The sequence below is a fragment of the Aedes albopictus genome, chromosome 3 (assembly GCF_035046485.1).
Source record: "Aedes albopictus strain Foshan chromosome 3, AalbF5, whole genome shotgun sequence".
NCBI lineage: Eukaryota > Metazoa > Arthropoda > Insecta > Diptera > Culicidae > Aedes > Aedes albopictus.
The window spans coordinates 45,937,738-46,004,351 of NC_085138.1; the positions used below are offsets into that span (position 1 = coordinate 45,937,738).

Below are 66,614 nucleotides of genomic sequence, written 5' to 3' on the forward strand. Positions count from 1 at the left end.
CTTCGTCAAGTTTTTCAATCGACCGCGACAACCAAACCTAAGACGGCCTTCTGAAGGTTTTTTCTCAAAGTCAAAGGGACTGTAATATGTAATCTTTGAATTTTCAAAAATCTCAGGAATACATTCTTATCGCAGAATGCCCGCGGCGCCATCATCATTAGAGAATAAAACGCTCAATCATCACTCGTCCGTCAGTGATCGAAGGGCGAGGCCTACTTGATGCAGAGTTTCTCGCGCGATGCGTCTATATGAAGATGAATGACCGCACCGCTCGAAATACGGCCCTACGAAAAATGCACGCCTCATGATTTATTCACATCGAAAAAATGCTATGCCCTTTAAACAGAAGATGTGCGCACCGGCCGTGGCGACCTAAAGTGGCCTGAATGATTCCTCCGTAATTTATTTCAATTTCTCTCGAGAGCTCTGCTCTACAACACGAGAGGGCCACTCGTGCGGGCGAAGGGCCAACAACGCACGGCTTGAGCCCAACCGGCTGCGATGCGGCCATGTTTTTGAAGTCATCATCTGTTTCAGGTCAAACATTTGATTTAGGCGTAGTTTACGAATGATATTTTTTCTTTAACAAAAAAGTTCTTTGCGTCCCCAATTGCGGCCTAATTTGAACACGTTTTTATTTATTGTAGCATATTTCAGCTAAGAGAATTAGATTTTTTCATGATTCTCCTAGTATTTTCGAAATTTTCTTTTTTGTTGTGGAAAATATTACGCGCTTTTCAAGTGTTGGTCCAGAAAAGTGTACTGTTTACAAACTTTTGCTGTCAAAATGGGGTTCAACGCACAATGGGGGTCAGAGATGTTGGCTCGCTTTTTTACTGTGGGGTAGTATTCGGATGACAAGTGGCTGCTTGAGCCGCCTTGAGGGCCAAATGAGGTCGTTCAGGGATGTGCGAGAGGGCTTTTCGTAGCACATACATATGTGCTATGCAGCTACGACGGTAAATGATTTGTTTAGTTTTTGAAATCGTGTGAAATTTGATCGGTTCGAGAAGTATTGAATGACGCTTGTCGATGCAAGACGTCGTAGAAGTGAATGGACGCTATTGAAGTGAGGAAAATGACATGGCAGTAACATTGTTTACCGAAAGGTGTAAACGACGCCGAAAATCCACACTGTTATTCAAGTATCGCTAGCAGAGCTTATGTTGGAACAAATAGCAGCGGAAATGGCAACACTGTATGTGTCACATTTGACGTTTACCTTTTCATTTGACTGAAAAAGTGTTTTTTTTTTAATCAAGTAGGCCATCCTGCAGTAGGTCAAGCGGGTGGCATTAGGTGGCGCTAGCGCTCAAACGTCAAACTCAAACAAAAAAAGTGATAAGTGCGCCGCGTACAACTGCTTTTAATTGCTTTACGATTCCAAACGTTACCAATTATTCGTTGTTCCGATAACCGCCGCCGTGACGCTTCAATTTTTAATTCACACTACGTAAATCTTCTGGATCACGCCACCTTGGTGGTAAAGTTTATCATTACTCCCTGTCTTCAAGATTCAAGAACACAAGAACATCAACAACAAAGCCAGCGAACCTTCCCATCATCATCTGCACGAGAGGTCATCATCGCCGCGCGCTCATCATGGTAGGCCATGGCGTCGCCCATAATCAGCGTTGCAGTGCACGCTTATGTCTTCCAGCAGAGACCAGACACCACAGGAAAAAGGCCTCCCGTGCTGCATTGTAATGGCACCATTAAAAATCCAAAACAATTGATAACCCAACAACATCACACCAGGCAGATGTGACTGGCTTCGACTTCAGCGCCCTTTCCGGCCACTTCTGGTTTGTCCCTGTCCCAACGCTACCCTGTCCTGCTGACGCGGCACCATCGTACGGGGGGTCAAACGGGCATTGCGAAGCAATATGTGGTGCACAAGAAAGGTTAATTATCATCATACACTGTTGGCGACTCCTCATTCGGAAATCGGAAATGAATTGATTCTGGTGAAATGAATATCACTCAGCCACGTAGTCGTTTGGCCTGACTTCTTCAGTGCCTGATTGTCGAAACGAGTTCGATTTCTGAGAAACTGCTGGAAGTTTTGCTCGCACAGATGTCAAGGCACTTCGGAAGCTTACTTCGATTTGGCCATCTGCTTCAATGATATGATGATTTTCATGGTTGCGATATATCCTATCCTATCCTATATCCTATCCTATAGGACTTTGACAGCTGCAGTAGAACTCTGCGGCAATAGCAGAGTGGATTTTTTCTAAAAATCGCAATATTGATGGCTTAAAATATGTTTCGTGAGATTTTTGTCGGAGAACTCAACAAAATTGATCATCAAAACACTGACCAACGACATAGGCCAAACATGGGATCGTCTGATATCCAGTATTTTTACAATGGGACTTGCTTTCTGATAACTATCAAATGATCTAACATCGGACATGCATCGCTTGACAGTTTTTCGAGCATGTTTTGAGAAAGCGAGTTGAATTGGGGGATATCAGAAGACTTTCAAGAGGCTTTAAGGAAGTTGTAGGGTACGTTTCTAAAAGCATTTTGACACCCTTCGAACCGTCCTTCAATTCTCCTAAAACGTCCATGTTACTCCCTGAAGCCTACTGAAATACTCATAGAACTCCCTGTTATCCTTGGCACTGGCAGCGCTTCAGGATCGTTCGCTGAGATTTCAGATACTCCCAAATGCTCCTGATATCCTCTGAGATTTCATAGAGTTTCAGCAGCGCTTGAGAGGGCTTTTGAGAGATTTTCAGAAGCTACCAGGGATAACACAGTGTTCTAGGGGTATTTCACGTCCCTCTTTTCCATTTCTCGCGGGCTTCAAGGTGCGTCTCTCATTTACATACATATCATGACGGCCTTCGAGACACGCCCCTTTTTCTCTTTCCTCGGTGGTCTACAAGGCGCGTCTTTCTTTGGAATGTCTCAATGGCCTTCCAGGCGCGTCCCTCCTTTACATTTCTCGACGGTTTTCGAGGCACTTTCCTCTTTTGTATTTCTCGACGGCCTTCGAGACGCGTCCTTTTTTCTTTCCTCGACGGCCTTTGAGGCGCGTCCCTCTTTTACAGTTCTCGACGGCCTTCCTGGTGCGTCCTTCTTTTCCTATTTCTCGACGGCCTTCAAGACGCGCCCCTCTTTTCCTTTCGTGGACGGCCTTCGAGGCAGTCTCTCTTTGACACTTTTCTCGAACATAACCAATCCGATGATCTTCGAGACACGTCTCCTATTTCTGCACATAAGCAAAAACAGGCCATTCAGACGGTCCTCGGGTTGCGTATTTTGTATTTTCATGAAGCGGCACTCTTCTGCACTTTGTTGAACGAAACAAAAAAAAAACTCATACCTGCTGCTTCACAAAAACACTGCACTTCCCAAGTATTTTTACCTTTTGGTTTCACGGCTGAGCGATTCTCCCCTAAGTTTGAGTTTTATTGCAAAAATCGCAATAAAGCCTGGCAGGATTGCCATGGTGGGAATTTGGCTGATGCTTCTCGATGAAAATAGCCAAGCGCAGTGACCCGAAACACTGCAGTAAATATGTACGACGTGGTCGAACGCTGACCGAAGAAAGAGGAAGAGCGGTGGCCTGCTATAGGGCACTGCACTGTTTTGATTTTGTATGGGATTTTGACGTTTCGTGGCCTTGTTGTTTACAAAATTTCTGTAAGAGTAAAAGAGAAGGAGATAATTTCATGCACTGCCCTATGATCTTAATAAGAGCAATAATGGAGCAACATTTGAAAAGGGCATACAAGCATTGGTAAACAATGACTTCACACGTCGCTCCTGAGCCCCCCTCAGCTTATTCACAAAAACTAAGACCGTTATCAGATAGAGCAAACATCGATCTTCCGGATAACGGTGTTCATTTGCGTGGGCGGGCTGCTGTTATGCCCTACGGAGCGTTTTAGAAAAAAGACACAAGACCTCTTGGGCCCTTTTCAAATGTTGCTCCAGTTATCAGCAGTTGTCACTGTCAGTTGATAGCGTAGGCGTTACCCCGGGTGGGCAATGTTTGTGCGTTATCAATTGTCTGTTGACACATTGAGAAACAAGACTCTGAAAACACTGATACACGGAAAAATATTATAACCCAAAGAATAAGTTTTAAAAACTCAAATTTGGCTAAACTGCTTAAAGTGGAGCGGATCTGGTTGGATGGTTAGAACACTTGACTATCACGCCGAGGACCTGGGATCGAATCCCACTCCCGACAAACTCACAAAATGTGAGTTCTTCCTTCGAAGGGAAGTAAAAGCGTGGGTCCCGAGATGAACTAGCCCAGGGCTAAAAATCTCGTTAATACAGATAAAAAAAAAATAAATAAAAAAAATAAACTGCTTAAAGTTTTAACTCAAAGTTGGGTTGTTTTCTCCCTCGCCCCACCGCAATGTTGTCGAAAACAAAGAGAGAAGCACCGACCTATCCGCTGCTCTTCCGTGGAAGAAGCCAAATTTGGGTTTTCTTGAATTAACAAAAATTTGCGTCATTTGAGGCCTCCGTTGGGTGAAAATAACTTACCACTGGGTTATTTTTTTTGCCGCTCTCAAACGAGAACTACTCACTCACCACTTTCGCTGTTTAACGCAAATTTGAGTTATTCCATGGAAGACCGGGATTGCGTCAAAACAACTTAAATTTGGGTTGATTTGTAGTTCAGTGTAGATGGTTCTTGTCAGACGTATACCACGCAAATTGAAACTCCTCACTGCAACTCCACTGAAAGCTCTTAAAATGTCCTCAAGCCTTTGAAATGAACTGAATTCTACATGAGAACCGACCCAGAAACGTTCAACTGTTAAACCTCCTGAAATTTTTTAAATCGCTCTTGAAAATCCCCTGAAACGCTCCCGAAACCCTTTTAAATATCTGAAACCTTTTAGATTCCCTTCTATTCGCTTCTGAAAGCCCCCTGAAAACCCTAGAAACGCCCACAAACCTTTTGAAACGCCAGGAAACCCCATTATCATAACGATCATGACACGATCATAAAACCCCTTGTAACACATTGAAACGTCCTTCAAACCCCTTGAAATACCCTGAAATCTCCCTGATACTCGTTCATTTGAACTCCCTGAAACCACTATAAATGCACTGGAGCCTCATGAAACCCCTTGTAAAGCTCTTCAAATCCCCTAGAACACTTTAAAACAACCCTGAAATTGCGATGCTACAGAAGCGCTCCTAAAACTCCCTGAAACGCTCCAGAAATCCTTTGAATGACCTGAAAACGACTATAAAATGCTTCTAAACAGAACTGAAATCTACCTGAGAACCTTTCCAGAAACGCTACTGAAATCCTCTGAAAACTCCTGAAACGCTTCAGAAATCCCTCAAGATCTCATACGCTGTGAAACCTCCTGAAAATTTTCTAAATCGTTCTTGACAGCGCCCTAAAACGCTCTCAAAACATTTTAAAACTCATGAAACCATTAAGATTTCCTTCTTGTGCTTCTGAAATACCCACGAAAACTAAAGAAACGCGATGAAAGTCCATTGTTAGTCACTGGAACGCTCATAAAACCCCTAGTAACACTTTGAAACTCTTTAGTCTGTTCAAAGACTCCCTAAAACGCTCCTGAAATTCCCTAAAACGCTCCTTTGAACTCCCTGAAACGTAACCTCAACCACTCTAAACGCTCTGGAGCCCCATAAGACCTCTTGTAATACTATGAAATGCTCTTCAAATCACATAAAGCACTCTGAGAGCACGAAACCTTCCTGAAACCGTATAAACTCCCCTGAAACCCCTACGACGCTACAAAAGCGCTCCTCAAACCCCCTGAAACGCTCCCGGAACCCCTTGATTGACCTGAAATCGACTATAAAATGTCTCTGAAATGTACTGAAGTCCTCCTGAGAACCATCGCAAAAACGCTTATGAAACCTTCTGAAAACTCCTGAAACGCTCCCGAAATTCCTCAAGACCTCACACGATGTGGAACCTTCTGAAAATTTCTAAATCGCTCTCGAAAGCCCCCTGAAACGCTCCCGAAACCCTTTTAAAGCTCCTGAAACCATTTAGATTCCCTTCTTATGCTTCTGAAAACCCCATGAGAACTCTAGATACGCTCCTCAAACCTTTTGAAACGCCCTGAAAGCCCATTGTTAGTGTCTGGGACGCTCTTAAAAATCCTTGTAACACTATGAAACGTCCTTCAAACCTTTTGAAATACCCTGAAATCTGCCCTGAGACTCCCTGAAACGCTCATGAAATCCCCTTCAACGCTCCTTGAACTCCCTGAAACGTAACCTCAACCACTTTAAACGCTCTGGAACCTCATGAGACCCCTTATAATACTATGAAACGCTCTTCCAACCCCTTGAAGCACTCTGAAACGCCCTCCCGGAAACCATCTAAAACTCCCCTGAAACCCCCTGCGACGCTACGGAAGCGCTCCTCAAATCCCCTGAAATGCTCCTGAAATCTCTTGTATGACCTGAAAACGACTTGCTAAAATGCTTCTGAAATGTATTGAAATTTACCTGAAACCATCCCAGAAACGCTCCCGAAACCCGTTAAAACTCCTGAAACCATTTGGATTCCCTTCTTATGCTTCTAAAAAACTCTAGAAGCACTCGTCAAACCTTTTGAAACGCCCTGGAAGCCCATTGTTTGTCTCCGGAATGCTCATAAAACCCCTTGCATCACCTTGAACCGTCCTTCAAAGTTCAAACCCTTTCAAATACCCTGAAGTCTGCCCAGAGACCCGCTATAATGCTCCTGAAATCCCCTAAAGTGCTCCTTTTAAATTCCTGAAACGTAACTACAACCACTTTAACCCTTTGGAGCCGGCCCAAGTAACCAAAAGTTCCGCTTCCCATGGCAAAATGCATTTTCAAGTTCCGCGAAGTTCAGATAAAGTTGCAAATGGAACTTTCTGACTGCTTAAGAGGCTAACGATGAGCCTTGCTGGAACTTCGGCCACAAGTTAGTCTCTTAAGCAGCCAGATAGTTCCATTCGGAACTTTATCTGAACTTCACGGAACTTTGAAAAACTTTTAAAGCTGCTTAAGATGCTACTCGGAACTTTGTCGGAACTTTCAAGTTCATAGAAGTTCAGTTCAGTAGCATTGTGTTTCAATGAAGATTAGATTTATTTCTTTTACAGATAACAACTCAAGCCCAACTCAAGCCTAACTTTACCAAACACCGTATGTAACAAAATCCACTAACGGGGAAAATCGAAGGGGAAGTTCGCTGTTTCCATAGCAACTCATACATCGAGCATTTCAGAAACGTGAAAAATCCGGGTATTTTTTCACAAATCATCTTCAAAGGTGAGTGATAGGGAATCGCGCCACTTGGGCGGTGGCTTCTATTTTCGTCTGTTTTCCACTATAACTCGGTCAAATTTGAACCAATTGACACAATTTTTGGAATGCAGTGAGATAGGTATAGTATCTACCCGTGTACAACATTTCAAGTCAATTGGTTCAAAATTGACTGAGTTATAGTGGAAAACAGACGAATATAGAAGCCACCGCCCAAGTAGCGCGATACCCTACATGTAGTCCTTAACGAAATTCAGCGCCTCATGTGAAAATCTTTGTTTTGTTTACATATGTTACATACGGTGTTTGGTAAAGTTAGGCTTGAACTGTTTAAGCATACACGAATAGAAGACAAATATAAATTTATCAAATCAATGAATACCAGGCTTTAGCAAAAAAAAAATCTCCACCCATCGGATTCGAACCGATAATCGCTGCGTGAGAAACGTACGCTCTACCCAAGCTCTACCACAGTACTACAGTTGCGATTGAGTGAACAGCAGGTAAAGTCTGACTTAAATCGATTATCTGTCGGCAACTAGTTTTGAACATTTGCACAGCAGTGAAGTTAGCTTGACATTGTCAAGTGTCTTCAGCAGCGCAGCGGTAAATCGGTAGGCTATCACGCAGGAGGATCCAGTTCAAATCTACATAGCAGCGACATGTGTGAACATATAATTATCAGAAATAATTTCCGGACATAAATCACAAACCCACGAACAGGGTTGTGATTCTGAAAAACACATTTTTGTTTCTGCATGAATTTTGTCAAAGTTCTGTCAGAAGCTGCTTAGAAGGCTATCCAGCGTGCTATGTGAACTTTCAAGTTCCAAAATTACTTAAAAATTAAGCTGCTTAGAAGGCACGTTCATGTTCGATATTAACCCTAAAAGGGATACCTTCATGGCCTCAGTTTCGTCACCTCGCTGAGTGTGTTCCATCAAAGACGAGCTCTGAAAGGCGCCTGGGGTCCAATGGACCCCAGGTATCCCTTTTAGGGTTAAGGAAATCCTACTACACATCCAAGTTCGGTTTCTGGCTGAGCATTTGATTTCCCAATATTGGAGCTAGTGTCATTTGACAGTTGCGCAATCAGATTGATCATCAAGCTTATGAAATAACTGTCAAATGACACAAATTTGTCGTCGTTAGACTGTCAGACTTTATAGATCGTTTGATGGTTTGATTGCCATCAGAAACCGAGCCATTTGCGCTCGGAAAGTTCTGGATTCTTCTCTGCCATGGCAACGGGCCAAACAACGCTGACCTAACCTGTCCTGCCCGGCTGCATTCATTCACGCTTATACCTATCCCTTCCTATTCGAGTTATACTGGTAAGACAGCCACCTGAGGTCACGTTTATTAATAATCCAATGCTTAAGCGCCGCTAGAAAAGGACAACCATCGAAATGGAACGGAAATGCAACCGGATTTAAAAACGCCATTTACAAAATTACTCTCTAGAGAGTCTAGAAATCTAGAGCTAGACAGAACGCTCAAACGACCTTCCGTTCAAGATTGCAACGCCGCCGCGCGCCGGGCAATCTAGGTCGGTCATTGAACACAATCACAGTCATCTGCCTTGCTCGGCTCTGACGCGCCTCTCTATTTTTTCGCCTATTTGCATAATACGCAGAGTCTCTCAAGTGGTTCGGCTATAGAACCAATTGCATCTTCTTCCATTCTGTTCCGACGCGACGATGCATGGAATCATGGAATGTACCCTACACGTATCGAATTCCATCCCTTTGCAGCGGGACTGCATCGTTTGCAATTTAAAATTGGACCATGGTCATCACATCACTCATCATCAGCATCACAGTAGGCATAGTGCTTCTGTGGAAAACTCGGCTGCGAGGCGACGACGCTCGAGCGTCGCGTCGCTCGCTTGGAGGTGACTCAGAGCCAACTACCATCCACCATGCGCCTCCTTCGATTCAGAGAATCATTTTAAACCGCCGACACAATGCAACGCCCTTCTAGGGTAGATGCGATGCGAGCGCCCGCGATGTTCTTTTCGCGCGTGCACAGACACAGAGTGGCAGATGATTTGCGTCAGCAAAAGTGATGAATGAGGATCGCCACCGATCGCCATGCATATAAACATCGAAGACGGCTAATAACAAGACAGACATCTGCCCTCTTGCTCCATATACTCTGAGAACTTCAAGCACACTAGCGCCGCGAACGACTCCAGGGAACAACATTATGAATAAGTGTGCGTGAGATGCTACAGCTTCCGTGTACGTATTTGCATGTACACGCACACTATCATGTTTAATGTTCCTGTGAATCGTTGAGGGCGTTTCAACCTTGTCGCCTGCGATAGGGTGGGAGCTGTCTGTCTTGTTATTAGTTGTCTTCGATAAACATGCTCCGTTTACGACGGATTCGGGGAAAATCTGTCAGGTCGCGACGCGAGTTGATGATTTTCCCACTTTTCCTCGAGGAGAGATCTTTTGGATAAATATGGGAGTCGAGCAGATGACCAACAGAGTGTCCGGGCTAGCGGTGGCGAATGCAGTGTTGGTGTGGATGGATGCTGGGCGATGGCATTGGCAACAAAGAGATCGTCCCAAAGCCTCAAAGTGGACGCTATTTTTATTTCAGCCAACGATCAGCTGCTGTATATTTTATCAACGCGAAAGGTGATGGTAAATATAAGATGACCGCATCGCGACTCGTTTGACGCAATGTGTGTGTCGCGCGTGGCTTGCTTTAACTGTACCGTGCTGGTTCGTGTTTCGACCTGCTTTGATCAGGTGTCACGTAGAAGAAAGGCATTTCGGCGTTTTAGACTTCTGATTCTGACACCAGAACGTTGTTTGATAACGTTTGGCAAATGTCAATTCTTTAAACTTGCAGTCAATAGGCCTAATCAGAAGACGTTTAAAATCAGCTGATTTTGGGGGCCTTTGACAGTTCTCCTATAAAAATGACAGTTCAGCGTTTGCGCCTTTGTTCGGCAGTTGAAAATAGTGGCATACACGGACCTGTCAACTGAAAAGGTCTATAAACTATAATACAACGGCCGTTCGCTCGTTGCAACATATTTACATTGCAACGAGCGAATGCCATTCGCTAATTGCAACATCATTTTGACACTAAAGTGCATCGAAATGCACTGACAGCATGACTGACAGCACATATTTGACACATGCTTGCTTTTTAATTGCAAAAACTTGTCAAATTTTGCAATTAGCGGATTTGCAACTAAAAGGCGTTGCAACGAACGGGTTTGCAACGAGCAAACGGTCGCTGTATTACGGTTAGGTTTCTACCTAGTACACGCTAACCCTCAGTTACCAGATTGTTTTTTTTTTTTATTTATATGTGTATTTTAACATAACGCTAATTCTACACTTAAACCAGATTGGTATAAAAGCGACCTAGATTGAGTAAACTGCAGTTACTCTAATCTCAGTAAAGGCACCTTTACTCAAATCTGGGTTATCGATGTTGGTGACAAAATCTGGGTAAACGGTATGGGGGGTGGGGGTAAGACGGACATTAGCGTGGTTCAAAAAATCGTTTTTGCTCCACACCGCTCATTCGATTTGTAACCAGATTCTATGCCTTCTCCCAAAATTTGAGTTCATTTGGCTGAAAATTGAGACTGCACAAGCCCTTCAAAGTTTGTATAGGAATTACTATGGGAAAACGATGTTTTTCATTCAATCAACCGTAGTATTTTCCCAAGTTCTCTAGAGCGTTTGTTGACCCTTGGTACTTCTAGGCTACTCTATCAGCTACAACTTTGCCGAAGACAGCATACAAATCGCATGCCCCATTAATAAGTTACCGATTTTTATCCAGAATCGAAATCTTTACTCATGATCGTTGAACTAATCGTCGGGCATCACTGCATTTTGCAGTGAAACATAGTAGCCATGATTTCAGTGTGCTATCTTTGGCGCCATATGCAGCAATGTTGCCTGCTGGGAAGCTGGAGGATCATTGCTAAAGTTTGTCCAGTTGGATACAAATCGATAACTAATTAATGAGGCATCCGATTTGAATGCGGTTTTCGGCAAAGTTGTAGCTGATAGAGTAGCCTAGAAGTACCAAGGGTCAACTAATCCTCTAGGGCACTTGGGGAAATGCTATGGTCGTTTGAATGAAAAACATCGTTTTCCCATAGTAATTCTCATACAAACTTTTAAGGGCTTGTGCACTCTCAATTTTCAACCAAATGAGCTCAAATTTTGGGAGAAGGCATAGAATCTGGTTACAAATCGAATGATCGGTGTGGAGCAAAAACGATTTTTTGAACCACGCTAACGGACATGTTTAGGAAACCCTCTATTTTGACAGTGTAAACAATGCGATAGTTAAAATTTTATCTCCATACTATTTGCTTCAACTAAGGTGCTTTACAGTTTGCTAGCCGATTTTGCAATAAAATTTGATTTTCCATGACTTTTAAGTTAATTAAAAAGTGATCTCCAAATGTATGTTTTTCAACAGTGTGGGTAAGACGGACCAGTAGGGTGGGTAAGATGGACACGTTTGGAAATGATGTTTATAGCCATTTATATTCGGTAGATCAATCATAGTAGAATTTGACTTTGAATCTTAGCGCAACGTGTTTTTGCAAATTTAAATATAAATTGTAAATTGGAAACCTCCATACACCGATAAACGCCTAACAGTATGCAATGCTCTGGTAATTTTATGAAGTTCAAACTGCTCCATCAACAAAAATTCTAATATAATGAATATTTAAACAAAAAATCAATATGAAATGCTTGACATGCCTTCCACAATCATTTTCGTACTCCATACATTTCAATCTGTGAACAATGTGTGGGTTTCAATGTGTATCTCATGGCACTATTAAAGTAACCCTAACACTGTCCGTCTTACCCACCCTCAAGGCGGACCGTCTTACCCCCACACAACGCAAAATATTCATTCCACCACCGTTATCCATATTCCATGAAATTTACCTGAATTTCGTTGTGTATAGGACGGAAACTCAAAATAGAGCTTGCTGACGTTTATTCACCTCTCTCTTTCAAGCATGCTGGCGGGATAGGATTTGTTTTCATCGGGAAATTTTTCCTGATGACAACAAATCCTATTCCGCCTGCATGTTTGAAAGAGAAAGGTGAATAAACGTCAGCAAGCTCTATAAAATGCGAAAACTTAGCAATTTATTGTTGAAAAAGCTTATTTATTGCCGCCTCAAAATTAGATCCCATCACAGAAACGTGCAGCAAGGTAAATAATTGTTTATTTTTTGCACTTTTGACACATGTATTTTTTCATGAAGTGGTTAAATTATCATCAACTGATAAGAAGATAGAGTTAATCGTAAAAAAAGCCAAATTTAAGCCCTTAAGTGACAAAACTAGTCAGTGGTCCGTCTTACCCACCCGGTCCGTCTTACCACCACCCCCCCTGGCCCTACCCAGCTCAAGGCCCCGGATATTTATTTCCAATTTAGATTTTAAACTAAAAGCTCCCAACTTCCGTGTGCTGTTTCTTACCTGATACAGGGAAACAGTTCCCCGGAATAATTTCACTGTTTTCCCGCCATTTATCGACATATTTTTCGTGAAAACATTCATAATTTACAGCGTTCTCCTGATCGCAGTCATAATTTAAAGCCGGAAATTGACAAAGTGTTGATTACCCAAAGCTTTACCCAGATTCAACGAATCTAGGTTTTCGGGTTACCCGGATTTTGACAACTGCTAACAACATGAAAATCCGGGTCGAATCGACCCAGTCGATGGATAGTTTCAGGTTAGCGTGTAGCTAAGCCGACTTCTTCTGACACTTTGATCCACTGTTTCTTCAAAACCAATTCATTTTCGAATACTAGGTTAGAATAATAGGTGTTTTACGGGGTTTGACCTTTATGATAGACCTTAACACCTTTAACACCTCCCTTGCCTTTACCGGATTAGCTGTCGTTAGTTTTCTGCAGCTGTCTGACCTCCGCTGAGTCATCTGGATTTCCTTGAATGAATTCAACATCCGGAACACCGCCGAATGACTCAAACTTAGATGTTTTCCGATCCATCTACAATGAGAAACAGTACTTAAAATTGGATTATCCACAACTTTGCACACAATTTTTCTGGCGGAACCTGTTCTTGTTTCGATGCCATCTCGATAACTTATTGACAGCTTATGATAAAATCCTGCGAACGTAAACATTACACTTTTAGCTGGTTTCAGACAAACTTTCATTAATTGTTACCCACAAAATGAAAAGGTACAAGCTAGAAAATAAACAACATCCGAATTTTGAAACCGAACAGTACAATTCGGCTCGTTAGCAGCGCCTACTTTTCTCCTCTGAATAACCATTTGACTGATTTTTTTCCTGTCTCACTCGACAACATCGAACCGTTCGATTTTAAGTTGTTTATCATCTGTTCGTCGTTGTCATCGCCGGTTTTTCTCCCGAAGCACCAAACAGGTCAAAAGGAACACACCGCAGACAGTTCGGGGACCCGTGACATCTGGCGAGTGACCTTCCCTCGAAAATGAAAATTAATGCACGGAAAATTAGGACTGCATTGCGACTAGATTTCTTGTTTTCCTGAAACAACATATGAACCGGTTTTATCGAATGATTTAGCTGTGGAAAATTCGAATGTCCCATTCGGAGCACGCGGATACACGCGTAATAAACATCACATGAGAGGATTCTTTTCTAACAAATTGAAGAAAATAAAATTTTAATAATAGACCCGGCCGAGCTTACTCACATTTTTCGGAAGTTTTCTTCGGCAAAACAAATTAATTTTCGGCGTTTGTTGCACACCGAATAACGTCATGCAATTTATAACAGCAAGATAATCTTGAAGTGATACAGCGGCATCCCGCTGCCGTCACCAGGCGGCAGATAAACACAATGCAATCATCAGCTAGCAGGCACGTTTTGTTCGGCATTTTTGCTTCCATTATCGAATCAGCCTTATCTTATCGAAATGTAGGTTGCCTGGTTACCGACGTGTTTGAGTTTATTTTTAGCGCAGTAAACAGACGGAAATAGAATGCATAATGCTAAACTTTCCTGTTTGAAAACGCCTAATCCCAGCAGGCTGGGTTCAAGCTGCGCAAAGGCCAACTAGACCAACTTTCTGTCCTTTGCCTGAGCTGAGATGAGATTTCCATCGTGTCATGATAAGAGCAAAGGGAGCGATAAGGGGCCACCCCGACCTGAACCTCGTGTCATCCATCCATCCGTATGCAACTAACATGTGACTTTCTGTCTCCCGTTATCTCTCTCCTTTCTCAGTGACCATTCCGCTCGACGCCTTTGGACACACGCGGGCGCCTCGTGTGCCGCTTGGTGAATGCCAGCCTACGCCGAGATGCTGGTATCGCAAAGCCCGCCGATCTACAATCACTCACTCGTGGATTACATTTCGAGTCAAACCGGCGGCGACGGGACACGCTTCGGCTGCAGTCCCACCCGTAGCTTCTGTCGGCCCGCGTCGCTGCAGCTCAGTCCGTCGCCACTGCGCCGCCAGGTGGCCACCCCACCGAGCGCGATCTGTCCGAAGATGCCGGCGTCACCGAGACGATCGTGTCTGGTGGTGCGACCGGAAGATTTTACCCCGGAGGAGGAGCGCACGATCGAACTGCACCACAGCTCGCTGGATCCCACGCACGACAAACACCGGAACAAGAAGAAGGTGGTCTTCGCCGACGATCAGGGCGGCCAGCTGACGCAGGTCCGGGTCATGAAGGAACCCTCCTACATGCCGCCGATCTGGAGTCTGCAGTTTCTGGCGCACGTCACCCAGGGCATGATCAGTCCGGTGCCGCAGGAACAGTGGGTCGTGGACTTCCGGCAACCGGCCAGCGCGTACCTGGAGTTCAGACAGAAGGTCGAGGAGAACAAGGTTTCGCTGGAGAACGTGATCATCAAGGAAACGGAACACCTCATCGTCGGCACGGTCAAAGTGAAAAACGTCAGCTACAACAAGGAAGTCATCGTGCGATCGACCTGCGATGGCTGGAAAACGCACGAGGACACCTACTGCACGTACACTGTGGTGAGTAAATACCATATTTTGAATCGGTCCCTTATGACGCACGCAATGAGAGATTTTAGGATTCTTTGAATCTTTGGAAATATTCTGGTACTGGTGATTCTTTGGAGAATTACAGGTTGTATTCTTGGTAAGGTGTTTGAAAACAGCTCTTGCCAAAATTCTGGTAGAATTTTTCAATGTTTTCCTGAATTGGAATGGTAAAAAGAGTGAAAAAATGTCTACTGAAGATATATCTGCCAAAATTGCAACACAAATTGGTGGTAGGTTTGACAAATGATTGATTGGTGAGATTTCCAGTGTAATTTATGAGGTTTTTATCGGAATTTCATGAAAAGCTTCCTGAAAATATGACTGAAAACGTATCCACGTATCCTTACCCTAATTAAAAATATCATAAAAATACAATAAATGTTATTGTTACAACATCATTTTTTCGAAAATTATTCACCATTAAACGTACCGTCTACCCCCGTTGGTTTGAACGATACCTTATGCAAACTATAAATAGTAGAGTTAACATAGATCTGTGATGATGAATCCGTTGTATCCAAACGAACTGTCAAAATCTGTATCCAAACGAGCATGACGTCATGATTCCAACAACACCAATGGGGCGCATGACGTCATATTCAACCATCGCACTCTTGAAAAATACTATTAACACGCTTGAAACATTTCACTCAGCGATGTCCGCGGATCTACTATGTTTACTCTACTATCTTCAATGCAAACCAACGGTGTTCATTTTTAATTCGAACTCCTAGTAACCCTATGGCACATAACATAAGTGGAACTACTAAGGAGAATGACGACGAAAAGTTGGTTCTTTTTGCTTCGAAAAGAATAGGTATAACTGGTATACAGCACACCGTTCTGTCATCGATATTCGTAAACAAAAACTGACATGACAGCTCTCAATTATTTGCAGCTGGTATAAAACAGTGAAGTCTGGCTAATCCGATATTGAACACTTATGAGACAAAATTTAAAAAAAAATCTCTTGAATTTTTCAACAGATTTCTAACGAATACAGTTTTTTTTTTATTAAGCGGTGCTGTATAGCTCGTCAAAATGAAAATGACAAAAGTAAAACTTAATTAGACAGGTCACTTAATCAGTGTATCCCTTTTGTAGATTATTTATGCAATAAACTGAGGCTTGAGTTTCGAGTTTTGTAATGAGCTCTTTCTTATTGGTCTTGTTTCTGTGAAAACTGTCAGGTTTTTCAATTGTAATAAATCTAATGCACCGTGTGATGACTTGTACGTTTCTTCGGGGACCAGTAGAAAACATAATTTTAAAAGCACTTACAGCGACAGGTCGAACAACGCCGTTGCTAATACCTCGGATAGAAATGTGATACATGTACAACACATGTGTGTCATAAGTATTAAACTACTGATTTTCAAGTGCTACTCTTTACTTCTGCACAGGAGTACGAAATTTAAAAAAACAAATAAAGAGGAAACAAATGTATAATGTTTTATTTCATAAAAAAAATACAAACACAAAAAATTATCCAATTCACATTTACACTATATACATGGAGATTCGTTTATGGTTTTCATCTATTTCTGATTGTAGTTATCAGTTTATTTGGAAATATTCAATTTCTTTGCTTTTTGACTAACGCTATCGTTTTTGGATTTTTGTGAGTCTGAAAATGTTTGATTCATTTCATTTACTTTTGCTTTGATGAGCATATTGAGATATTTATCGAATATTTTTACCTGGCACTCGTGACAAAGCAGATCTTGATGATCACTCGTAAATGTGATGTTTTTTAACAGTCTTTCTTTTACTCCAGAAGTACTCTGCTCTAGGAATGGTAGAAAGTTTTCTTTGAAATTCTGAACAACTAATTTCAACATAGATGTTAGTTGACTCCCTGCCTTTTCGCTCTCGGAACAGTTTTTAATCGTATGTAGCGTGCTAACTGAAGCCGGCACCTTTTTATCAGCATGCAGTTTTTCACGACATTGCTCATGATCGATACACGATTGCAGCCAGCTCGCAGTATAGTGTACATTCGTTATTTCAGCAACGTCAAATATCTCACCGTCGGTCCCACAGAACTCACCATCGAGACATGATGGCCGCACCACCTTTTGGCTAAATATTTTTACCCTGCTGAAATCTTCCGGCGTGAGGATGGAATGGGCCTTATCTGCCTCGCAATTTGATTCATTACTTGGCTTTAACAGTTGCGCCATCACTACTTGGCGGTATGCTGCACGGAATGAGAATGGAGTGGGATGACGATTATTAAACCCTTTCATGCGGATTAGGCTGAAAAAGTTCTCCAGACAGTCCTGTGACAACCTTTGCGTCGCCAACTCAGAGATGTTATATTTCGTTCTCAGTTCATCAAACAACAACCTCAGACAGTTAGTGTTAAGCAGCCAGCCATCAATGAAATAAGGTTTCCTCGATTGTTTGGGAAGAGCCTTGAATTTCGATCTCTATAATAATACAAAGTATTGATTAAAGTGTTAATGTAAAAAAAATCAGTTAATTTTTACCTGTGTCAGTGTCTCACACTCCTTCGAAACGAATTCAAGCTTTTTCAGGCGCTTTTCCATAACTTTGAGAAATTTCCAATGTGACGAACTGTCCGTTATTGGCCGACGCAGCTCCTATTTATATAGAAAAAAGTAATTACAAAATTATATAAAATAAAAAAAAATGATTATGTTTGAGAGCCTCCTTGACATTTAATGACTAGGAGTCAAGCTAGATCATTTAAAATGCTCAAGTTTGAGGCCCTGTATCTCAGTTTCTAACGCACCGATTGACCTAAAAAATTCACTGGACATTGGAAACAATTTGAAATTAATGCTGTGAAAAATTTAGAAGTTTCTAGACCACGGTGTGTCTGGTGGACAACATTATTTAAAAAAAAATCGGTATCGCTAAAATACCCACCAAACGAAAGCTAAGGGTCCTACCTTTCATTTGAGCCTTAAATGAGAAAGTTCTATCGGCGGGTCTAGAACATTTTTTTTTTCTGAAATAGTATGATTTTTTTTCGTATTTTCTCAAAGTACTAAGTATGTAATAACGAAAAACAGTTTATCCATTGCCAACATGGCTTTCCGACGTATTTTTTTTATATGATGTTTATTACACTTCTCAAAAAAGCATAATAGTCCCAAGTGAATAAAAAAATCCAGTAAACAGTAGTCAGTTCCGTGGTTATGGGCAGTAATGCTTGAAAAATTGTGATAGTTTCAAGCAGGTGGAGATGATGAATTCAAATTTAAATTTACATGTGTACCGTACCGCGTCATGCTCTAATACTGGTAGTTATTATTATATCACCGTGTTCCTCCTTATAGCGTGCATTTGACCAAAATTTCTATTATTTGACGAATTTTATTATTTCTCTATTGAGCAATGCACGATATAAGCACAGACAAACAGACGTAACACTCTTTTACAGGGCTTGGCACATGCATTTAACGATGAATTCAAATTTCGTTTGATTTCCGCGATCCTTTCACCAGAGGTGCTAATGTTCGATCGCTTTGATGTTTACGAATGTACAGTGTACACGTTGCTGAATGATCCAAACGAAAATTACAGGTGATATGTATAGTAGTGTGTGTGTTAGGCAAACGTCAAATCGCAATCCATCATGGCCGACAGTGTCTCACACGGTTCTACCAATAGGTGGAAGCGTGTTCATGAAAAAGACAGCAAAAAAAATCCGAGTTAAAAAAAATAATGAATTTTCTCTAAGAGTTACGTCTTTTTGTCTGTGTTATAAGGGAGAATGGCTGTGTCTTCCAAATACCATGAATTGGCTAAAACTGCAAACTGAACATGTTATTGATATTTTTACTTTATAAACAAGTTCTACAAATCTTAAGGCAACGTAAACGTTAAAACATTAAAATACCAAGTCCTTTTTGTCATGCACTAATGTATGCGGGTCAACACACGATATTAGGACCAATGCTATATTTAATAATTTTTAATGACTTAAATATTCTGAATTCCACTGATGATATTTCGTAACGAAAAATAAACATTTAAATGCGAACATTAACCGTTTGAAAAATCAAGAAACATTGCCAATTTATTTGACAGAGCTGTTTTGAGTGAAGAAACATCCTTAATGTCACGATGTTAGGGCATGCCAAGATACTACAATTAATTACAAGACGACATGCACTTCCCAGAATCCTTAGATGACCGCAACTCGATATATTCTGGAATCAAATCTTTAAAACGCGTGTATTTCTTATGGGGCAGGTGGGTCACGACCCATCATTTGAGATTGGTGGGCCTACAATAATGGAGCAAAACTAAAATAAATATTGTGTTGTTTTATTTAGTTTATTGGTGAAATAGATACTTTTTCATAATATTCTAATTGTAATCCGAGATTTATTGTTCTCAAGGCCGCCACCCAACTAACATTTTTGCTGTATATTTAAGAGTTTATGAGAGCTGCCTTCCAAAAGCTTTTGCTTCATAAGCTGTTATGCAACTACTTTTGTTAGTAGGGCATTAACATAATTGTCATCATTGAAAAATCTAAAGCGGTTTTCTCGTCCAAAACTGATATTTTCGTATTAAGAATGTATTCACTGTATTGCTGCAGGAGAATGGTGTACAGTGATTGCATTTCCAATGCAAATATTAAATCTCCTTTTAGCATCTTTAGCAGAATTGCAACAAACACTATCTTTTTGCATCATCGGTAGTAGTGCTAAATTTGCCGCGTTTGGCCATTAATTAAGGAGAAACTGTTGTTCTTGCAGTACTACATGTTTCACAATTACAGCAAATATCGATGCTCCGCGTAGAAGATTTAAATTATATTTAAACTTTAAGAGAGTAATTCTAAAGGGTATGATCTCATCTTTGAGCAAATAAACTTTAAATGAATAATTGCGATATATTATCGAGGGATAATGCCAACTTCTACATCTGGTATATTTCAGAGAATGTTGTTCAATAATATCAATAACCTGCAAATACAAATAAAAACAAGTTGGGACTTTTCTAATTTATTCTGTCTATTATTTGTATGCTCAACCATATAAAACAAATATCTAAATCAGTGAACATCAACTACCTTCAATGACATTAATAGTTACAGAAAAAGCTTCTTCGGCCACAGCACGCACACCTTGGTACGGTTTTCATCGTAACTTTATAATTTCTCTAAAAGTTTGGAGCAAAGCTATGTTGAAATTTAATTTCTTTTATTTTTTTTATAATTCAATACCTAATTGTATACCACACAGCAATCCTTCTAAATAGCGAAAAATGTTAAATGATATTACGAGTACCAGAAAGGAACACAAAATGAACGAATACCGGACTCGGCATGTGGTCATTTTATCCGAGCTACTTTGTTGATCGTTCTATTGTTATTGACATCCAAGTCATGGCCTACTACGATTATAAATTTTTTCGAACCTGTCGATACTGTCGATAAAAACGAGGAGAATGGCAGTCGAAATACCTTCTTCTGCATGTCAATAAGGAGAAGATGGTTAACACACATACCTAAATATTAGCAAAATTCTATTACAACTCTCTTAAATATTTTTTTACACTTGTCTGAGCAACATTTTGTATAAAAAATTTTGAATAGGTTTTTACCCGTTTACTCTAATAGTATGATACGTTACTAATGAGCGACCTTATACGAGCCCATTAGGTTACACTCAAGGTGGAAAGGAAGAAAATGCAAGTCTCATAGTAATAAATTTTTGAAAAAAAAAAATTGTTCTAGGACCGCCGATAGAACTTTCTTGTTTTAGCCTCAAATGAAAGGGGGGACCTTCAGCTTTCATTTGGTGGGTGTCTTAGCGATACCGATTTTTTTTAAATAATTTTGTTCTACCAGACACACCGTGAGACAGGACTTTTAAAACGATCGCAAATCTAAAATTTTGAGATATTTTGAGATAATTTTGAAATGGTAGTTGTTAGGTGACTATGGTTAGTCATAGACATTTTTCGACATTACAAACGAAGATATAAAATAATCAACGCAAGCTTTTTTGACTGTAATGCCGAAAAATGTTTACGAACAACAACTCCAGTCGTGCCACCAACATTATGGTTAGTCAGATCGTCGAAACACTCAAGTCCTCCGAAAAAAACAAAACTTGTTTGTCAAATATTTAAAATAAAAAAAAATTAGCGATTTTTTTTGCAAAATTTTATTTTGGACATTATTTAAAATGTCCTGTCCAGAAATTTCTAGATTATTCACAGGATAAATTTCAAGTTATTTCCCATGCCTAAAAAAAATCAGGCCAATCGATGCATGAGAAATTGACATGCAGGGCCTCAAAATTGAGCATTTTGTATGAAAAACGGCCAATGCGTACTTTATTATGATCAGTATTGTGATTTACAGTTTTATGTTTTTCTTAAACAATAAAATAGTGTATCTTACCTTCTTATTGATCATACTGGAAGCATTAAAAACATCAAAGAGTTTGTCAAAATCCGAGCAATAGTCTGCCGTGCCCAAACATTCTTTTGGAAGAATATTGAGCTTCGCGTATGACTTTATGCAGGCCGCTGTTGTAGAGCTCAAAGTTTGAGTAGCCATACCGACTTTCATCTCGCCGAAGGGAGGTATGTAAATATGCTTTCGTTTGATTTTCGGAGCTGCTCTGGGGATTCGTTTAACATCTTCATGATACATTCGCCGAAGGTGAGTCCACTTTACCATTTTGCCGCGATACACGGCATTGTTATGATACAAGTTATTCCTCGTACTCTTGACCAAATGGGGGCTATCATACATAACAAATATCCGCTTTTCATCATGTTCGAAGTACGGTTTATCTGGAGTTATTCCTAGCTTTTTAAAAAGCGATCTGTTGGTGGCGTTTTGGTCGCTGATCACGAGCTTGGGTTCGAAACCCGCTTCCCGCACAACACCAATGATGTGTTTCAGCAGCACCTCCAACTGATTCGCTGAAAAGCCAGTTTTGCTGTAGTAATACCCAATGGCTTGTTTAAAGCCGGAGTCAATTCCCTTTATCATAAATACTAGAACCGATTTGGCTCGTTTTGCTGTGTCAACTTTTTGCTCATTAGGTAGAAACGACGGAAAACCTACTATTTCGTCCGGCTTGGCGTTCGCCAGGTACGTGATCCCCTCCTTGAGGGACATCTCGTCCAAACAGATGGTAACGAGACGAGAGGCTGGTGGCATTACTTTTGCTTTCGATTTTAGTAGGTTAATAACGTTGTCACATACTCCATCTTTAATGTCAACGGATTTCAACCACTTTTTGAGCAGTGACGCACTGGGTAGCCTAATATATTGCCGAAGCTGCCGGTACGCCTTGTTAGAGCAATAATAAAGCGAAAACGCTATGTTTTTCAATTTATTTGAATATCTGGCCCCTTTGGTACGCCTGTCGTTTTTAATCAATTCAGAAATGAACGTGGAAATGTTGCTTGGCTCCCTTCGATTCTGTTTTAATGCTTTCCGCAACTGCTTTTTCAGATCCAGTGCCCTCTTTCGCCACCTCCGTGCAGACTTTTCCTTCTGTTTCAGCTTCCGAGTCCTGGACTTTAAACGGCTTCGCAGATTCAGGATTGTAGCTTCACTCTGTTTGATGGTTTCGTAGTATTGTTGTGCATTCATGGTGTAGTCATGGTCCAGCAATTGGAATTTTTGACGTTTCGGTGGTATTTCGTCATCATTAAAAGATATTTCTGGAACGCGTTTTCGGTTTACGCCAGTTCCACCGGGCTGAGATACTTCTATATGAAAACCGACGTCAATGTCACGTTCCGCGTAAAGCATTACTGGAAGCGGAACTGCACATGATCGTAAGCTAAAAGTTACAATTTCAAAGACAGAAGCATAAAGAATAAAATTCAAGTAGCCATATACGGGTCAAGATTAATCATTACAGAACTCGCGTTAATCTGCAAACAAACAACGATAAAAGTGAAGAAAATGCGCACTCGTATCGAGCCGTGATCTACCGTCTATCGTAGTTATACGCACTCAGCCAAATAAACTTAAGATTTCCATGAGACCTAACTTATGAAACGGTTCTTAAATTATTCATAATGATTAGAATGAATTAGAATGAATAAGGTCGCTCTATGAGCTTGGCTTTTATACATGTTTAGCAACATGGTATTTTCAAGCGTCGGTAGCCGAGGGGATTGAACACGAGCATAGTGATCCCGACGTCCATGGATCGAATCCAGTCTGCATCAATTTAAGGATTTTTTGCTTTTTTCATAAGTGTATCTTAGGGGTCATCCATTGAGTACGTCACGGTCCAAGGTTGCAATCATTCATTTGCAAAGATTTACATTCATTTGCTATTATCTCAGTTCAGAAGCATGCTATCGAAAAACAATGTATGGATGAATTTAACCTTGTAGTTTTATCTGAAAGTTTGCCGAATAACATTGGGGTCGCACACGCATTCCAAAGTCGTGAGCGAGCTGTGAAGGTAACTTTCCACAGCGTGAATGAAATTTACATTGACCGCGTCGAGAGTTGCCTTCACAGCTCGCTCACGACTTTGGTATACGTTTGCGACCTCAATGTTATTCGGCAAACTTTTAGATAAAACTACAAGGTTAAATTCATCCATACATTGTTTTTCGATAGCATACTTCTGAACTGAGATAATAGCAAATGAATGTAAATCTTTGCAAATGAATGGTCGCAACCTTGTCACGGTCCTAAGGGGGAGGGGGGTTTGTGAAACTGTGACAAGCAATGTATAAAGTATAGGAAAAACACGTACGAAGGGGGGGGGGGGGTCGAAAATTTCCAATTTTAGCGTGACGTGCAAAATGGATGCTCCCTTATGAAATTTGTCATAACAAGCACGATCAATTATCGACATCCGTAAGAATTTTGTGTTTATGGTACACCATGTTGTTATTAATTGATACAATCTTTCAACTTTAGTAATTAAATTTGTCGGTTTAGCGGTACAATTTCAGTTTTTTGGTGGTGCAATTCCATCTGTCTATGGAGAATACTGATATAGTTGGACTCCTTTATTTATGGAGCACCTTTCCAAACAGTACACCCAGTGAAACCAAAGTACTCTTTAAAGGGAAGAAAAGTACTCATCTCGAGAGTAACTAGGTCAACTCATAGAAAGAGTACATGGCCTTAACTATTTCAAGAGTACAAGGCTCGTACGTCAGTTTACCTTAATGAGAGTATATTACAGGTGGGGAAGAAGAAGAGATGGCTATGTATTAGTAAGGAAAGAAAAATGTAAACACAAATAGTGACGCCACTATTTGATACGCGTTGTTATGGGAGCTCGCTTTGCTTGAAGTAGTGACATGTTTTGCACCAGACACGGATCTCACGCACGCGATGTATCTTCTTCCCCACCTTCAATAGACTCTCATTGAGTTCACCTAATAAATTTTACCCATTATCCAGAATAAGTTCAGCTGGAAAAAAGGGTAAAATTTACTCAACTCCAACTCTTTTAGTGAGATCACAGTCAAACAGACGTAACACTCGAATAATTCTCATCGTACACCGATTTAACGGCCTATTCAAAAATTTTACAGTTGGACAACTGGCCATTCGTGGCGCTTGTATCGTTTTGTTAGAGTTTGACGTTTGCCCCTACCGCCTAGTTGATGGTTGGCCAAACTCAGTACTTTGGGCATTGGCATTGGGCGAACATGCTTCCGTGACTACGGTTTTAATCGAAAAGTGTTCGAAATGTTACGTCTGTTTGTCTGTTGTGAGATCTTTGAAGATTTCTTATTTTAAAGGAAGTTTGGATAATAGAATATTTAATAATATTTAACAGTTATGCATGTAAATAAACTTTATTTGTCTGGAATACAACGGAAAACAATAATCTTGACAATAGCTTAACACAATGCTCAATATTGAAAAGAGTTCGCTACAAATTGCTACGCTGCGAGGACGTGGTCATCATGATAAAGCTTTCGGGCAATGTATTGGACGAACTGCAGGTATTATTTCCGGCAAATGCTTTGATTGCGCGCCCAGATGTTCCGAAGGATGTTCCGTAAAATGGGATTGATTTAGTCATAGCTTTGCATCTTTATGAATCCTATATTTTGGTAGGTCTCGTTGCCCGAGCCAAACCTGCATAATTATTATTCCGTTTAAAATATGTTGAACTTTTATATTAAAGGCACTTACCAGTATTCCATCATTAGAGTCTTTGATTTGAAAGCTACCCAATAAAAAACGCTATCTAATCTATAGGATTTTCCCCAACTTTGTTAGCACATTGATTAACACAAAAAAACGCAAGACGTTTTTCACCCACTAGTGAGTACGTCTACGAAACTTGTAAATGAACAAAATATAACCTTATTTCAGTTTAAAAAGTACCCTTTATTTTGATAGTTTGATACATCAGCCAAAGGGTAATGTCGGATTCGCAGTGCACACATGAGTACACATGTCACAAAACAGTTACGGCCTCGGTCAAAGGAATTAATTTTAGTGTGACGTAATTTATGGACGCTCTTTAAACAAACAGCGCGCCGCAAGCAATAAGCTTTTTTTGAATTGGTCGCTAAGCATGTTGTCGATGAAGTTTTGAGAAGTGTTTCGTCAGATTGTCTGTGATTATTTGTTATTTTTACATATATTTTGCAAATGGAAGAGTACGAAGAAGCTTTTGAATAATCAGATTTAAGAGTAGATCTCATTTTGAGTAACACAGAATTTTGAAGACAAACTTACCCTCTAGATTTTTCCTGACAATTGAAAAAATCAGATTCTTCGAAGTGCTCCGAGCATACGTAATGTACCTTTTTCCTGGCGTCTTCGGCATTCAAATTCAAATTGATGATCCACTGCTTCTGTATTTCTGGCAACCTGTTGGGTTGAGGAAGAAAATGCAAAGCGAATTTCAACACAGGCTTTCATGAATGCACAAAACCACTTTTACCGCTTGCATAATGCGTACAACGTCACACCAATCGCTTTGGAATTGAGACAATTCGGATAAGAGCACTTTCTCGGCGTCATTTTCACACTACGCGCGTTCGTTGCTATCGAGGTTATGCCCGAAAAACCCGGATTAGTGCGGCGGTACTGTGTGTTATACTAGTTTGACGTCTGCGACAACGGCGACAACAAAGCACGCACGAGGTGGCTACTCAGCAGTCGTGCGAGGGGCGACTGAAGGCAAAAAAAGCTTGAAGCGGAGATAATATTTTGACATAAATAAAAATTCATATATTTTAATCATTTTTAGATTGAGTTTTGCCACCGCTAACAAAAATAACATTGAACGCACTCTTTCTGTTGGCGCAATGAATACATGGTTCGTTCAGCTGCTAAATGCTATGCAATCTGACGTTTGAGTAATTATTTTATCTCTTCGAAGATTTACTCGAAAGTCTACCAACGAATTAAATGCAATACATACTATTTTTATTTCATTGCGGATAAGAGGCGGAAAAGTGTTACACCTGGAAAGAAGATCGTTTAGTACAATATGAAAAAAAAAAAATGATCAATGTGCGTTATAATCGATGTTTTTGACATCCCGATAAATCTATTGTGTAGATGATGCAGCATGAACGAAAATGTTTATGTAGCACGATGCTTGTATATAAATACCCAAAGTAAAACATGTTATTGCTGTGTGCATTCAAAATGCAAATATCAAATGCGGGAGCACCAAATACGGTAAGATTTTCTAACAAGTAACCCGATGTCAGTGGGAGCTTTCGAATCCTAGGTTGGCGGTGATATTATTGGCTGTGGTTGCTACGTTGCCTTTGGTAACATGTGTTACCGCGTTTGAAGCGCAATTGGACACCATTTGCATCTTGAACGCACACAGCAATAACATATTTATTAATTTTGTTCGACATGTTCAGATTGTGGGACCCCTCGTATATAACTGCTCAAGGCATACATTTAAAAATATCCAAAACTACTAAATGATGAAAGTGAAATAATAACTGACAGAAACTCGATGTGAATTTTATATTTTACGGATTTTTTATATGAAATGTATTATTACAGATACACAGACACCAGGCAGTTGCAGGTGCGGAGTACAAAAAGCACGATTTTTTAAACGTGTTGTACAAAATACAACAGCACGATCGCTCGAGGGTTAACATCACTCTCGATGCCTACGCCGACAGACACCGGATTGGCCAGCTAACAAAAAAAAAAAATCCGGAAGATTGCTCGCCGGAGGCATAGCAATACCTCTTCAAATTAATCACTTAAACTGTTCGGAAGTACCCACCGGATCTAAGCGTATCTGAAAAAGAATTGAATGTTCTTTCCAAAAAGTGATTGTTCGGTTCTCTACGATGCGGAATTCGATAAGAAAAAGTGAAAAAAGTGCAGTTTGCCTATGCTGCGCCATGGCACTTTTTGGCAGCGTCACTTTCATGGGGTTCTCACTCCTGCCACCAGATGCGGAGGGATCGTTAGCTTCCGTAAAATTTGCCTATTTGTAACACTATCCTGCTGAGCCAATTTTCTCTACCTTTTCCCACTTACATTACGCGAAGCAGTTGTAGCATCATGGGTTCTATAGAGATGGGTGACATTTGAACACAACGATCAGTGTGATACTTTGTTTACAATTCACCTGCTCTAGCGGGAGACTCAAGCTTGACAGCCTATCTTAAAGCTTGAGTCATTTAATATCTGGACGCAAAAAAACGGATCTGTCTCGGAAATATGTTATTGAAATAAACAATATTTTGTACTTAAAATCAAGGATATTTATTGAACTTTCTAGGAAAAATAGCCTTAAATTTATTCCGATTCGATTTTTATGAAATTTCGATCTTTTCTCCGAATACCACTCATCATATCTTGGACAGTCTGTTGATTCGCCTGAGCGGCCATTTTGTTCCACCATCTTTGCATCTGTGTTGCACCCCAACCACCTTTCCACTCTTCTACAACTTCTGCTTGACAATTGCCCAATATTTCTCGATTGGGCGAAACTAAGGGCAATTTGGTGGATTGATTTTCTTTTTCTTTTTTTTTTTATTCAGATGGTTTATTTATTTAGGCTCATTCGTTTTATACAAAACTTTACGGAGCCGAGAGTCAAAAAAAATGTTATTCTAAAAAAAAACAATGTTAATACATTCTAGTAAAAAGTTCTACGTGTACATTTCTTTTTCGGACGCGAGCCAGAGCCAGAACTGGAACCGGATGCGGCGAACTGAGCTCTACGCTGGTTAGCGTTCGGGTTTGTCATCGCATCCTTGATCGCTCTGGCTACCTCTTCTAACTTCTCAATACCTTCTTTACGGCGTACTTCCTTCTCCAAATCCGTTGCTTTATCGTAACTTCTCGACGGCGTTTGTTCCACTTCAAACGTATCCGAGAGGTGTCCGTTGTCGTCCAAAACTTCAATTACTTCGTCCACCCATTCTTCCGAAACTTCCTGTTCTGCTGATCCGCTCGCTTCTCCAGACACAACTTCAGCATAAGAACTGACTTTCGCTTCCTCCTGCTTTTGGTTCTCGTGGATCTTCCGCTTTTGCCGTTGGGGGCAGGTATCCTTTCGGTGACCCACCGCTCGACACAAAAAACACGTATTTTTCAAGCCGTCATAAAAAATTCTCCCTTTCCACTTCCCAATGACGATTGCTGGTGGAATATCTTTTTTTATATCAATATACACACCACGCACCCCATTGTACAGGTGGCCCAAACCGAGCTCTTCGGGAAACTTTTCTCGAACAATCCTCTCGATCTTCCCGAATTCTCCGATTACGTGGGATAACTGGTCATCGGTTAGTTCCGGCGGTAAATCAAACACCCGAACATGCTTCACATTGGTACCTGCGACACACATTCGGACATCTACCAATTGCCCGCTTTCATATACGAATTTTATCGGCTCCGTATTTTTCTGCAGTCATTGCAGCATTGCTTCCAACGTCGTAAATTTTATAAATAAAGAACGATCATGGGCCGTCTTGTACACTGTGTCCATCACCGTAAAATCCGTGTCCAATTTTTTCAGGAAGCTGGCAATTTCCGTCCAAGTGGGGCGCGGGCTGCCCACCGGGAAACGAAATTGAGCGGTGTTAATAACATCACACATTTCAATTATTCGCTATCCGAACGACGACGCAGTAAGCACCTCAACGTATGAAGCTACGGTGAACGACCGACGAACAAAGCGCGCTTGCAAGCTGCGGCATGTACAGCACAATAGCTGGTAAAAGAGAACCGGAGAACGCGTTTGATTCCGTCTGTTCTCGACGACAACAGCGGTAGAACTGGATTTTCTTTTTTGATAAAATCCACCCCGTTGTCTTGATACCACTGTATCACTTCTCTGCTATAGTGGCAACTTGCCAGATCTGGCCAAAACTTAACAGATCCATTGTGAGCTGTACAGAACGGAAGTACACGCTTTTCCAGGTACTCCTGCTTGTACACTTTGGAACCCATGGTCCTGTTTGTCACGAAAACCTTTGTTTTTTGGCCGCTGCTGCAAATACCTTGCCAGATCATAAACTTTCTTATTGGCAAAAACAAACTTGAACTTACTGGGCACATTACCCCGACCTGTGGCTTTATAAAATTTTTGTCCAGGAAGCTGACCATAGTCCATTTTCACGTATTTCGCAATTTTTGAACTTGACCACGTCGAATTTTCGAAGTGTGTGTCCAAAATTAATTTTCGATGCGTGGCTTCCATTACGTATAACTTTTAAGAAACGCAACCAATCGTGACAAAATTTTCAGCACTGAAGGAGGCAACATTCCAAAACAAATTGCTGTCAAAATTTTTCTGATCCGACCACCAGGGGCGCTGCAGTAAATTGAACAGTGCGTCCAGATATTAAATGACTCAAGCTTTATGTCGTTTTTTTTGTTTCTGTTCCAACCTGGTTTGGAACTGGATGAGTTCACGCTTGCAACCCTAACACAACTTAGGTTCGATTGTGTTGCACATTTGTGTGACTTTATTAGTTTCAGTATTTTCCGCCAGTCCAGTTCTAATCCAGGTTAAAAAATAAATAAAACGGTATTAATTAATGCGCACTACGAAAGGAAGAAAAAAAAAACCTGCCAGTAGTGAACATGAATAATTAAACATGATGCATATTGAATCCTTAGATTCTTTTTAAATGTTAAGCTCGTAACTAGTATAATGGTTTTGACATTTTGGTGTTCCTTATACCATACTAAAATCCCACACTGGGTACAACTTTCTGAGCGCGAGTTCCACTTATGTTATGTGCCTATGGGCATAAAAAAAAACGCATTGGTGGTAACCGTAGGGAGTATCCATTAAGTACGTCACGCTAAAATTGGGAATCTTCAACCCTTCCCCTCCCCCCTTCGTACGGGTTTTTCCTATTACTTAATAAATTGCTTGTCACACTTTCACGAACCCCCCTCCCCCCTAGGACTGTGACGTACTTAATGGATGGCCCCATTATTTGCTGTTTTGTTTTGCTGCTGCGTTCCGTTTCATCCCGTTCCATGAGCAGAATGACGTTTGAACCATTTTTAGTTTGAACTATGTGAACATAAGCGGGGGTAAAATTAAAAAGTGTTCAGATTAGATGCGATCAAACCAACGGGGGTAGACGGTACTGTGCAAAAGGATAGGATAAAGACACTATATGCAAAGACACGAAAAGACACAAAATGTTCCAATTGGAATTCCAAATTTGCTGTCAATGTCGTTCCAATCAGGCAGGAGACCTGTGAAACGCGCTTTAACCCTTTATAAGGCCGAGAAAACTAGAAGAGTTGTCAACGCATACTATTATGGAAATGATTATATACATGATTACATGTACAAAACAATTTTTGTTTGCAAGAAACTATCAAAAACCTAGGTGGCAATATAGTTGCCACTGCCCGTTTAGGCCAAAAACGCTGGTGGCAATATAGTTGCCACTGCCCGTTAACCCCAAAAACGAGCTTTTGAGGTGGCAATATAGTTGCCACTGCCCGTTTAGGCCACCAGCGCTGGTGGCAATATTCTTGCCACTGCCCGTTTAGGGTACTTTTCTTCTTTTGACTTCGACAAAAAGCCGGAAAAGAGATTTTAGAGTGGATTGGGGCTTAACTCATAATATAAACTGTGTAGTTCAGCTCATGTCAACCCAGAATTTTATTATTTCTTAAAATATTACCAAATCTATAAATTTTACAATAAGTTTGAGCTAATTTTCTTCACGCCGTCAAAATTAGCCATTTTTGAGACTACAAATGGCTCCTAAATTGTTGTTAAAGCTTTGTTTAGTACCAAAAAAATACCAGGCGTTGTTAGTAGTCCCAATTTTGCGTAAACCAAAAAAAAAGTTCGAAATAAATTGTTATAAAACAGAAAAAAATACAAACAGTAGGTGGCAATATAGTTGCCACTGCCTTATAAAGGGTTAAAAGCATTGCTCGACAGCATCATCGTCATGACGCGACAATCATCATCAACAGCAACAATCATCAGGTTTCGCGTCTTTAGCATACAGTGTCTTTAGGATAGGATATTTAGTAATGGACAAGTAATGGTTCCGCTTCAAAATTACTTGAGCAGTTCGCAGCTGACAAGTAAGGCAAAAAGTGTTACGCTTGTAACGCCTCCCGTGCAAATTCAAAGGAGCTGTCAATTTTCCTCGCGGAAAAATAGTCCGTGCTATTATTATAGGAATCTCCCCATACTTGAGCATACTTGCGGAAAAAGGTGGATGAGTGCTCGACTTGGGAACAGCGTTGCCAACCTTCCAGATTTATCTGGATTTATCCAGATTTTTGAGGCCTCATTTAACAAAAGTCTGGAAGATCCAGACATTTGTTTTCCGGATTTGTAAGGTTTTGGTCGGAATTTGTAAGGTTTTTGCCCGGAATTTGTAAGGTTTTCACACGAATCCAGACTTTTCCAGACAAATCTTCCTAAATCATCCAGATTTTTCAAAAATTTACCTGGCATCCCTGCTTGGGAACAGGAAACATAGCAACAGGAGCGAATTATTCGTAAACAATAACCATGGGATAATAAAAGAGGTTTGTTAGGCACTAATCATGAAAGAGTTTTAAGCCAACCCAAGATGCAGCACATTTTTCAGTGGAATTCATAAACATTATCTTGAGAAATGCGTGAATGGAGACATTATGAATAGTGAAGGGATTCTTGCTTAAATCAAATCCTGAACGGAATCCTGGTGGAATTCCTGAACAAAATACTTGAGAAACTTTTCCAAAAATTATCAGCGGATATCTTGACAACTTGAAGTGAGTTTCAGTTTTCAAGATTGTTTACTTTTAAATACAAATTGAGCCTAACTTTACAAAACACCCTATGTAAAATCCAAGAACGCAGAAAATCGATGTTGAAGTTCACTGTTTCCATAGTAACTCATACATTGAGCATTTCAAAAAAAGTAGAACTTCACGGTATTTTTTCACAGATCATACTCAACGAAGCTACAAGAACTGCATAGCTAAATGCAACACCTTATTTAAAATTCTCAATTTTGTTTACATATGGTACATAGGGTGGTAATTAGGCTTGAAATATAGTATTCTCTTTGTTCGGAGCGTTGAAAAATGAGGAATTTTAAAATGACTAAGTTGTCTCCTATGTGCTATTATGCTGCATTAACTTTCTTCTCTACCCAAGGTAGAACGATAAACACGATGATGTTGATTTGATGGCCGCTACAATGGCTCAAATCTCATGAAAACCTAAACCAGCATAACGGATCTTCTTATTTTTAAGCTTATGACATATGTATTGCGTTTCCATCACTCACTACTATGCACATTCTGGAGCGAGCGTTTCTCCCTCAGTCAGCAAAAGGAAATCCAGGGAAGATCTAAGGGAGGGACAAATGGGTGATCTAGGGGGTCTCATGGAAGATTTTACATAGGTTTGGGGATATCTCAAGGGGTTTCAGAGGGCTTTGAAAGGGTTTGCGGAGGTTTTATAAAACGGTGTTACATAAGGTTTTAAACAGCTTATAGAGCTTTAGTTGTTTTCTAGATATCTGAGAGATTTCGAAGGACATCAGGGGCATTTGGCGGATTTTCATGGGGGTTAAGAGGGCTTCAGGATCTTTCAGGGGTGTTCCAGGAATGTTTCAGAAGATTTCAGAGAATTTCAGAGGCATTCAGGGGGGTTTCAGAGGAATTTCGAGAGGAAGTTTCGGTGAGTTTAAAGGGTTTCAGGGTATTTCAGGGGTCTCAAAGGTTTACACTGTCCCTGTTAGCAGAAGGTTTCCCTTCTAATAACCTTGGTTCGCACAGTCGACGTAACCACCATTGACAACGTCAGCATATGCAACCAATTGTATTAATTAGATGTCGACGTGGGAAAAATCTCAAACTTTGTATTATTCATCGATAAAAATTCAAAATGTGTTGAAAACTGAAGTGGCGATTTCGCCAATTTTGTGTAGCTCAGAGGGTTTCAGGGAGCGTTCCAGAGTATTCCAGAAGGGTTTATAAAGGCTTTTCATAGAATTTCAGAGGCATCTAAGGTGGCTACAGGAGGATTCGGGAACGTTTCAGAGGGCTTCAGTTACATTTCTGGAGGATTTTATGAGTTTTTCAGAGACTCTCAGGGGATTTCACGTGACTTTTGTACACGGAGTTTGAATGGGCTCAGTGGCGTTTTATAGGGTCTCCAAGAGGGTCTCAGGAGAATTCAGCGAAGCGTTTCGTTAGGTCTTAGGGGCGTTCCGGGGGGATCTAAGGAGTTTTCAGTGGTGTTTAAAGTTCCATCGAGAATCACATGTTTTCCAAATCTGGATAAGCACATTTCTCCAAAAAGATCGTTAAATCGAAGAAAATGAGGATGTCCTATACTGCCGTGAATCGCAAGTCAGTCCCATATGTAAAAAGTAGGCATTGAGAAAATGGACCCTGAAGTTTTCAAATTTGATTAATATGAAAAACTTCAAAAAATTGCCGTGACTTGAAAACTTCTGCGATCATCGTGAAGCTTTCACAAATTGTTTCAAACGTAAAGAAATAACTGTAGAACATTTGAAAGTAACAAAAACATTGATCAATTTTGTATTGGAAGGTACAAAAGTTCGTGATGGGACTGACTTGCGATTACTTTTCATTATGGGACAATCTGACTTGGTGTTGTTTTTCGATTTTACTGAACAAATTATATATTTTTATTTACGTAGCTGAAAGAGCATCGGAAGAAAGGTCGAAAACGGGTATTAACTCAATTTTGCCTAAAATGCAGATGGGACTGACTTGCGATTCACGGCAGTATAATTGAGAAAACGAACAATCAGACGCTCATACTTTCTACCATTTATCTATCGTTTTTGGAAAAAGTGCTGTTTTAAAAGTGTTTATCAACACTCGAGGATATCGCCACAGACAAACAGACGTATCATTTGGAACAAATTGCTACACAATCAGGCCAAACATTTCAATAGGTCCTATCTGCATTTGAGAGGCTTTCTTAGTTCACTTTCTCTTTCAATTATTGCAATGTAATGGTACTTTTCAACTATTGTTGCAGTACAAATCAAAAGACGATTTTTTTTGACCATCGTTCAATGCAAGGAGACAATCATAATACAAATAAACAGCTGAGATTTTAACGAAAGAGAGGGAAACCAAAGATAGCCTCTCTTCTGCAGATAGGACCTTTAGACATGTTTGGCCTGCAATCATCGTCACGAAAACATAATCGCAGATTACGCTGTAAATTGGATTATCACACTTTTTTTGATAAAAGTGATAAAAGTGCACATTTGCTTCGGATCGTCTCGACGTTTTTGGTGCACTTATTCCTCTATTTACAAGGAATAATTGCACCGAAGACCTCAACTCGATCCGACGTGGTCCTGCGCTGCAATCACACTTTGACTATTGTGTCAGTCCAATTTGGGGTGCAGTCAGCAATACTAATCACACTGTGTTTGGTCGCTACCGCCACCTGCTTAGGTAGTGACCAAACATCAAACAGGTGCAAACATTATGCGTGAGCGAGCGATTTACGACCTGCAGAAGTAGAGAGAGACGTCTACTTGTCTGTGATATATTGTTGATAAAAAGATATGTATAAAAATCAATCTGTGAATCGATACTGCGTCATAGATCGGTCTGCTGTTTCATAAGCTAGACCTAATGAATTTTCTAATGAATTTTGGCAGAGTGCAGCACTGCCGTCGGACGCATAATTGTCACATGTTACATTTCGTCATTTTCGAGGTTTTTATGTCAAACGTCATATTTTAATAGGTACTTATTTTTAAAATATTTTGTCAACATATGAATTTCTATGTATTTCGATAGTTGAATTGCGTTGACGTCGATCAAATGCGATAAAAGCCAAAGTTTATTTTGAAACTCCAAATTTGTTTTTCTATTGTAATTCAAGCCTTACAATAGAAAAACAAGAGAAAAGCAAATTTGGAGTTTCAAAATAAACTTTGGCTTTAATCGCATTTGATCGACGTCAACGCAATTCAACTATCGAAATACATAGAAATTCATATGTTGACAAAATATTTTAAAAATAAGTACATACCTATTAAAATATGACGTTTGACATAAAAACCTACACAGGGCCAAAGTACAAGGAAAGAACTCAATAAACAACATCAATTTGACACTAATGAAAATTCGATCGAGTCAAACAAGATGTTTGAGCATTGGTTTCTTTTTGGATAAATATTTGACCCTGTGTACTAACAACTTAACATGTGACGTGGAGCGGATCTGGTGTGATGGTTAGAACATTTGACTATCACGCCGAGGACCTGGGATCGAATCCCACTCCCGACAAACTCGCAAAATGTGAGTTCTTCCTTCGGAAGGGAAGTAAAGCGTGGGTCCCGAGATGAACTAGCCTAGGGCTAAAAATCTCGTTAATACAGATAAAAAAAAAAAAAAAAAAAAAAAAAACATGTGACATTTATGTGTCCGAGGGCAGAGCAGCAATGGAAGAAAATGGAGGCGCGTGGTAGTTAATTATTAGATGACCTTTCCAAATGTGCACGTTAAGAAAAAGTTACTCTAAAATGAGTAAGATTCACACAAAACGGAGCTAAACTGGAACAGCTCAAAAAATGAGTAAATTGCATTTCCATCGATAGCGCTGGCCCAAGTGCAAGAATCAAAACAGTTTAAACCGTATAATATTCTTTACATCAGCAAGAATATTATACAACTTAAACTGATGAGATTTTCGCACTTGGGCCGGCGCTATCGCTGGAAATGAAATTTACTCAATTTTGAGTTGTCCCACTTTAGCTCCAAAATGAGTGAATTTTCTGACCGTGTGGAAGGGAGCAATGAAACTTGGCCTAACTGTTTGAGGCCGGAGGGAGGGGTCAACCCGGCGATGAAACTGAGCATTACAAACGTGTTCGAAGGCAGCGATACTGCGGCACCAGCTGTAAAATAATACGGCTCCAAGAGATCAAAGAATTTATCCAAAAGATCAATACAGTGTAGTGTTACACCCGTAATAGGGTGAAAATAAACCCAATTTGCAGTCAAAAATTGTTTAGAAAGGAATTTGATAAATCAATATATTACAAGACTGGTTGTTATTGCTGTACATCCTCGTCATAAATGTCCGATAGAAGTTCATTTGAATCAAAAGAAAATCAATTGCTCGGTGTAACGCTACTTACTATTTTATACCGAAACAAGGAGACACGAATCTGATGAAGTTACTGCTGATCAAAGTAGGCACAAACCAATCAATGGCTACTGGGTTACTGTGACTATAATTGCTGTGAAAAATAATTTAATTAGACGTAACAAATCCTAGGCGCACATGAGAATCGATGAAATTGACCGTTCATTGCGTGTTGCTGAGTTTTCCTATTGCGTGCGTTAGTTATCGTACATACAAACTAGAAACGAAAACGTAATTAATCGGGTACATTTTTCGACTTTCTCCCCCTCTAATTTCCCATCTGTCTAGGTCGGGAGTGGGCTGGCGTCCGCCTACACGTTACACGACACCTTCTCCTTCAAGCTAACTCTTCCCCCTAAGTCCAGACGGATTGAGTTCTGCGTTTGCTACAAATGTGAAGCAGGCGAGTTCTGGGACAACAATGATGTAAGTACCCTTTTTCTTTCCCTTTGTCTTATGTTTCTTCGGATAATAGTAGATTCAAAATTCGTTCAAGCTTTTTAGAAACACTATTAACCACAATTTAGCTTACTTTCTGGTAGGGATCAGACGTTTTGAAGTTTGATTCGAGTCGTTTGACAGTGAATCGATAAGTTTGATGACCGATATTGTCGATCAACTGTCAAACAGATCGAGCTGGACGTCAAGCTGTTCGATTCTTTTCGAAAACAGAGCTTGATTAAAGGTTAAAGTCTTAAGTTTAGTTTAAAAAGTAAGATGAATTATCACAGAAATCTGAAGCAAAATCTTGTAAGATTTTACATATTTTCTTCTTCCTTCTTTTCTATTCCAGGGTCGCAACTATTCCCTCACGAACCGCGTCATGCCTCGGCAGGAGTCTAGCATATTCTTCCCCTCGCACCCCTATAACAGTAGTAGTAGTAACCGTAACAATAGCAACAGTACCTCCCCCAATAGTACAAACACGACCACCACCAGTCCCAGCTCCACCACAGTCAATGGTCAATGTTCCAGCCTAAGTGCCTATAGTTCTCAGTATGTGGACCCAACGGTCGATCTGGACACGTGGCGTCACATGCACCCGGAGGCCCACGATGGACCTTACTGGTAAATTTTCTTGCTAGAAAAACAACACACAGAACAAAAAAAACCAATAGAAACATTCGAATTTTCAAAACAAAACAAAGGCAACACAGGGATCAAAGCAAGCGTCAGATAGGTACACGGCCATCATTTTGTATTCGATGAGGCTAACTAGATCGGAACGGAAGCGAAACGAATTTGTGTGTCTACTTGTTTGTACAGTCAAAATTTTAGAAACCCCGGAAAAAAGCCAATCTTTTCTCAAGGAAATTTCTGTTTAAAACGCACATCTTTGGCTGGCATGTTACGCGAAGCGAAAACCCCAACGAACTCAATGTAAACAAAAAAAAAACAAACTCAAGTGTGTCAAGTGTGTGTGTACAAGATTACGGTACTTGCAAGAGGGAACCAGGCAAAAGCAAAATCTCAATATCTAGGGCATAGGCAGATCAACTCCAACTAGAACCACCACCACCTTCCTCCTCTTATATCAAAGACAAAACTCATCATCCACCTATACTACTGACTGAGATCGCGAATGGTGGTGCGTAGTGTAGAGTCGCCGAAAATGACACCACCGAACGCGCGCCGCCCCCCTAGTGACCGAAAACAAGGTAACCATTGCTCTGTCAATAGCTGGTTGGTAGCTAAGCAACCAATCGTACTACTCACCTTTCTGCCATTGTTTCACACCTGTGTATTGTTTTTTTTCTGTCTCTGTAGTTTTCGTATGTGTGTGTGTGTGTGTGTGTGTACACATTTCTCTCATGACAATGGAGCATTCCCAGATGGATCAAACCGCGATGCTTTAATATGTTCATTGAAAAAAAATCCTTTAATCTATTTTTTACCGAATTCAATAGCCGCCACAATCGAGCATGGTTTCTGACAGGGATCACCCGGTCTGACGTCTAGCTAGTTTGACAGTTTATCAATATGAGATCAAGACAAGCCAGGCGTCAGATCGTCTGACAGATGACTCCTGGCTTTGACTTGAGACGTGTTGGACAGCAGATTGATTCGACTATCGACAAACTATCGATCAAACTTATCGATCAACTGTCAAACGATACAAACTAGACGTCAGATCGTTTGAACTTTATTTGAAACAAAGTTAATTGCGGCAGCTACTTACGCATGCAAAAGTAAACTAGTCGGTTATTTAAAACAATTTTGCACAAATATGAGGTTTTGATCCAAATGGGAATGGTCCGTTTCCGGAAACTCCGATTCACCCTTATCAGTAGACGTTTTGTGAGCGTTCAAGTGGTGTTTACTAACCCTAATCTGCCTATCCAGAAACTAACTGCGTACACATACCCCACCCATTCCTCAAGGATGATGATGGTCTCTCTCTCTTATAGGTAGGGAAATTCGTTTGCAAACGACACACTTAACCTAATATAAGTCAATTGGCCAATCCCTAGTAGACGATGTCCAGCGAGTCACGTGCTAAAATTGTGCCAATATAAAGCGTTGCGTGCCTAAAAACCACACCTAGCTTTAAGTGCATTCCATTTGTGTCCATTGTGCCGATAGTGTGTAGAAAGTACTAACCTCGACTAACGCTTGCTTTTTGTTGTTGTGTCAAAATCGTGTTCGCGATCCAAAAAAAAACCTAAATGGGAAGATCACACAATGATTGGCTCGCGCCGTACACGCAATAGCAGTAGTTTAGTAGTAGTAGTAGAGTGCCTCCTAGTTAGTAAGCCATGACAATGTGACATTGCGATTTTATTGAATCAAAAGCTCATCCTCGGGCTGCTTCGATTGACGAATTTTAGTGGGAAGTGCTAAAGGAAGCAGAGGAAACCATGACCAGCGCGTTGCTACGCAACAACACCATGACTGACTGCGCCAAGCAGAGCGGCCTTGACGCGGTCAACCCGCTCGCGGGTATTGCACTTCCCGTTTTATAAGGAATGTATTGTTGTTAAACGTGTAAAGTTTGCGCACCTTCGTTCGTATGCTCGCGCGCGAGTGGTCTCGTGACCCATCTCGTGAATGAACAAATCACAGTGTTTATATGCTAATCGATCGCCAGTAACTTCGTGCGAAACTGTAGGCAGCTCCCAATCTGAACGAACAACAAACCATTAACTAGAATTATAAACAACCGTTCTTCCCCGCATACCGGTTGAATACCGTTTTTCGGTGCACACGACTGTTTATAGCGCGCACCGCGCCACTTCACCTGTCGCTGTCAGCAGCACATTGTTGACGACAACCGGTTTTGTGCGAGAGTTAACTTCCTCAGATAGAGGAACCTAGTTCTAAATACAGATCGACGAGATCGATCACCGGTCACACGCTAATGCCCTCTAGCAGTCACCCGCCACAGTGAGTTGCTGTTGTCATAACCGAGATCGATTTCATCTGTTCCAGTAGGCGCAGGAAGCAAAGATCTGCACGATTGCATCAACGAATGGGATTCAATCGTAGCGATCTGGAAAATTTGAAAACTAGACCTATATCAAAGTAGGCTGGACGTAGACCCGTTGCACAAATAAATTACATCAGAACAGGTTTGACTGATGCAACTCAGGCGGAATCGATTGCAGATCAGATCAATTTCGGTTCGGTGACTTTTTTCTTCGATTGGAAATCTGACTATCGTTAAAAAATAGGACTGCTTTGGAAAGATTTGATCATTTGTAGATCATTAAATTTTAGGAGCTTCTCTCTGAACTTCACATAGAAGTTCCGATAAGGTTCATTGTAAGCTTTTTAAGCAGCTTGAAATCTAAATATTTAATAGAAAGATTCACCCACAGTCAAACAGACGTCTCACTCTACCCATTTCCCATCGTTTCCTTATTTAACGGACTACATACAGTCCGGATTCGCTGGTTGGTAGATCAAAATGCTCTAGACACACGCAAGTGACGAGAAATACGTCACGAAACACTAACATACTTGCACAAACATTCTGTATACAGGAGCTGTGATGCGACGGCGGTCAGATGTCAAACTCGTTTTGACATCTATTTTGACATTGACAGTGCTTTTTAGTTGGGTTTTGCCCCAACCAGTGAACATTCAACCATCGAGACAGCCCATCTAATGAGCTCTCAACGAGCGAATCGTCACTGTATTCAAATATTCTGTAGTTCGCCAAACTCTCGTTCATGGCGCTCGCATCGTTTTGTTACGTTTCACGTTTACTCACTACCGCCATCTACTCAGTGGATTTGCGAAACACAGCGTAATGAGCATTAGGCGATTATGCTTTAGTGACGATGATTTTATTAATCGCACTATGCGTATGCTATGTGTAAATTTCTGTGCCATCATCTTCTTCTTTATAGGGCTGTTTGCAGATCAGAAGGAATTTCTTAGCCTATCTTGATGCATCAGAAATTCCTTGCCTGAATCTCTCAAGAAATCGTTTTTTCGTCGATCGCAGTAAGCAGTTGCTAAGAAATGACATTTCAAATGGCAGTCAACGTAGAAAATTCTTGCCAGAAAACGCTCAAGAAGTTTCTTGAGCGATTCCTTTCGATTACGAAACTGGTCTTATGGCTCGACGTTCGCATTGGAACTTGGCCTGCCTCTCTTCAATTTAGTGTTCTTTGAGCATTTCCACAGTTATTAATTGAAGGGCGTTCTTTGCCAGCCATTGCACATTGTGCGGCAAGTACAATGATACACTATGCCCAGGAAGTTGAGAAAATTTTCCCCGACCGGAACGGGAATCGAACCCGTCGTCTCCGGATTAGCGATCCATAGCCTTAACCACTAGGCTAACTGGAGACCCTTCTGTGTTATATGATCCACAATTAGAGTGTGGGAATTCACAGGAGTTTATATGATATATTATTTTAGTATCAGGATACATCATGTAAACTTACGTTACACATGATAGCACAAATTTACATTACATTGTCAATGATCTTGATTGGAAGTTTACATTATTGAAATGAAATTTACAAGACATCTTCATTATTTTCATCTGTGTGGTGCAACCTAGTGCAACTCATTATCAAAACCAAGAGTTTTCATTCTCCAATAGCTCCAGCTTTCAGCGAAGGAACAGTGCACCACAATCATTCTCGACTGCTTGAGTATAGGGCTTTCGGATGTCGCTTATCAGTAGGTGGCTTAATGGCTCAGCGATATGTTGATCGTCTCGCCCTCTCTCTATGACGTTCGTTCCTTCGTCAGCACATCATACGAGATGAGTCACTCGCCTACTGAGTTTTTGTGCATTACTTCGAAAGAAATGTCCAATAACTTATGGATCTGTCTATGGGTGAGTCACCTCGGTCCAAGCCGTTGCACAGTGGTCCAGTGAACTATTTCCAGGCAAACTTGAATTTTTAATCGCAATCTTGAAATTTTAGAACAGTTGTTCTGAAAAACAATTATGTGTTGGAAACCACCTTATGCCCCACGAAATACGCTTACGTTGTCACTGTGTAAATCCACGTGACCGACGGTACGCTTCTGCCATCTGGAAAAAGTTTACCGGATGCGTGAAGCACCGATGGGCCTTTTCATTTGACATCTTAGATCAGCTGATTTTACTGGTCTTTGACAGTTCTTCTATGAAAATGACAGTTCAGCGTTTGCGCCTTTGTTCGGCAGTTGTAAACAGTGGCATACATGGACATGTCAACTGAAAAGGCCTATTATTTAACGTGAGGAAGCACTGCTTCTAAAACAATCAAAATAACATTTTAATTGAAATTTGTTTTAGATAAAGCACTGTTTAGGTCCAAGTTTCGGTAGAACATTAAGTTTCTTAATAACTTGTACATTAATCCATTTTATAATAAAATCATATTTTGATTGATTTCGTTTTAGGATAAGTTGAAAATTGACTTCCTATGACTATCTACTACAAAAAAAAAACAATGGACTTATCCACGGTCTTCTTTTTCCTTTAGATTGCTTCTTCTTTTCTTCTGTAATAGACGAGTGCACCGATGAACATTGAGTTCACTGAGCCTGAAAAATTTTGACACCACAGCGGGGTCAACTCTTAACAACTTCTACTCAAAGATGCATCACCAAAATGTGCTGATAATTTCTTTCTTTGATTTCTTACATGAATTTTCATTTAAAGTGCATATGCATATAGTTAATGCGCTAGTCCATATTTATGCAATTTCATTGTGAAAACTAGATGCAATAAATTAAACAAATTTTCAGCTGGGTAGAAGTTGTTGAGATTCGACCCCGCTGTGGTGTCAAAATTTTCTGCCCGAGTGAACTTTCCGTCTATAGACGAGTGCACCGATGAACTGAATTCATCGCGGTCCGAGAATTTTGACACTACAGCGGGGTCGTTCCCAATCAGAATTGTTCAATTCTAATTGGAAATCTTTCACTTCTGATTGGAAGCGACCCCGCTGTAGTGTCAAAATTCTCGGACCGCGATGAATTCAGTTCATCGGTGCACTCGTCTATTGCGGGCACTGTTTACAAAAAATGACTTATTCATGAACATCCAGCGACCGAAAGTTCACTGGATGTTCACTGGATCTCGCCGGATGCAAGATGTGAGCAGTGATTTTAGTAAACATGGCCCGCAGTTACCGTTTCACAGCATGCTGTCAGTTGGCGTGTGACGTCATCGTGGATAAGTTCATTACTACTGTTTATGTTTCATGCCAACAGAATGTCAGCTGCTTGGTTGCAGAATGAGTTCTTCAGTTTGCTGTTTTTTTCTATTTATGTTGTTTAGTGTCAGTTTATCAGTTGCTGTACATATATACGCATATGCTTTGCATCGGCAGTCTATGTAAAAGCTTTTTTTTTTTTTGTTCAAATTCCATCCAACAACACGCGGTGAAGGATGCCATCACAACGCAACGCAGCGAACGAAATCACGGATCCAAAATTGAAAAGGTACTTGAATTGGTTGAGTTATGTCAAATTCGTGGATCGATACCTACGCAATTGGACGAATTGATATACCTACATAAAACAATCCGATAATTTCGTAAGCTTCAAATAGATGTTGTAAGAGAACTAGAAACATTCATGCACTTAAATAGTTATTTTTGCAATTTCTCATCGTAATAGGCTGTTTTACCTCACGCAAATCTGCCGAGAAAAGGCCTACATTTTCACACCAAATTAGCAGTGCTGTTATGGTTCATTACAGCACTGATGTGCGTTGCGTAATGAACCATTACAACACTGTTTTCAGTTTTGATCAACTTCTTGATGCTTTCTGGACGCAGTTTTGAAAAATTGTGACAATAGGAAGCAATCAGTGAAGTACTAGATTGAACGTAGTGAACTGGATTTTTATATGGTGAGATGATCAGTTCTCCATTTCTGCAATGAAATGGTGCAAACAGCATGGGTTATATGGATTCTTGCCTAATTTAATGCTGTTTGAGCAAACGTTTGGGTAACTGTGTTGTTGAAGTTGCAAGAAATAAATAATACAACAACACAGTTACCCAAACTTTTGCTCAAACAGCATCAAATTAATCAAGAAATCATATAACCCATGCTGTTTGTACCATTTCATTGCAGAAATGGAGAACTGTTAATCTCACCATACAAAAATCCAGCTCACTACTTTCAATCTAGTACTTCACTGATTGCTTCCTATTGTGACACAGTATAACCTGCTGTGATCAGACTTTCTAAAGTATGGCTAGGCTATGAACATCAGTGTGCAGTAAAAGCGGTAATTTATGAAAATTTAATTGCAAAAAACGTTGTACGCAACTCGGTGCAGAAGTCGATTTTTACAGCACTCGTTGTAATTATCCAACTCGGCAAGCCTCGTTGGATAAATGTACGACTCGTGCTGTAAAATTCTTCATTCTGCACCTTGTTGCGTAAATTAGGTACTATTATCTAACGAGTTGCAAAATGATGATTTTTACAGCACGAGTTGTACATTTATCTAACGAGGCTTGCCGAGTTGGATAAATACGACGAGTGCTGTAAAGATCGAGTTTTGCAACGAGTTGCATACAATTTTTTTGCAATGAAAGACGAATTTTCACTAGAATGTGATCGTTCCCATCAATATCATCCTGCTTCGCGGTGATTGAATGGGAACGACCTCGTGCTCCATCATGATGCTAGACACAAAATTTGAATCAAGCAAGCCGTGCTATAACCGTCACAGTTTTTCAAGCTCTAGTTGTGGAAACTGAGGTCAGACTGAGGTTGTCAATCAAACAATTGTATTATGATTCATAATGCAACCGAAATGAGTTGCATTATGAATCATAAAAATGCCGAAAAATAGGCCGTTACCACATAACATAAGTGGAACTCTGGCTCAAAAAGTTGATGCCTTTCCGAGTTCGTACACTAGCTGGTATACAGGGCATCGAAATGTCAAATGCATTATAACATTTTTGCCATACTATTTTTCAGCATGTATACCATTTTCCATTGCTGTGAAGTAAAACAAAGACCTCATAGATCTAGACTGGCAGCACGTGGAGATCTAAAATAGGACATAAATTGTAATAAAACTTTGTAAACTCAAGTCGAAAGTACGTTTTATAGCTTTAAATATATTCCATGTTTTTTCAGTAAATTTCTTTATTTTTCAAATGCATCCCATTACTTTTTTTAATTTAATGCCGGCTATTTGGTTGCTTTCCTTTGAAACATAAAAATATTCAATCCAATTAGAGGGAATTTAAATGAACTATAATTAATATCTCGAATTTTGAAACGATGATGAAGTTTTGGATAAATTGGTGTAATATTAGAAAAATAATCTAATCGTCATAATTTTCTTTCGTGTAAAGAATTTTAAGTTTAGTCAAAAGTTTTTAATAGCTCATTATATAAGTCATAATCCTTTATAAGGCAGTGGCAACTATATTGCCACCTAATATACATATTTTTTTCTGTTCGTTTTGAAAATTTTTACAACTTCTGTTTTAACTTATGGACACATTAGGCCTTTGTGAACACTCATGATTTTTTTGAGCCATAACAAATATGAATGGGCTTTTTTAGAACAAAATGTCTATCGAAAAACTGCCCTTTTTGAGTGCATGAAGGTTTATAAGCTCGAACTTCTGTTGTGGTAAGCGAATTGAAAATCGAATGATGGGGAATGAAAGGCCTATGTTCCTTTTACTTGTGGACAACATTTCAACTTGATTGCCCAAGTAACAATTTCATTGCTGATTGGTTTTGTTTGTTTTTTATTAGGGTTTTATTACAGCAATAATTAAAACTCGCAGTTTTATGACTGCTTTTATGAAAACCATTGATAAAATGTTTTATAGTATACTTGAAGATATCCATAAAGACAGATTTTAAGAGTAAACAAAACTTTTCGATTTGTAAACCATTTGGCATTTATGATAACCACAATAAAACTGTTAAAACTCTCAACAGATGGCGATACGTTCGATTAGTAACGACATCTGTTGGTGGAAAAGCAGAACTACGACATTTCTAGGTTTATTGCGGTCATCATAAAAGTAAACTTGCTTTTGTTTTATTTTCGCTGATTATGGTTGTCGCCATGTTGAAGAATTAGCTGACGTGAATGGAAAATAGTTAATTTTGGTCAAATTAGCAATGAATTGATAGTTTGCCACTATTTCCATAACATGCTCACATAAATAAACTCTCTCTGCTGAGTTTTCTTGTGATTCGAAATAGTTTTACTAAATAAACAAATTGATTTATTTCATTCCAAGATGATAATATTCACTATTTTCGAAGCGCATTAATTTTATGATTCTGCAACCCCAATATTCACGGTAAAATTGAATGCGCATAAGCCTACCAACACAATAACAACTAAAATATTACTTTGAAATTACCGCTTCTACTTACGAATGATGTATCGTCCTGATCTTTACGTGCCATCGAAGAAGCTTCTCTGCATCTTGAGCTGTCATAGTTTTTGTTGAAAAAAAAAACAACATCAATCGAGAATGGGATTTTTTTTTACTAGGTTTTAAAACGGTTTTATTGCTACTCTTAATGCGGTTTGCAAAACCTCTCCAAGAGTGGTCCACTTAGCCGGAAGATGCTCTTAAAGAGGTTTTGATGTATGAATCAGTTTTATTGCAAGTTGGTCATGAAGATCTCTTATAGAGCCGAACAAAACTTAAAATGTTACTTGGGTGCTTCATTACGTTTAGAAACTCAGCCTTTTGAAAAAATGTTGTCTAATAAATGGGTCTGTACTAAAATCGCCATATCGTCCAAAATAATTGACCAATCAAGTTCAAATCCACACATGTAACTCATGGATAGTAGGGCAATACCCTGTCAAAAAATCAGCATGATTGATAAACGCATCACAAAATAACAACATTTTAAACTTTGTTGACAAAAAGTTGAAATTTAGACCATTTTTTTTTTTTCATACAAAATCGACCATCGATTTTTTTGAAAATAAAAAGGTTTTTGTTCATTACACCACATGTACTTTATATTTCAATGTAGAAAGAGTGAATTACGTGCCTGGTTCTCTCGGTCTTATAAAGGGATAAATGATCAAAATTTCATTGCATTCGGTTCATTGAATCCGGAGATATAACAGCTCAAAGGTGGCTATCGGATAATTATACCTTTTTCTAGGACCTATATAACTTCGTGTAGAATGGCCCGATCTTTTCCAAATTTTGACCACTGATACACAACTAGTTGATGAGCTTAAAATTTGAGAATATTTGATGCCGTTTTCGAAAAGTTACAGCGAGTTGAACATTTTTTGAAAAGTGAAAATTTTACCAGTCCCAGTTATTTTGAGTATTCCCTGTAGCTCTCAATGATAACTTATTGATAACAAAACCAGTTATCAATCAGCTGTATTTTTCCATGTTGATAACTAAATGCAATGTTGAACAAAATATTTTATAACACAATTAGTTATCAACTTGAACTCAATGATAACTTAACTTCTTATCATTTTGGTATTCGAGAAGTAAATTTGAGTTATCAATTTTGTTATGTTGGCTCTTTTTTTTATCTGTATTAACGAGATTTTTAGCCCTAGGCTAGTTCATCTCGGGACCCACGCTTTACTTCCCTTCCGAAGGAAGAACTCACGTTTTTGCGAGTTTTTCGGGAGTGGGATTCGATCCCAGGTCCTCGGCGTGATAGTCAAGTGTTCTAACCATCACACCAGGTCCGCTCCACATGTTGGCTCTTAATTCAACCTAAATGATAACCCCCAGAATCCGCCAGGCCCCCCCCCCCCCCAGGAATTTTTCATGACTTTATGTATAGAAATTAGAAAAAAATCTGAGAGCCACTGTCTTAATGATAAGCATAGATCCATAAAAGACATTTATTTGGCATAATATGCGTTTGAATTGATAGTTATTGGAGACTATTCTTAACTTGTCACATTTTACAAGATCATTGTCCAAAATGGACTATGTGATTGACTCTATTAGTTTTGTTTGGCAATATGATACCAGAAATATGAATTATAATTACATATATAAATAGCAATTCTTTGTACGACTTCTTTTTTAAATCGCCGAATAATGAAATCTTAAGTTTTCAAAGGAATTCTTTTTTGGGTATCCCAAAGAAGTTATGAAACTCTGTTAGAATTTGAAATGGAATACAGCAGAAGTTTTTGGAGCCCAGAGAACATAGATGTCACATTATAAAAGGCCCATATAGCTGAAGCGTAAACGCGAGTGCATTCATTGAAACCATGCTGAAGGTGATTTCTAGTCGATAACTATAAATTTCATTGACTTTCTTGGGCATCGAGTATTTGCGTGTCTATCAAAGAATGCACAAATTCAAATGTTCATTGAGGAAGTTATAATATTTTTCAACGTTCTCATTAAACTCTAAGCGATTCAGGTGTTATCCTAGTTTAGACGTTACGCCAAAAAGAAGAGAGGGTTGGATTGAGCAGCCTCAGCAAATTGATACCAACTACCTTTTATAACTAAACGTAACACGATGAAATTGGAAATAATAACATTATATTCTTGAAAAGCATTACTGCACTCTTCAGCATTCACGCTCTTGTGATTTGCACATTACGTTAAAAAACCTTACCTATCCTATACAAATCAGTGTAGTGCTGGTAGCGGTTATCAATTTCTGGTTTTTCCATATGAACCTCCATACAAACTTCAGACGAGTTAAGCACAGCCCAATTGTGAATGACTTTAGCTGAAAATCAGAACGAACCGAAAGGGTGCCCATCGAACTTTTTGAGATGTAATTATCCCATATAAGCTTTAGGTGTCCTAGTAAGAATCTCTGCAGGGAATTCATGGAGAAATTCTTGAATAATTTCATGGAAGTATTTTCGGAGAAAAAATCTGGAATTCCTTTGGAGGAATTCCTCGACAGTTCCTGGGAGAAATCCGAAAGAATCTTCTCTGGTTGAATTCCTGAAAGATTACCTGGAGAAATGTCCGAAAGCGCTTCTAGCATGTAAGTACTTATATATTTAAAGTTAGTTACAGTGACTGTGTAAGAATCACAGGATATATTTCCGAAAGAATCGCAGGACGACTTTATGAAGAAACTAATGTGCAGGAACTGCAGGGAGTATTCTTGAAGAAATTCATGGATGGATTCCTGAATAAATCTGTGGATGAACTCCTTAAAGATTTCCCGGAGTTAATTTTGAAAGAATACCTGGATGACTTTTTGGAGAATTTCCTTTCTACTGTATCCCTGAAAAATAATATTGAAGAATTCCAATACAAATCGCTGGAGCAATTCCTCTAGAAATCCTTCAAGAAATTCAAAAAATCTCCAGATAATCCTGAAAAAAATCTTGGGTGATTCCCTGGAGAAGATAATTGACGGGTTACTGAAATTTTTGAACGAACCCCTGAATAAATTTTTGAAAAGATCCCGAAAGGAATTTCTGAAGGAATCATTACAAGAATTCCCAAGTAATCCTTGACGGAATTCTTGGAATACCCCCTAGAGGAATTCCTGTAGGTATGCCTGAAGTAAAAACTGTAGGAATCCCTGGAGGAATTTCTGAAAGTTTGCCTCGGAGAATCCCTGGATGAATTTCTGGAGGAATCCTAGGTAACCGCATCAGGAATTCCTGTAAGAATTTCTAGAAAAAAATCTGGATGGATCCTTTGAGGAATTTCTGGACGAATTCCTGAAAGAATCCCTAGAGAAATTCTTTGAGAAATCACAGAAGGAATTCTTGGAGAAATCCCTGAAGCAATTCCTTGATGAATCTCTGGAGGAAATCCTGGAGAATCTTCTGGACAAATCCCTGGAGGAATTTTTGAAGGAATAATTGAAGGATTTCTTGGAGGCATCCCTGGAGAAATTCCTGGACGAATACCTTGGATAATCCCTGGAAAAATTCCTAGAAGAATTTCTGATGAAACCTTTAGATGAATTCTGGGAGAGACCTCTAGAAAAATTCCCGGAGTAATCCCCCGGAGGAATTCCCGAACGAATTCCTATTATAATCCCTGGAAGAATTCCTGTATTAATCCGTGGAGGAATTCCTGGAGGAATTCATGCAGGAATATCTGGAGAAATCCCTGGAAGAATTCCTGGAGAAATTCCTGTATGAATTCCTGGAGCAAACCCTGGAAGATATCCTGAAGGGATCCTTGGATGAATTCCTGGAAAATATCCTAGAGAAATTCTAGGAGGACTCTCTGGAGAAATTTCAGAAGAATCCTTTTGGGGAATTCCAGAAGAAATCTTGAGAGATATTTGTACAGAAATTCTTGGAAGAATCCCTTTAGGAATTCTTGGAAAAACCCCTGAAGAAATTTTTTGGAGGAACCTCAGAAGAAATGCCTGACAGAACTACTGGACAAATTTCTGTCGGAAACCCAGGAAGAATTCCTGGATAAATTCCTAATGGAATTCTTGGGGAAACTCCAGGAGGAATTGCTGTAGCAATTTCCGAAGAAATCCCTGAATCAATTCCTGAAGGAATTCCTGAAGGCAATTCTAAAGGAATTGCTGGGCTAATGCTGAAAAAACCTCTTGAGGAATTCCTAGAGGAAACCTTAGAGAAATTTCTAGAGAAACTCTTGGCAAAATCCCTGGAGGAATCCCTGGAACAATTTCTAGAAAATCCTCTGGAGGAATGCCTGGAGGAATTTCTTGACAAATTCCTGTCGGAAGCCTAGGAAGAATTCCTGGAGAAATCCCTAGAAGAATCCTTGGAGAAACACCTGTGTGATAATTTCCGGGGGAATCCCTTGAGGAGAAATTCATGGATTAGTTCCTGGAGGTAACCATGGAAGAATTTCCGGAGGAATCCCTGGAAAAAAATCCTGGAGGAATTCCTGCATAAATTTCTGAAACAATTTCTGAAGGTATCCTTGGAAGATTTCCAGCAGAAATTGCTGGATGAAATGCTGTAGGAATTTCTGAAAATAATCGCGGAGGAATTCCTGGACCAATTTCTGAAGAAATTCCTGGATGAATTCCTGAAGAAATACCTGGGGTAGTTCCTGAAGGAATTCTTGGTGGAATTCCTGGAGAAGTCCATCGAGAAATGCCTGGAGGAATATCTGAAATAATTCCAGGAGAATTGGAGTAATTTCTGAAGGAATCCCTGGAGAACTTCCTGGAAGATTCCTGAAGAAATCCTTGAAAGAATTCCTAGAGGAATCTCAAGAAGAGTTCATGCAGGAATCCCTAGAGGATTTCTTCGAGTAATTCCTGGAATCCGGGAGAAATTCCTGGGGGAATTCTTGAAGGAAATTGCGGTAGTAATTTCTGTTGAAAATTCAGGAGGAACTCCAGGACCAATGTCTGGAGGATTTTTTGAAGGAATTCCTGGGGTAATTCTGAAGAAACCTCTTGATAAATTCCTGGAGGAATCTTCAGAGAAATGTCTAGAGAAATTCTTGAAGAATCTCTGTAGGAATTCTTGAAAAAAAAAACCCTGGAGGAATCCCGGAAGCAATTTTTGGAGAAACCTCAGGAGGAATCTTTGGAGCAACTTCTGGACAGATTTCTGTCGGAAACCCAGGAGGAATTCCTGGAGGAACTTCTGGACGAAATCTTGGCGGAATCTTAGGAGGAATTCCTGGAGAAATCCCTAGACGAATTCTTGGGGCAATTCCGTGGAACTGTTGGGCAGAGGTGGACAAAACACAATGGAAACGAAATACCAAAGAAGGGAATCGAACTCGGAATGAAACACTTCGTGTGAATGAAACTAGAAAAATACTTTAATCACGTCTGAACGGGTTTAACGTAAGGGACTGAATAAATAATGCTACTCATTGATGCACGCGTGGCGCGCTCGCTCGGCTCTGCTGTGGAAAGTTTTCGCAGGGTTGATCTTGCCTTCGATCTCGCCGAATGCCACACTGAGAGGAAACAGTATTGCATATTCCCAACAGGAACTATCCTTGGGAGAATTCCTGGAGGAATCCTTGAATTAATTCCTGTACGAATCTCTAGATAAGTTTTGGATGGAATCCCTGGAGAAATATCTGGAGAAATTCCTAGAGGAATTCCCAGATAAGTATCTGGAGGAATTCCAGGAGAAATTTCCCAAGGAATTCCAGGAGGAATTGCTAGAGCAATTTCTGAAGGAATTCCAGGAGGAATTCTTGGAGGAATTTCTGGAGAAAATACTAGGAATTCCTGGAGGAATCTCTGGAAAAATCCTCATAGGAATCGCTGAAGGAATTCCTGGTGTATTCCTGGGGCAATTTTTGGAGGATCCATGAAAAAATTCCTGGCGAAATCTCTAGAGGAATCCCTGGAGGAGAAATTCTTGATAAAATTTCCGGATGAATCCCTGGAAAATTTCCTGAAGAAATTCCTGAATGGTAAATCCTGGAGGAATTCTTAGTGGAATTCCTGGAGGAGTTCACAGAGAAATGCTTGGATGAAATCCCAAAGGAATGCCTGGAGGAATACCTTGAATAATTCCTGGATAAATTCCTGGAGGAATTTCTGGGGAAATTTTTGAAGGAATCCCTGGATTCCTGAAGAAATCCCTGGGGAAGTTTCTTAAGGAATCCCTGGAGAATTTCCAGGAGAAATTGCTGGAGGAACTGCGATAATTATTTTTGAAGGAATTTCTGTAGGAGTTCCTGGGATACTTCTGGAGGAATCCCTATAGAAATCCCTGGAAAAACTCCTGGGGGAATGCCTGGAACATGCCGCCTGTAAGAATATCTGGAGGAATCTCTAGAGAAATTTCATGAGAAATTTCTAGAGGGGTTCCTGGAGGACTCCCTGCAAAAATTCCATGAACAATCCCTGAATGAATTCCTGGAGAATTCTCTTAATGACTCCCTGGAACAATTGCAGGAGGAATCCCTGGTGGAATTCCTGGAGGAGTCCCTAGAGGAATCTCTAGAGGAATGCCTGGATGAATCCCTGTAGAATTTTTTAGAGGAATCCATGCAAGAATTCTCAGAGGAATCCTGGAAGAATTCCTTGAGGAATTTTTGGAGAAATCCCTTGAGCAGTTCCCGGAGGAAGCCCTTGAGGAATTCCCGGAGGAATCCCAGGAAGAATTCCAGAAGAAATACAAAGTTTAATTTCTGAGGGAATTCCAGAAGAAGTTTCTGAGGAAATCTCAGTACTGAAGAAATTGCTGAAATTCCTAAGGAAATCCTGAAATCGTGGATTAATTCCTGGAGGAGTTTCTGAAGGAATCCCAAGAAGACAGGCATTTTTAAAATAATACCGGAAGTTGTTCCTGAAAGAATTGTAGAGGGAATTCGCGGGTGATTCCCTGCAGGAATTCTTGGAGAAATTTCTGAAGAAACCCCATGAGGAATTCCTTAGGGAATCTCAGGAAAGCTTTCTTAGCGAATTCCTGGTTGCATTTTTGTAGGAATCCCTGGATAAAAAATCTGAAGAAATCCGTGTCTGTAGTAATTTCTGGGCGAATTTTTGAAGGAATACTTGTATGGACCCCTATAGAATTTTTTGTACAAATGTTTTAAGCAATTCTTGGATTATTTTTAAATAATTGCTAGTATAATTTTCTGAAAGATTTTTTCAATAAATTCCTGCAAAAATACTTCGCATCATTACAGATGGAATTATTGGAGCAATCTCTAGTGGAATGCCGGAAGGAATATATGGAGAAATCCCTGTAGATATCTCTGAAGAAATACCTGAAGAAGGATCTCTGGAGAAATTCCTGAGGGAAACCTCAAAGAGGAGGAACCACTGAAGATATCCCAGGACAAATCCTCGAAGGTATATGAATTCTCGAAGGAATGTCTTGAGGAATCCATGATGGAATCACTGCAACAAGCTATGGAAGAAAATCCTGGAGAAATTATTTATACTCATATAGTTTACGAAACTATGAACAAATCTGAAACAGTCATTTTGATTCCTCAAAACTGCAATGCCGATTTGCATATTCACATATCTGGCGCCCATCCCGCTCAAAAGTCATTATAAGTCAGGCCCCCCCTGGGCCCCCTCCAGAAAAAAATCCTAGGTACGCCAATAATGATAACATACTTAATTATCAAACGAATGATAACTATAGGTAGCAGAACTGGTTATCATTTTGTTATTCGTCTTTGCTCGGGATAGCGAACCTGGTGGTGGAAGTCAAGCTTTTGCCTGCTTTTGTCTGTGCTTTTGCCTACAGCGAGAATATATTCCCTATAAGGCAATCCATGAGACAGATGCGATCAGCTGATTTTTTTGTTAACAGTGACGATTCGTTCGTTGAGAGCTCGTTAGATGGGCTGTCTCGATGGTTGAATGTTCACTGGTTGGGGCAAAACCCAACTAAAAAGCACTGTCAATGTTAAAATAGATGTCAAAACGAGTTTGACGTCTGACCGCCGTCGCATCACAGCTCCTGTATACAGAACGTTTGCGCAAGTATGTGAGTGTTCCGTGACGTATTTCTCGTCACTTGCATTTTGATCAGTTGTCAGTTGCCCCAACGAACGAACACGATTCGCTAATCGGGGCGCAGTCGTGACCCAACCAGCGAATCCGCACTGTACCATGTATTTTTGACATCCGAAGATTGTTGACAGTTGAACGCAATGGAATTTGTTAAGCACCGACGACACTCGACGAAATTTAGTTAAGTAGTACTCACACTGTGTTTACATTTTTGGCTGTCACCCCCATCGCGAAAAATCGTCATGGATTGCCTTATGGTCTACTGCACGAATTCATGCTGGCCTGCTTACTCTCGGTGCCGACACCTCTCAAACGTCAAATTTCGTGTGAGAGTAAGCAGGCCAGAATAAATTCGTGCAGTAATCCATAGGGAGACGGCGTAGCACGCTTTGATGAATTTTTATTTTCCCATGGAAATTCATTCCAATCTAGTTCTCCAAGTGACAATTTCACATCTTCCTACTCGAAACTTCAAACTTTGTTATTTCAAGAGCTAGAGTTTTGGTGTTCTCGATAACTTTTCATATTTTTGCCTGTTCTACAACTTTGCCAAAGACGCCAATGCTTTAGGATGTAAAATAAAGAAGTTAACTTCTAATTAGCACCGCAGCGCCACCTATGCGGTGGTTTTACGAACTAAATTCCAAGCGCAATTTGAGACGCAGATAAAACCCAACAATTTTGCCGGAGACACCAACTTGATAGGACGTAACTCCAATGTGCTAGAGGTTTTGTCTTGCTAATTTCTGTTCCTGACCCAGTGTGCAATGTACAAACATTTTGTTTGACTCGATTGAATTTTCATTAGTGTCAAACAGATGTTTGAACTTTAGTTCATTCCTTGTCAAATATTTGACCCTGTATACTTGAGGCCTTTAAGCAGTTAATCTTTACATTTATGCGACTTAATTCATAAACCTATGCAAGTTAGACTGTCATAATAAGGTATTGTAATGAGCTAGCGATAGTGTCTTGCCGTGCATCATCCACTCTTCCACAGCATCTACCACCTCTGTGGCCAATACTTCGACCTCTTCTCGTGACTCACCGATCACTATAGCAGCACGACATCGTTCGCAAAGCCAACACTGAAGACATTTTTGACATATAGACATAGAGTGACCACCACACAGTAACGGTTTCCTCTTCGTTGTTGCTTCTACGCCGTCTGCATAGCATCCATAACAGTTCTGATGGTCTCTACTGTAGACCTGCCTTTCCGGAATCCAAACTGCATCTCTGGCAGACCGGTCCCGCACTCCGTGTATTTCGTGAGCCTCTATAGATCCACTCTTTCCAGCAATTTGCCAACAGTATCCAATAGGCATATCGGCCGATATGTTGATGGATCTCCGGGAGGTTTACCTGGCTTCGGTAGCAGCACTAACTTCTGCCGCTTCCAGATTTCAGGGAAATCCTTTTCCTGGTCCTGTCTGCATCTGTCGGGTGGTATCGCAGGACCTTTTATCTTCGACATGGCCACTTTGTATGCGCTACTCTACAGATTCAAGTTGGCCTTGTGACAAAGATTGCCAAGGCAGGCTTTCTTGCTGAGCTTGATCGCTTTGGTCGAAGTGGCTCTTGCTGCTCTATAAAGTTACCTTCGTTGAATTTTTGACACAAACTGTCAAAATCTCGACAGTGTTTCAGATGGGGAGGGTGTCATTCGCCGTACGATGCAGGAAATCAGTGTAATAAGCTCGTTTTACCGGCTGGCTTCACTGAAAACAACCCGCATCAGACGATTTCAAAACGCAGCCGCTCGCGCGCATAGCCTGCTACGATCTGCACATATCTACTTAAACTTATGACACGAGCTGCGTGGTCTGTTGGATCACCATGATGTAATCTTTACCACAGTTACTTCGGAAACCATGGAAAGGAAGAATGTTTAGGAAGAACTACTTGAACAAACGTTGTTTTTTTACCTTTATAATAGTTATTTATAGTTGCAAAAGGTTGTTTTTTTTTTCAGCACGAGTCGTACATTTAGCTTGCCGAGTTGGATAAATACGAAGAGTGCTGAAAAAATCGAGTTTTGCAACGAGTTCCATACTAAATTTTATGCAATTAATTTTTCATTATACAACTAATTTGGGTTACATGATATTCATAATGCAATCCATATGTGTTGTATAATGACTATTATGTAGCTATTTTTCATTATGCAACTCATTTAAGTTGCATAACTGAATTGCATAAAAGAGATTTTTAGCCTGGGGAAGTACATACAGCGGCCGTTCGCTCGTTGCAAAATGTTTACTTTGCAACGAGCGAATGCCATTCGCTAATTGCAACGTCACTTTGACACTAAAGTGCATCGAAATGCACTGCCAGCATGACTGACAGCACGAATTTGACACTTGATTGCTTTTTAATCGCAAACACGTGTCAAATTTTGCAATTAGCGGACTTGCAACTAAAAAGCGTTGCAACGAGCGAACGGGCGCTGTACTCACATTTTTGTGCTTTTGCCGGGATTGGGATTCGATTTCTGGTCCTCGGCGTGATAGTCACGTACTTTAACCATCACCTTAGGTCCGCTCTTACAAACGTTGTTCAAATAGAATTACATTTCTTAAAATTAATCAAAACAAAGTTGTGAATAGAAACTTTTTATTGTTTACGCGTGTTATGCATATTGTTGTTAAATGAGCATATTAATCATATGCGCACGCTACCTTCTTCGTTAACATATCACATTATTTCTTCAATAAGCATAGTTATATGGTTCGGCACTTGGCACAAGGCTCAATCGCATATTATGCCTTACGGAGCCAAAGTTGAAGTACCACGTTACCACTCTTCCGAGTTAAATGGAGACATTTGATTCAAAAAAATCGCAATGCCATTGACAATCACTCCATCAGTCTAGCGATTACTTCACCCCAATTATTGGACCACATATCTCCCAAACCTGACCAACCGAATGCATTCACTCATCAAAACCCCCTTTTTCCTCTCGTTTTCTTGCCCCTCTCTTCAGCATGGACATCGAAAAAGAACCGGAAATGGATGAACACCTCGTGCAGACCCTTCGCAGCTTCCGGGCGGCGTCCCCCGTTTCGACCCTCGGCACGCACCAACAACAGCTGGCGGTCACCGCAGCCCCACCGATGAGCTGCACCTCGAACCACGCGGCGGACACTCCCGCCAAAACGACCCCGGTGAAAGTTCCGACCCCGAGCTCGTCGCCGCTGCCGATGCGGCGCACCTCCTGTGCCGATCAGTTCGTCAGCCGCCAGCAGCAGTTCAACAGCAACCGGGCCAGCTACCCGAGGGCGTCCGGACGGCAGCACTTCATCCGCGACCGGCAGGAGGACCTCATGGCCAATCTGCTTAGCTTGCGGGACTTGTTGTTGAATCAGAACGTGCAGCAGGTGTGATGAGGGCACGATGGACACGGACGCTTTAGGGTAAGGACCATGGCGGCGGCGCTTCGTCGCCATGTTTGCTTCAGGGGTGGAATCTTGATTGTAGGGTTGTCCCGTACTGCTGCTACTGTTAAAAAGGGGGAAAGTTTCCCGTTTGTTTGTTTTAACTATCTGTGTAAGTTTAAAGTTTTTTGTTGAAATATTTATAGCCGTGTATAGGACTAAACCGACTGAAATTGACCCCCCTTTTGAATGCAGTGTGTAACGGGGGAGTAGAATCAGGAATCTGAGGGGGTGGGTGAGCAGAGCGGCAACCTTTGCCAAATCGGGCAGTGTAGATGGCGTTTGCTGGTATCTAGTAAGCTTGATTGCCCGGTAACCATGGCGACCCGCTGTAACGTATAATTGTATATTATTTATTTATTTTTGATTTGACACATCACATCTTGTTTTGTGCAAGCCGAGATTATTGTTTTGTTGGTTAGGCGTTCTACGGCGACCGTGTTGCCATGGTATCCAGCTGGAGATCGGCTAACGCGACTCAAAAAAAAAACAAGAAACCAATAACCTTCGAATGAACAGAGATGAGACAGCCATAAAAAATGGAAAAATGAAAGAAACTAGTTATATTTAGTCACAAGAAGATAATCACTATTGCAATCATAATATGATAGGAAGCTAGTAGTGGTAGAAGAAGGAAGGAGGATGTTAGGAGCAGGTACACACGATGAAGGGAGATGAAAAATGGAAACCAAAAGACTGATTGTGTCCACAAATTACATTAATTTGCATGTGAGAGATAGAGAGCGAGAGAGAGAAAGAGCGAGAACGTGGAAGAAAGACAAAATTTAAGAGGAAGAGCGAACGAAGGAAGAACAAAGAAGAAACAGGTTCAGGATTTTATAACAACAGCAAAAGTCTCCCGTAATTTTTATGATTCATCTTACAAAAAAATGAAAAACAGAATGTCAAATGTCGAATTTTAGAAGGAGATAATAAATTGTATCAAATACTGCTCAGAGACACGGAACGGCCATATATTATTCATAAGATAAAGAAGACCAACAAACTGAAAGTAACAAACTATAAGGAAAGGCGAAAACTTTCTGCTCAGCGAAGGTTTCAAAACACTCAAGCGGCAATGTAAAAGACTAGATATGTAGGGAAAATGAGAACTGATAAAAATGTCGAAGGGTGCGATCCGAGGGCACTCCAGGATTGCACAACCAAGAGAAACTAAAGCAACTGCGGACAAATCCACGGTCCGATTAAAACTCGATCAAAAATCCCTCAGAATTTCTGTTGTAAATACACTTCCTAAAAAAAAAACATACTTTCTATACACCTCCCCTTTAGGCTACTTTTGTACGGGACTAAGCAGGGTGGGTTGTCCCCTCTTGCCTACCCGTCGACGATACGGCTCAAATAAATATATTTACATACATTTATAACTATTTAATATATTTAATCGCACAAGCTGCAATAATGAAGAACTGCATCCTCCGCCTGCACTTGAGATGAATCTGACTGAGCTGTCGATATATTTTTCTTTGCCGATCTGAACCGGTCTAGACTAGCGCTGAAAGCCTATTGACCATTCCCGTGGAATCTAAGATCCATTTTGTATATTTTTAGCTGATTTTGACTTTTTTTAAAAAGCTGAAATTGCTTCGTCAGTTTTCAATTGTATGTACCTTGCTCGAAAGTGATGCGAATTAGACATCCCTACCCTAGAGATAACCCGTTTGTTCATGTTAGGGCTTTGGGATGAATTGGACACGTGTATCAAGTTTTGGAGTAACTATATTACTACTGCTACTACTAAGGCCAGAGGAAATAAGCTCACCTAGCATGAATGAGGATGAACCAACTAGCAATCTACTTTTTTCAACGATAATTTCATCCGTATTCATCGAATTCCTCCAGCTTACTGTTCAGAAGCTTGGTAAGGGTTCATCCTGATGAATTATGTTCACGTTTGAGTTTTATCAATCAAATGTGTTGGATGTAAAGTTCACCCGAAATGACTTCATCATTCATCACCTCTACTGAATGATGATAAACTTTTCAATGGTAAAGTTAATTTCTTGGGATGTTCAATTCGCACAATGTGTGTACAAGGGGTACAAATAAAAACAGGAAAAAATTCAATTTTTTTTAACTCAAAAGCGAGTGTATGAAAGTTTAGAAAATGTCAATAATATTTATAAACAAATTGTCTGACAGAGAAAAATATAGCAAAAAGGATGTTAAATCTTACGGCAATAGTCTATTAGCAGAAGCAAAGCAAACACCACATTTGCTCTGCTGTTGTACATAGTTGGAACACTTCAAGCTCAGAAAGCAACAACTGGTTATGTGTTTATACTTCTACAAATAGAAACGCTTATCTATCGTTACATTTTTTTATATAAATTTATTTACTTCACGAATCAAATTGGAGGTAATACAAACAGATATCCCGCCATCTGGGAAACACTGATCTGCCGAAGCGAGAGCAATATGGACTTATCCACCGATGAACCGAATTCATCGCGGTCCGAGAATTTTGACACTAGAGCGGGGCCGTTTCCAATCAGAATTGGACGATTCTGATTGGAACAGACCCCGCTCTAGTGTCAAAATTCTCGGACCGCGATGAATTCGGTTCATCGGTGGATAAGTCCATAAGCAAAACAAAAAATGAGAGAATCAAATGATCGCTGTGTTATTGCCTTTAGCAATAGAGAAGATACCTGTACTGCGCGCCCATCATATGATACATACATACATACACGCATAAAAGTCAAACATACAAGATGTATATCGCATATATTTTTTAGTCATCCTTACTGTTAATTTTGTTAAATTAGGCCGCTGAGCAAGACCAAGCTCGACTATCGGAGGAATTGATACCTATGATAGTGGCGCCTTTGATAAGCTTGGATAATGCGATAGTTGCTAAACAGATAAGCATAAACTTTTTACTATTATCCGTTAGTTGTCTTAATATTATATATTCGGCTATGTAAATAGGCGTAGCTTTCGTGTGTTGGAAGCAAGCACTCAGTGAAGAAGTAAAGTTATTTTTGTAATAAATGCCGCCATTTGTTTTCAATCGGGTAGTGATATATCACCATCAATGGCAGGAACTCTATCCACATTTTGCAACACTTCAGTTTCGCCAAAGTTTCTAAGCTAATCGAAACTTGCATCTGAAGCAGAATTTGGCGTCCTGTCCTAGTCTACACGTACACAACCATTCATTGAAAGAACCCTGGAAAATAATAGAATCGACAACTTCTACCATTTTTCATGTCATTATTAATGATTGCAGTACATCAGGGATGCATTACAAGCATTAAAGCGGCCAGGCCTACTGTGTAGCGTCATTGATTCAACAATGAAGCCATTGAGTGGGGACATCTGGTATCAACCTCTCAGCATAATTGAAAACAAAAAATAAACGAGAAAATCCGTGGGGTGACGTTGCTAAGAAGGTTCATGTCTCACCTTGGTCCTTGGTCCTTCCTAGGATGGATTCATTTCATTTATTTAGTTTAGTTAACATCAAATTCATGATAATACTGAATCAACAATTTGCCGCCATAATACTCGATTTGCAGCTGCAGCTCTCCAACGTCGGTCACGCCCAACGCTCGCCAGATCACGCTCCACCTGGTCCGCCCATCGTGCTCTCTGCGCTCCACGCCTTCTTGCAACCGTATCCGTCCAGCTTTAGCCACTTTCAGGATGTCGGGTTCACCGTAGAGTGCAGCTAGCTCGTGGTTCATTCTTCTCCGCCACACACCGTTCTCCTGCACGCCACCGAAGATCGTCCTTAGCACGCGTCGCTCGAAAACTCCCAGTGCGTGAAGGTCCTCCTCGAGCATCGTCCATGTCTCGTGTCCATAGAGAACCATTATTAGCGTCTTATTAGCGTCATGGTACATTTGGTGCGGGGGTGAATCTTTTTTGACCGCAGTTTCTTCTGGAGCCCATAGTAGGCACGACTTCCACTGATGATGCGCCTTCGTATTTCACGGCTCACGTTATTATCAGCCGTTAGCAAGGAACCGAGGTAGACGAATTCTTCTACCACCTCGAAAGTATCCCCGTCTATCGTAACATTGCTGCCAAGGCTTGTCCTGTCTCGCTCAGTCCCACCTACCAGCATGTACTTTGTCTTAGCCGCATTCACCACCAGTCCGACCTTTGTTGCTTCACGTTTCAGGCGGGTTTATAGTTCTGTCACCGTTCCAAATGTTCTAGCAACAATATCCATGTCATCCGCAAAACAGACAAATTGGCCGGATTTCGTGAAGATCGTACCCCGGCTGTTGAGTCCGGTTCGTCGCATAACACCTTCCAGGGCGATGTTGAATAGTAGGCAGGAAAGTCCATCACCTTGTCGTAGTCCCGAAATCCTTACGCTGTTCTGCACACCGTCCATCGTTGCTCTTATCAGTCTGGTAAGCTTCCCGGGAAAGCTGTTCTCGTCCATGATTTTCCATAGCTCTGTGCGGTTGATACTGTCGTATGCCGCTTTGAGGTCGATGAACAGGTGGTGCGTTGGGACCTGGTATTCACGGCATTTCTGGAGGATTTGCCGTATGGTGAAGGTCGGGTCCGTTGTCGACCGGCCGTCGATCAAACCGGCTGGGTAACTTCCCACGAACTCATTTACTTTAGGTGAAAGACGACGGAAGATGATCTGTGATAGCATTTTGTAGGCGGCATTCAAAATGGTGATCACTCGAAAGTTCTCACACATTAACTTGTCGCCTTTCTTGTGGATGGGACAGATTATCCCTTCCTTTCACTCCTCCGGTAGCTGTTCGGTTTCCCAGATCTTGACTACTAACTGGTGCAGACAGGTGGCCAACTTTTCTGGGCCCATCTTGATGAGTTCAGCTGCGATACCATCCTTACCAGCTGCTTTGTTGGTTTTGAGCTGGAGAATGGCATCCTTAACTTCCCTCAGCGTGGGAGTTGGTTCATTTCCGTCCTCCGCTGCACTGGCGTCGTCGTTTCCTCCGTTGCCGTGGGCTCCCGTGCCTACGTTCTCCACGCCGTTCAGGTGCTGATCGAAGTGCTGCTTCCACCTTTCGATCACCTCACGTCCGTCCGTCAAGAGGCCTCCGTCTTTATCCCTGCATATTTCGGCTCGTGGCACGAAGCCGTTGCGGGATGCGTTGAGCTTCTGATAGAACTTCCGTGTTTCTTGGGAACGGCACAGCAGTTCCATTTCTTCACACTCCGCTTCTTCCAGGCGGCGCTTTTTCTCCCGAAAGAAGCGGGTCTGCTGTTTCCGCTTCTGCTTGTAACGTTCCACGTTCTGTCGAGTCCCTTGCTGCAGCATTACCGCCCTCGCTGCGTTCTGCTCCTCCAAAACCGTTCTGCACTCTTCGTCGAACCATTCGTTCCGTCGATTCCGTTCCACGTACCCGATGGTGCTCTCTGCTGCGTCTTTGATGGCTGCTTTCACTGTACTCCAGCAGTCCTCTAGAGGGGCCTCATCGAGTTCGCCCTCGTCTGGCAACGCGGCTTCGAGATTCTTGTACCGTGGCGGTCGCCGGTACCGTACATTGTTGATGACGGAGAGTTTTGGGCGCAGTTTGACCATCACCAGATAGTGGTCGGAGTCGATATTAGCGCCACGATAGGTCCTGACGTCGATAATGTCGGAGAAGTGCCGTCCGTCAATCAGAACGTGGTCGATTTGAGATTCCGTCTACTGTGGTGATCTCCAGGTGTAACGATAAGGGAGGCTGTGTTGGAAAAAGGTGCTACGTATGGCCATATTTTTGGAGGCGGTGAAATCAATGAGTCGTAGGCCGTTTTCGTTCGTCTGCTGGTGCGCGCTGAACTTACCAATCGTCGGTCTGAATTCCTCCTCCTGGCCTACCTGAGCGTTCAAATCTCCTATGACGATCTTGACGTCGTGGCTTGGGCAGCGATCGTACTCGCGTTCAAGCTGCGCGTAAAATGCGTCCTTGTCATCATCAGTGCTTCCGGAGTGTGGGCTGTGCACGTTTATTATGCTGAAGTTGAAGAATCGGCCCTTGATCCTCAACCTACACATTCTTTCGTCGATCGGCCACCAACCGATCACGCGCCTCTGCATGTCGCCCATCACTATAAAAGCTGTTCCCAGCTCACGTGTGTTGCCGCAACTCTGGTAGATGGTATGATTACCTCTAAACGTTCGCACCATAGAGCCTGTCTAACACACCTCCTGCAGCGCTACGATTCCGAACCCGCGGTCCTTCAGTATATCGGCGAGTATGCGGGTGCTCCCAATGAAGTTGAGAGATCGGCAGTTCCACGTACCGAGTTTCCATTCGCAAGTCCTTTTTGTTCGCTGGGGTCGTTGCCGTTGGTCTCGGTTCGTATTATTCTTTTAAGGGACGACTCGAGTGACGAATAACGAAGATGTTAACAAACGAGAAACAGTTTATTTCAGAAACACGTCTGTATGACTTGAGGTCTGGCTTGTGAATGATCGTTAGGAAAAAATAACAGTGGTTGGTCACCAAGGGCGTAACCAGGGCAATACCCCCTCTCAATCGTCCGTTTGGTGATCCTCTGGTAACTCATAAATCGGATAGTCCAGGAGTCCTACGAAGCGTCCTGAAGCGGTAGAAATCCAAAACCTTCGTGAAAATATCGGCAACTTGATTTTCCAACGTATGTTCCAACAGTGCGGAGATTGTTCCAAACCGGACGACTTCAACAGACTGCAAACTTGACCTTTCTTTGCACGTACACCATCCGGAATCTGCATGAATATGCCTTCCTTAAGTTCTCCGTGTACAAACGCTGTCTGGCCATCCATCTGGTGAAAGTGAAATTGTTGATGGACTCCGACCGCCAAAACCGTTCTGATTTTCGGTAGCTTGGTAACAGGAGCATATGTTTCTTCGGAATCGATTCCGGGGTGCTGAAGGTATCCTTTTTCCACTAGTCGTGCTTTGTGCTTCACCGGCTGGCCATTTGCCTCCTCTTTCATGTGGAACACCCATTTAATTTTCAAGCATCGGGCTCCTTCATGTCGGGTGACGATTCTCCAAACGCTATTTGATTCCATGGTATGCAATTCGTTCTGAGCGGCCTTCAACCAGTAATCACAGTCGTCTCTCATGTGAATGTCATCGTAACGTTCAGGAAGATCTGTGAGGAAAGTACCAGCAGAAGTCGTTCTATATCCAATGAAGAAATCCAATAACTTACCAGAGAGCTTGCGCTCCCGTTCGCTACGCCTCAACGCTGCATCCTTTTCAGGCTCATGTTGTTCTAATTGCGAAGGGAGCGCAACTGGTGTCGTCCTGTTCGATTCTTGTCCACCGGAGACTTCATCCAGGATTTCATAATCATCGTCGAAATCTTCGGGATCCTCGTCTTCAGAAATCTCCTCCGTCAGCTGAATTGCTTCATCCGCTGCTTGCTGTGTCATCATTGGAGAACATTCCCCCTCTTGCTCATCGAGTGGTAGAATCACTAGAGGAACACATTTCTCATCATCCGGACACACATGATAGGGATAGCAAGATTCGTCCAATTCTACGTCACTGGCTATTACAGTCCGCCTTGGCAGTTCACATTTGATGCCGTCCATTATGTCTTTCCGCACCAGCATAGCCATTTCTTGCTGACTCAGGTGTTCCATTCTTCGGTTATTCGGATTGCTTGAACACATTCTCGCAGAAGGTTTCTCCAGCTTGAATTCCAGCTCGTATAATCCACCTTTCATCTGCGCGGTTCCAATAATCTTTCCGTCTTTCTTCAGGACAGCCACAGCACCGGAAAACGTCACGTCCACTCCTGCGTTGGCAAGCTTCTTTACAGACATCAGATTGTCACGCAATTCCGGAACGAGCAGTACGTCCTCCATCCGTAGTGGCATCCCTCGATTGCTGCACCCAGTAATTGTTCCTGCAACTTTCGCTTCCAACGTTACACCGTCTTTGGCCACGTTGATGGCAATTGACTGTCTCAGCTTCCCGTATGTTGCGAAAACATCTTGACGATTCACCGGATTCACCAGATGGTCACTGGCACCGGAATCAAGCTTGAAAATAATATTGTTCTTGCTTGGCTTCCTGCTTGACCGATCTGCCACAAAGACTACTCCGTTTTCCGCATTCTCCACTTCAGCATTTGCTTCATTGTCCCATTCCTGATGCCTACAGTCTCTCTTGAAATGGCCACGTTTTCCGCATTGGTGGCATCTCCCTTGAAACTTCTTGGCATCTTGCTTGGGCTTCATCCATGGCTTGGTCGCAGCTCCCGAAAACGCCGCAGTGTTGATTCTTCCCGAATCCTCTTGCCGTTCCGTTTGTTTCATCTCTTCAGCCAGTAAACGCTGCTTCACCATTTCAAGAGTGAGATCTTCCTCAGCGAGATTTTCGAGGGCGGTGACCAACGGATCAAACGAATCTGGTAGAGTCTGGAACAAGGAAATGACCGCATCCGCTTCATCAATCTTGGCACCGGCTGTCTTCAACTGCCTGATGATATCTTCGAAT

At 40.9% G+C, this 66,614-nt stretch overlaps 1 protein-coding gene across 1 annotated transcript; it reads left to right on the forward strand.

Annotated features, from left to right (window-relative positions):
- The first annotated feature begins 12,755 nt into the window (after positions 1-12,755).
- LOC109401486 (uncharacterized) lies at positions 12,756-60,611 on the forward strand. The gene is made up of 4 exons (XM_062856994.1): positions 12,756-15,290; positions 37,193-37,330; positions 37,698-37,972; positions 57,720-60,611. The coding sequence occupies exons 1-4, from the start codon at positions 14,586-14,588 to the stop codon at positions 58,117-58,119; spliced, it is 1,518 nt and encodes a 505-aa protein (XP_062712978.1). The 5' UTR covers positions 12,756-14,585; the 3' UTR covers positions 58,120-60,611.
- The last annotated feature ends 6,003 nt before the right edge of the window (positions 60,612-66,614 follow it).

Coding starts and splice junctions, on each gene's coding strand:
- LOC109401486 (XM_062856994.1), top strand. CDS start 14,586: ATGCCAGCCTACGCCGAGATGCTGGTATCGCAAAGCCCGCCGATCTAC. Junction 37,331..37,697: donor AGTTCTGGGACAACAATGAT/GTAAGTACCCTT, acceptor TTTCTATTCCAG/GGTCGCAACTATTCCCTCAC. Junction 37,973..57,719: donor GCCCACGATGGACCTTACTG/GTAAATTTTCTT, acceptor CCCTCTCTTCAG/CATGGACATCGAAAAAGAAC.